At 53.0% G+C, this 60,948-nt stretch overlaps 1 long non-coding RNA gene across 6 annotated transcripts; it reads right to left on the minus strand.

The window, feature by feature from the left end:
- Positions 1-32,694: 32,694 nt before the first annotated feature.
- On the minus strand, positions 32,695-43,534 carry LOC308649259. 6 transcript variants are annotated; one of them, XR_014022052.1, is made up of 6 exons: positions 41,898-43,534; positions 41,612-41,675; positions 41,103-41,273; positions 40,612-40,727; positions 36,808-37,031; positions 32,700-36,388 (listed from the first exon to the last, which is right to left on the minus strand). It is a non-coding gene; the product is annotated as an uncharacterized lncRNA (long non-coding RNA). The 6 variants fall into 6 exon arrangements; XR_014022053.1 differs by having other exon boundaries at positions 41,103-41,270; positions 41,898-43,532; XR_014022050.1 differs by lacking the exon at positions 41,898-43,534 and having other exon boundaries at positions 32,695-36,388; positions 36,957-37,031; positions 41,103-41,270; positions 41,612-41,865.
- Between the last annotated feature and the right edge of the window lie 17,414 nt (positions 43,535-60,948).

Here is a 60,948-nt window from a genome sequence, read left to right on the forward strand (position 1 = left end):
TCACACCTCACCCTGTGCCCAGGGCACGTCTACACACACACACACACACACACACACACACACACACAGGTAGATAACCAGGGGTCCCCTGGGTCCCAGGGGAGGGAGGGGTTTCTCCTTATAGACAGAAGGAGGGCACCATGCGGGGATAAAGAGGAACAGACACAGAGAAAGCAAGAAGCCCTTAGGAGTCCAGAGAGAGACAGGAAGACAACAGAAAAAGAAAGGGACAGAGGCTTCTGGAAGGAGGACAGCCAACCAAGGGAAACAGGAAGTGAGAAGATGGCCCTTAGAGCTGCAGCAGGGTGCTGCCCTGTGGGGTCCTGGGGCCCCAGAGGTGGTCAGGGGTGTCCTTCCCGTCATCCCAGGAGGAGCCTAACGTGGCCAGTCTCCTGCACCACGTCTGCATGGGGAGTTCCTAAACCTCTGCCTCTTGTCACAGTCCCTTCCCCCGACCCTGAGTTATTCTCAGGAAAAACGTGGCTTCATCTGCTACATTAGGGGGTAGGAAGGCCCTTTCCTCTGCAAATCCTGAGCTCTTGAACCTACCTGTCACCCGCCAGGACCCTCAGGCTCCGCACACTGCTTCACCTGGCCATGTAGACATCTGTCCACCCTCTGGTGTGAGCAGACCTTACTCAAAGGCAGGCTCATGCAACCTAGGGGACCCACCTGGGCCCCTCACTCCCAGACACCCTCAAGTATCCGGCCAACAGAGCTCCATTTTCTCCCTAAAATGCATTGCTGCCCATCGGGAGAAGATATTGTCTCCTGTTCTCCTGGCTTTTTCCCAGGATCCCAGCTGCCCCCAGCATCTCAAGGAGCTTAACTTCCGTTCCACGCTGAGGGCTTCTTGTCGCCTTTAGATGCAGGAGGAGACCAGGCACACACTGCCCACTGTAGATGCCCAAGGAACCTACCAATCAGCCAGAGAGGAGCCCAGTCCCCTTCCTCCTGTTTCCCAACTCGAAATCATTTTAGGAAATCAGTCCCCTCTCCATGACGAGTATCCCCAGACCCACCAACAGTGTGCAGTTGGAACCTTGGTGTGTGTGTTGGGGTCGGGGAGACTTAAAGCCTGCCTGTTGTGTGTTCTCCATCTTTCCCTCATCTGGGTGGGCAGGCTGTCCTCATCTGAGAAGCCACCACATTGACTTTCTTCTAGAAAGCTGCTCAGGGCTCCAGTACCTGGCCCTTTATTATAAGTTCTGCCCCAGGCCTGGCACAGAAGCCAGGTCACAGCTAGGTCCTGGCCTGCTTTGGCCTCCTCTGACCCTGGAAAGCAGGAGGGCTATCCAGCACAGTGTGACTTGCCTCCTGCAGGCTGATGCAGCCTTCTCACCCCCAGCATGGCCAGGAGGCCATAAGAAAGAGAGTAGGACAGGGATGAGGATGGAGACTGAGCCCTAGAGGGACACAGAGAGACAAAGACAAAGTTGAAACCCAGAAGGAAGGATGTTCCGGGCGTGGTGGCACACTCCTGTAATCCCAGCAGCTCAGGAGGCTGAGGCAGGAAGATCATGAGTTCAAAGCCAGTTTCAGCAAAATTGAGGAGCTAACCAACTCAGTGAGACCCTGTCTCTAAATAAAATACAAAATAGGGCTGGGGATGGGGCTCAGTGGTTGAGTGCCCCTGAGTTCAATCCCTGATACCAAAAAAAAAAAAAAAAAAAAAAAAAAAAGGAGGGAAGGGAAGACAGAACCAGGGAAAGACAGAGGGAGAAGGGAATGGGGCAGAGAAGAGAAAAAGAAAGATATGGAGACAGGAAAGAGAAGTAAGAGTCACAGGGGGGCTAGGGGTATAGGCCAGTGGTAGAGCACTTGCCTAGCATGAGTGAGACCCTGGGTTGAATCCTCAGGACTGCAATTTTAAAACAAGAAGAGTCATGGAAATAAAGAGACAGGAACAAGAGCTCAGGTTTCCCTGGACCCCTCCAGACCTCTCCAGTGTGACCTAAGACCTTCGTCAATCCTGGAGATCAAGGCCAAGGTTTGGCCTAGGATTCAAGGAAGATGCTTCTAGGAACTAACCACATGCTCCAGACCCAGCCTTAGTGGCCCTGAACAGTTAGTTGCTGGAGCAGCTATAGGCTGATGAGTATCTCTGCCAAGGCCTCTGGGAGATGAGGACAAGGCTGAAGGCCCCAACGGGGGTCTATTTCCACCAAACATGCAAGAATGCAGCAGGATAGATTTGGGTTAGGCAACAGGAGAACTCAATGACTGCCAGGGCCCCAGGACTCATTCCCCTAAGGACAGGAAACTGAGGGGCAGGGAGGGAAGGACTCCGAGGAGGGTGCTGTCATGCTCTGGAAGGCTACAGCTGCAGCACAGTAGCCACCCCCGCCCCCACCTTCACCCACAGTGATGAGTCAGTGATTCCACGGAATTGAGATCCCTGGCTTCTTATGGGCATCGACTTCGGCCCTCTCCTGGGTTTTGTCACCTACTGCAGATGTGAAATCTTCCATCATCCTTCCATGGCTCCTGCCGGCCCTGCGCTGCTCTGAGTCACTGCCCTTGCCAGGTCTCTTCCTGCTTTGGCCCAGGGCCCTCCTCCAAGAACTCCAGGCTTCCTGGCTTCACACATGCTGTTCCTTCTGCCTGGAACCACCTTCCCAGGCCCAGATTCCGCACCCTCCAAAACCCAGCGGAGACAGCACCTGCCCAGTTCACAGGAGCCTGGCACAATGCCCGGCGCGCAGCAGGCACCCCTTGAGTGACTGTGAATAAGGATCAGTGAGTCAACGAAGATTGAGAAGAAGACACCTCAGGCCCTGCCCTCAGGGAGCCCACAGGTGAGCAGAAAGGGGTGAGGGTACATCTCACTGATAGAGCCTTTGTCTGGCATGTGGGAGGACCTGGGATAGATCCCCCTTGCACGGCAAAGATGGATGGATGGATGGATAGATAGATAGATAGATAGATAGATAGATAGATAGATAGATAGATAAATAGAATTCTGAGAAAGCAAAGCTCTGCCCAAAGCCCGCAGCATGGCCCTCTCTGACCTCACTGCAGGACGTACCTAACTGTGCCTGCACCCCAGGAGGGCTCAGAGGTATGGGGGGGGGGGCCTCGCCTCCTTTGGCTGTTCTTTGAAGGGTGCGCTCTGATCAAGCAGCTCCCTGGTGACCAAGACCAACTGGGCTTTTTCCATCTCTGCTCCCAGTGCCAGGCCCAGGAGAAGAGAATAGGTGCTTGTGACATGTTCGAGAACAAAGCTGAGCTGGAAGACTCCTTGCACTGAGAAGCCAGGCCCTGGATCCTGGCGACAAGGCCACCCTGGCATCTGCCTCCAAGACCCACAGCGAAGCTGCCTGGGAGTGGTGGGGAGAGAGGCCTCAGGGCCAGGCAGAGGCCGCCAAAGCAGTAAGGGACCTTCTTGTGGCTTGTGGATGGCAGCGCCTCCCAGATGGCTTCTGAGCATCACCAGAGTGAAGGGGACCAGGAAGGGCTGAGTTTTGGAGTCCTGTTGGGATCTGGGACCATGGAGGAGGGAGAAGTCAGGGTGGGGGTAGCTGAGAGGATCTCTCCACCACCTTGGCAGGCCCAGCAGGAGTGTCTCAGAGCGACTCATCTCGTAGGGATCAGGATCATTGTCTCAGGAAGGCAGCTGAGTTTCCATGAGTGAATCTTTTCCATCCTCAAACCAAAACCTAACCCCCCAGCTGAGCGGGCAAAGCAGCCACTTCCTCTCCAGAGCAGCCAAAACCCAGAAGGCGCTGGAGAGTGGCCTGCATGTGGGGTACCTCTTCCCCTTCAGGGTCCACAGGGGTATGGCTACTGTGGCCAAAGAGGAGGGGGAGACAGGTCAGGAGGGAGGCTTGCTCCTGAGGTCCGCTGGGCTCCATGTTCTGTGGTATCTCTGGCCCTGATGAAGTGTTCCATTGGCCTAAATGCTGGGGCTGGGATTCAGAGACTGAGGGATGAAGGAAAAAAATCAGAAATCTCCTGGCTCCATATGGGGTAGGAGCTAAGTGCCCAGGAAGGAACAGGCATTGAGGCCTGAAGCTAGGAGTTAGCAGATGGGTGACCCACTCCTCCATCTCTCCCTTAGACAGCCATCATTAGGGAAATGAGGCAAATATTTAACCAGCACTTATATAGTTTATTTCGTTGTTGTTGTTTTTTTTTTTTTTTTTAATGTGGTGCTGGGGAATCGAACCCAGTGCCTCACCCATGCTAGGCAAGCGCTCTACCACTGAGCCACACCCCCAGCCCAGCACTCATATAGTACAAGGCCAAGTTCAAGTACTTTATAATGTGAACCCCTTAATCCCCCAGAACAAAATTATAGAGACAGCACTACTGGCATCCCCAGTCACAGATGGGGAAATGGAGGCCCAGAGAGGTCACCTGACTTGCCCAGTATCACAGCTGGAAAGTGTCTGAGCCAGGATCCAAACCCCCTGTAAAGCTGCCTCATCTGAACCCTGCAGCTGCCATGATTTCAAAGCCTCGCAGCAGTCAGAGAGAGTCAAAGGTCATGCAGCCAGAACCAGGGTCGACACCCCTCTTTAGAAGGCCTTGCTCTTTCTGAGAGCTGTCATGGGCTTCTCCCAGCTGCTAGAGAGACAGCGTCTGATGTAATTGCTCCACCCCACCCAGCTCCCCCATTGGGGTGGGAGTTGGCCTGGGTCCAGGGGGTGTGCCTGTGATGACAGGGGCCTGGGCCAATAGCAGGGCCCCAGCCTCCCCAGCCTGCCAGGGAGAAGGGGAACCCCTCCCGCGGGTTTCTATTATCTTGCAGAGAAAACCAGAAAAGTTGGCCAGAAAGCAAATGGTCAGAACTTGCTAGTTGATTTAATAACCCAACCCAGTCCTCCCTGTGGGCTCCTCCCACTGTCCCCTCAAGGGAAATTCAGGCCAGGCCTGGGAACAATAAAGCCTGTCCCCACACTCCCCAGCCTCCCCAGCCTCCAGCTTCCTACGAGAGCCCCAGGAACGAGTCCTGCTTCCTCTAGAAAGGGCAGTGGCCCCTCCCCGTCCCCAGTCCTGCTCTGGCTGGTCAGGTTAGGGGATGTCAGCTCCTTCCTCCAGAGAAGAAGGAGGTTACCAGAGATATGGGTGACTGCCTCTGCCACCCTGGGTGAGAGGCCCTGTGGGTGGGAAAGGTAAACAGCAGGGTGGAGGTGGAGGCTGAACTATCACCCTGAGGGCTGACCAGAGGAGACTCAGGCTGAGTAGCTGCGGGGAGTGGGCCCAGGCCACTCACACACTCGTGCACACACAAACATTTGTATACACTTTCTCACACCTCTAGACACACATGCTCACACTCACCCATTATACTCACACGCAGTTACACACACACACTCCCCATACACATACCCGCACCTCACACTTCCATGCACACACACATGCCCACTCACACTCAGACACACACACACACACACACACACACACTCACCCGAGAACACACTTTTCCCTCTGGGGTTTAGGAAAGGAGTGGGCTGAGAAACAGGAGCCTTCTAGGAGGACATACTGCTGGTGGCTGCCAAGGGGCGGGCAGAGGCCTGGGACCAGGCGGGGAGCCCAGGAGTAGGGGGTGGCGCTGTGGCCACCAGGCAGAGGCCAAGACTGTGAATGAAGTGGGCACTGCTCCTTCCCCTCCCAGGCTGCCTCTGGCCAGGCCAGCCTCCCTCCCGCCATTGTCTTGGGCACCCTGGGCAGGATTCCCAGTGCTGGAGGCCCAGCCAAATGGCCCTCCCCAGCCCTCCCATTCCCTTCTCCCTTGGGATGGGGGATTAGGGGAGAAGGAAGCTCCCCAAATCCCTGGGGTTCCATCCCTCAGCCCTCAGAAGCAGCTTTTAGAACAATGCAGGGGCCAGAGTCTGTCCCCAAAGTCCCAGGTCCTCAGCTCTCCACTTCATCCTTCCCAGAGCAGGAAAGATGGTCCCTCAACCATGACATTCATGTCCACCCCCATCCCTGGCATCCCAGCTGCCCTCTTCCCTTGCCATGCTTAGTCTAGGGCAGGCCTCTCCCTCCCAACCCCCCACCCCCACCCAACACAACGGGAAGCACAAGAATTTTAGTTTGAAAGGTCAAATTAATTGGGGGACAGAAAGTGAAGGACAGGCAGTAAGGGGCTGACCTGAGGCAGCCCCTCATCTGCTAGAGGGCTCTTCCCTGCACCCGGAGACCTTCCCCACCTGCCCTGGCAGCCTTCAACTAGCATGGGGCCCCTGTCCTCTCCCTGCTGCTGCCAGAGATCTGGGCCACTGCCACAGCGACTGTGCCTGGCCAGAGAAAGGGACCTAGTGGGCAAGACCAGCCACTCCCAGACCCGGAGGCCTCCTTTAAGGGGACTTGGACAATACCCCTACTGGACGTAACAGCCCCTACTGGGTGGGAGTAACAGCCAAAAGGCCACCATCTCCCTTCCCAGCCTCCCTGTCCTGGGCCTTCTCCTGGGCATCTCAGCACTCTCCCAACCTGTTCTCTCCCTGAGCCCCAGGGGATTTTCCAAAACACAAATCGGATCCCATCCAGTCATGGCTTAAAACATTTCAAAGGCTTCCCAGCGCCCTGAGGATATTTCCTTGCTGTTGCAGGCCAGGATCCTGAGCCACTGACAGGAGCCCCCCATTCCGGGGTCTGAAGGCCAGGCTTCTTCTCTCCTGTCTTGGCGCCGGTGCAGGTGTTGGGATGAGCTGTTTCTGCCCACCTTCCTGTCTCACCCAGAAGCTCCAGGAGAAAAGGGACACTTGTCTTGCCATTAAGACCAGCCCCAAACACAGCACCTGGCACAGACATGTGTGGAACAAATGTGAACGAATGAATGAACAACTACCCAGAACTGAGGGCCTCTTCCAGGATTGGCCTGAGGCAAGCAGGTCCACAACCCTCTGCTTGTTCCCTTCACCCAGGGCTTTCTACAGCACAGTGAGGCTGGCTCCCACCCCCTGGGAAGAATCCCTGTATTGTCCTCTCCCCTATCCAAGCCCTGCCACCTCTCAGGGAAGGCTGAGCCCCAGTCCAGAACCTCACCCAGAAGTCCCTGCCCCTTCACTCTCACGCCCTGACCCACCTGCTCCAAGTCCCTGCACAGCCCTTTGCTGGGGCCACTTTGGAGCTTATATTATGGTGTACCTTTTTGAGTTGGTTCACTTGAGCTCCCCCAGGGCTCCTGGACTTCCCTGAAGAGCAGGGCCCTGGCAGACAGAGCTGGTTCAGAGGCAGTCCCTGGGCAGAGTGCTAGAGAAAGCAGTCCTTCCTGTCCTGGTCTACCCCAAACTGGGGCAGAGTGAGCACCCAGAATGGCAGGGGCTCTACCTTTTCTTCCTCAGCCAGGCCCAGCTGAGAAATTCCAGGAAACCTAACATCTGGGAAGGAAGGCCCAGTGTGGAGGGGAGGGGGTTCGCTGAGCAGGCAGATTACCAGGAAGGCAAGAGTTAAGACTGCGGCATCAGCCAGCCGTACACTCCGGGTCCTGGGTCCTGGGTCCTGGGCAGGAAGGGAGCAGTCAGGGAGGAGCAGGAGAGACAGAGTAAGCAGGAAGCTGCTTCCCCACCGCCTGGTGTACCCAGCTGGCAAAGGCATCCACAGAGGCAGAAGTCCACCGTAAGGGTAGGGCCATGTGGGTTTCCTGCCCCCACCTTCCCTCCTGTCCCCCCACCATCCCACCAGCCCCTGGTGTAGCTCAGTTCCTGTCAGCAGAGATCAGGTGCCCACCTCCTGCATGCTAGGCAGAGTCAACCTCTAGCAGAAGGGCAGCAGAGTGGGCAGTGGCTGGGGGATCCTTGCAGATACAACCCGCCATGCACAAGCATGCTCACACACGCGCAAGTGCACACACTCACACACAGAGTTGGAAGCTTGCCAAGCCTTGAGATGGAACAGAAGCCACCTGACAGGAGAGGGGACTTACCAGTGGGGTTTGAGAAGGTGGTTCAGTTCCCAGGGCAGCCAAAGATGGGGACCTGTGGCCTCACGCACACGAGACCATCCATGCTGATGCTGGCGAGGAGACCAGGGGAGCTGTAGGGTGATCTCAGGCAGGCCTAATCCTCCTACGGTACAGTGAGTGACAATCCCTGCTCACCTCACCTCACAGGGTTGACACGATGACCTGTGAGGTTGAGCCCATGAAAACATTCGGTGGAGACTGTAACCTACAAATAAAAGTTTTCAGGTTGTCTTTGTTGTTGTTACTGCCATCATCTGGGGGAACGAACCCCACTGCCTCATCAAGCACAGCAGCTCAGCTCCCTCCGGAGGCCCTTGCTCAACAACCATCAGTGACTCCCCTTTGCCTAAGGAATAAAGGACACATTCTGTGGCTAGATGTCCATCTGGCTTCAGCCCATTTTCTGAGTTGATGTCCCTTACATTTTAGTCCCCTGGTCCTTTCAGAGCCCTCCTACCACATTTTTGGCCTTTCTGCCTCTCCTGCCTTTGCCTCTGCCGTCCCCTCCTCCTGGCACACCTTCCCTCTTGGCGACATACTGAACTCATCTCCATCCTTCAAGACCTCGCTGCGATACCAACTCTCCCATGAAGAGAGAGTTTCCTCGGCCAAGCCAGAGTGCTCTCTCCTTCCCTGTAGGGGATTTCTTTCTTTCTTTCTTTCTTTTTTTTTTTTTTTTTTTTTGTACCAGCAATTGAACCCAGGGCACTTAATCACTGAGCCACATCCCCAGCCCTTTCTCATATTTTATTTAGAGACAGGGCCTTGCTGAGTTGCTTAGGGCCTTGCTGAGTTGCTGAGGCTGGCCCTGTAAGGGATTTTTGTTTACAACAAATGCCATGATGGTTCCTGGCACAGAACTGATGCTCATGAAATGAAAGTTGTCGTGACCACACCCTGAGCTCTACACACTTTACATTCACTGACTCATTCCATCCTCGCTGCCACTCCACGGTGGTGGGACTGCTGGTGTCTTCATCCACGGGTGGAAAACCCGAGGCACAGAGCGGCCAACTCCTTTGTGCATGTGAGCACAGGACCAGATCTGAGCCTGGAAGACTGCCGAGCCCAGGCTCATGCCCCTGAGGGCCACAGAACCTGAGCCACATCTGCTTGTTCCTCTTTAGTCGTCCCCCCCCCCCCCCGCCCTGGCCCTTCTCAGGACCTGGCTCAGCACAGGTGCTCAGGAATATGCATTGATTGCTGTCCTCACCATGGTGCCAGGAGCCCCTTGAGGACAAGGGCCAGTGGCCAGATCAGGGGGTCCCAGGAAACGTGGCCAGCTGGCTCCACTTGCCTGCACATTCACAGATATGCCAAAAGCACAAAGCCACCTGGCAGGACCCTTGCTGACTGAATTAGGTGCTGAACTGGGTTAGCAATTAACCCACCCACTGGGGGTCATGACAGGGTGTTGGGTGGGCTCAGGGCTGACAGGGGAGGGAAATAGACGAAACTGTCAAAATCCAATGCAAAGGACTCTTAAGACCATCAGACCCAAACGTTCATTCCCATTTAGCAGATGAGGAAACCAAGGCCTGGGAATTGGATTGACTTGCCTGAAGCTGAGAAGCACAGCAAAGACTTGCAGAGATGCCAGGATCTCTGAACATTTCCTCCCCGCCCTGCCTATGGACTTGGGCTCCCCCCTCACTTTGGAGAGTTTGAAGTACCCGGCAGCCCAGTAACCAAGTGGTCTGAGCTCTTTGGTGACCCCAGCACTGGAGAAAAAGGTGCCCTCAGACAGAGCCCCCAGGCCATGGTGCCCAGCCAGCGAGCAGCAGGCCATTCAAAGAGAACTGGAGAGAGGCTGGGAGAATGCCAGCCACTAATTGTGGAAAATAAATCAGGGACATCTAAACCAGGCAGTTGAAGAGGAGCCAGTTGCAAGTGGACACGTTTCCCTCCGTGCCCCGGCTCACCGGGTTTAATTGTTAATTGAAAGCCATGAGTTACATAAGTTACTTGGGTACCAAAGAAGGAACTGGAATGAGCTGTTGAAAATAAGCCACTTGCTTAGTGGTTTGGAGGTAACGCACGAAGGGTCTCAGGCTATGGTCCCCTCAGACTAGATGAGCTGCATTTCCCTATAAGACCAGGGTCTCCCCTAAGACAGGGCTATGTGACCCCCTCGAGATGAGGGCAGGCTCTTCTCTCCAATTAGGGGCTCCCTGAGGCAGGGGCCCATTAAGTTAACTCTCTCCATTAAGTTAACTCCATCTGATCTCCAACGACTTGGATTGATAAAGCAGGGACAGGAAACCACCTGTCACTGTGGGAAGATGTGGGACCCACCCTGGCATTGGGCTGTGAAGGGTTAAGCAGGCTCACACCAGCAGTTCTCAGGGGCACCTCTCTTATTCGCCAGCCCTCCCCATCCTGCCCACTGCCAGGGCTTGGTTTGGCCTCTGATGGGTTCCAGCTGACAGCTGGGCCTCCTCCATTCTTACCCTCAGGCAGCGGTGTCCTGTAATGACCCCACCCCGGGTCCCCTGCCACCCAAGCTGGGGAGGACTGGCATCAGGCTAGAGCAGGGTGCAGGGAGGGGTGGGTAGCCCTGCCTGGGGGCAGGGAAGCAGAGACAAGGAGTGCTGGAGGGAATGTAGGGGGCTTGGGGGGACATCCACTCCCTCTGGCCACCCAGCCCTGTTGTCTGGAGGCCCCGGGGTGAGAGAGGGGAGTGGGGGGGGGGGGGCATCGGGGCCACTCTGCCTACATGAGCTAATTTCTCCTGCTGCCACCAGCCTTGGGATAGAGGCTGCCCCATAGCCTCCAGCCTGGACAGCAGCCCAGGGCTCCCCCAAGCCACTCCCTGGCCATGAGTCATTCCCGGCAGCCTGTGCGAGCAGAGCAGCAAACCCTATCCCACAGCCTGCAGAGAACAGGGGACAAACTGCAGGAGCAGCCAGAGGCAGGTGTCTGGCACAGAAACCTGGTCTGCATACGGAGACTGAAACTGAGGTTTTGAGAAACGCCCAGCTTGGTTTCCCTGACACCGACTCCTTTCCCCAGGCCCTTCCTGCCTGGCTAGGAGATTCTGGTGCTGCCATCTTCACCTCTGTCTCTCACCCAGGCCTCTTCTCAGCACCTGTGGACCTTTCAGGACTCAGGTCCAATGTCACCTCCCCTGGGAAGCTCCCCTGTTGTTTTGGCACCCTTGGCACCATGGACATCTCTTTATCTGCTTTCCCCCACCCTTCCTTGCTAGACAAGGAGCCATAAAAGGACAGTCACCAAGCTCCTCTTGTTACCACCAGAGCAGTGTCTGACACACAGAGGTGCTTGGCAGCCTCCAAAGATGGACACAGCCAGGAGTTCAATGAAATCACTCAGACCCCGATAACCAGTATGCCTTGGTCCTAGCTGCTTGCAAAGTCCTACCAACCACTCCTGGGCCCCTGGATCTGTACAACTGCCGGTGGCAAGCTCCCTGGGGATCGTACCCATGGTGCCAAAGCTGCACAAGGGTGCATTGGTAAAGAGGGAAGAAGCCTTCGACACCCCTTCCACTCACCTCTGAGAGTATCCAGAAAGACAGCTGCTTGTGTCTGGCATCTTACAAAGTTAGGAGATAGTGTGTGCGTGGTGGCCATAGTAGATTAGCTCTCCATATCCACTCCATCTCCCCATCCCACCCCACCCCCACCATGTACCTTGTTCAACCACAGAAACAGAGAAGCCAAGAATAAAGGACATTCCCATTTCCACCCCCGCTGTTAGGATGCCCACGTAACTCAGTTGTAGCCCATCGGATGCACTCATGTGACCGAAACTGAGCTCCTACAGCTTCCGCTGCTTTCTGGAACAAGATGGGGGTGCTTTCTGTATTGTTTCCTCGAGGTACTGCGGGGGGAGGGGGGTGTCAAGGGAAAGACACAGCCAAGCAACTCCTAATGCAGTCGCAGCAGAGGCAGCTTCTGCTCACGGTAAGGCAGTGTGGTTCTGGAGCTGGTGACTTCATGATTGCCAAAGAGGCGGCAACTCCCTTGGTGGCCCATTTCTGCACTGTGGCTTTGAGAGTCGCTCCTTAAAGTCCAGCCTCAAGCTATGTCTTTGGCCCTCCCAAGAGTTCTGGAGCCATTTCACACTCTAGTAAATCCATTTAACCCAGCCAGCGTGGATGCTGTGATCCCAACACAATCCTGACGGACACACGGCATTTGATCTTCTATTCCCAGCACCCTCCTGCACACCAGAGCTCAGGCTTGTGATTCATTCTTTCCCCCACCCCCAGATACGCGTCTACCCCGTGAGAACTGTCCTTGCCCTTTGACAACAAGGCCTTGTCACTTGGCCAACATGGCCCATCCAATTTGCTCTTCTCTTTAGATGAGTCTTAGGAGTCTCCTTAGACCCTGGTGTATGTCTGAATTCCAGTTCAGGATGGTAAACAGATTTTTATTTCATCTGTCAACTCTGATCAGTTAGTAGTGACAACCTGGACCAGTGTGTCAGGGAAAGTAGTGGCTCCTTCTGGGAGCCAGGGCTTCCCCAAGAGAGTGCTAGGATCGGCTGGTGATGCCTGCCAAGGGTGCAGGAGTGGATGTTTACAAGTGCTTGCTGGGTAATCGCTCACATATTTGAGGGAGAAATGAACAGAGCTACTTCCTGTTTGAGGCAGACTGGGATTCACGCCGCCATATACTCCTGAGACAGCCACCCGCAGTTTCCTGACTCTCCCCACTGATTCCCCGACTCAGCACTAGTTCACCAACCCATTTTATTCCTGATGCTTTCCACCTCCTGATTTCTTTTCCCAAAACTTAAGCCAAGTACAACTTACAGTTCCCAGCCCAGCACCCCAAAGTTCATACTAACTCTATGCTCCTGGGTTTCTGACCTTGGAGTTGACCTCAGGAAAGAGCTGGAGCTGACCTGGACTGATTCGTTGAGTTAAAGTAGGTTCTCACCTCCTCCAGGTATAGTCCTCACCCCCATCCCTTCCAAAAGCCCTCCCTTCTGTGGCCACATATCTTGTGTGTCCAGTGGGTGCTGGGCACTCAGTAAATGCTTAGCAAAACCCCAGATCAGTGCAAGAGTACCTGGGCTTGCTTGGGAGTGTCTTCACCAACCACTAGTTTCCCGTTTCCCATCCTCGCCTCCTGCCCATTCCCGTACTCAGAAGCCTTTGTTGATACTCATATCTGGCCTCCGGAAACTCCAGGAAGCCTAGACACAATCAGGTGCCCTGTGCCCCTCTGAGTCACCACTGAACCCCAATCCAGCCTGCTGCAGAAGCCAGTCCCTCTATGGGACAGAAATTTTTTTTTAAAGAGAGAGAGAGAGAGAATGTTTTAATATTTATTTTTTAGTTTTTGGTGGACATAACATCTTTAGTTTTTATTTTTATGTGGTGCTAAGGATTGAACCCAGCGCCCCGCACATGCCAGGCAACCGCGTTACCGCTTGAGCCACATCCCCGCCCCAATGTGGGACAGAAATTTGTGCACTTCAGGGGTTCCCAGGCTCCTCTTGAGGGAGGAGAGCCATCGTCTGGGCACAGCAGAGGTCAGGGTGGGTGGTAAGTCATTTTCCAGAGAAGAAAACAACCCCTAAGCCCACCCCATGTCACCTCACTCCCGGCTCTTGCTCCCCCGCCACACTGCTGCTGCTAAAGGGAAACAGATGGCGTGGTTAATTGGGGTGTTGTGGCAGGCTCTGGCACTCATTAAGGCTGAGGGTGGGGACTGGGAGTGATTTACAGAGGCATAAACAGCAGCTCAAGGTGGGCAGGTAGCCCAGCGCCCATAGACCAGGTCAGAGGGAACAATGAACGAGGCCACTGGGCTTGGGCTTTAGGGTCAGGCTAAGGCTCCTCACCTCTCCCTGGTCACTGAGCACTGAGCCTGAGGCATCCGGGGCAGGCAGAGCCCAGTGACCACTCCTGGGGTCCATGTGCTCACAGTTGGAGAAGGTGAGCCCCAACCCCCGAGGGGGAAGAAGGAGCAGAGAGGAGGAGGCAGCCACAGGGGAGGAAAAGGAGCCCAGGAAGGGTGGACAGCAACTGCTAGAGTCAGGGAGACCCCAGAGGCCCAGCTTGGGCAGCCTCCTCCCACCAGGGAACCAGAGCCCCCCGCAGGGCCACCAAGGGAAAGCATAGTCATCCCTCTCTCCAGAGTCAGGCTCTGGAGTCAAGCCCAGCCCTGCCAATCACTAACTCTATGACCCTTGGCAGCTGCTTCAACCTCTCTGTGTCTTGGTTTTCCTACCTATCAAATGGGATAACATTTCCTGTAAAGAATTGCATGTTATATTGATGGCCTCAGGACCATGTCTGGCACATGGGGCTCTGTATCTGGGTTTAGATTGCTATTTTTAAGACGAGAGTCTCTGTGTTGGTGAACTGGGGGGATTCTAACCCCTTCCTATCACCAGCGGCAGCCACCTGTTGGGAACATCTCCTTGCACAGATATCATTCCTAACCTCTGGTCGCTTCCTTCATCCCACCTGGATTCACAGGTAAAGGGAAGAACAAGAGGGGCTGAGGATGTGGCTCAAGCGGTAGCGCGCTCGCCTGGCATGCATGCGGCCCGGGTTCGATCCTCAGCACCACATACAAAGATGTTGTGTCCGCCGAAAACTAAAAAAAAAAAAAAAGGGGGGGGGGGAGAACAAGGGGCTCCAACCCTGCCCAGAAAGTGGAGGAGCCAGACTCATTCCAAGAAGGACCATTATTGGGCTATCCCTATGTGCTAGACCTAATGTTGGTCTTTCTTTCTTTCATTTGCTTCATTGAGTCTTCAGAGAGGATACCACTGCCCCATTATACAGGCAAGAAGACTGAGGCCTCAAAAGAAGGGTCCACAGTCACGTGGGAACAAGCAGAGGAGCAGGGGTCAATACTCAAGACTTCCTACCTCCAGAATCTGGGCTCTGTCCTCAGTGCAGAATGTGACCCTCAGCTACTGATGTCCCAATACTGAAGGACCTTTCCTAAATGTAGAGCCCCTAAGATCCTCCACAGACCTAGAGAGTCAGAGTCTCTGTGGGTGAGAATCAAGGGTCTACAATTCACAGAGTGACTGCTCCAGCACTGGACCTCCTGCCACCTATCACAGACAACCAGACTCCTTTAGAAGGAAAAAGAAGACAGAGCCCATCAATCTGCACTGGTCATCCCTGAGGTGATGACTGAGCACTGTCCCTGCACCCACTCCCCCCCCCCCAGGATGCTTTACACTCTCTCCTGGAACCTGGGGCCGCACAGGCAGAGCAGAGGCAGCAGAGGGCGAGAAAATGTGTCCAACATGTCGTGGGGTGGAAGGGCCAAAGCGTGGTGTGAGACGATCAATAAGGCCAACAGGACCTGCGTCCTTTGCAGGGTATGAATGATGCAGAGATACTGATACCCTGAACAGTGCCCACTGGCCCCTTCAACTGGAAAGAGGAGACCAGATTTGGGGGACAAGAGATTCTTTCAGACTGGCCCCTCTGCCTGCAGCACAAGGGGACCCTCTCTCCACTCCCACATCTCCCCCAAACATCCCTGGTTGTGAGGGGTGCACCACCCAGGCTCCCCATGCTGCGGGGGCACCAGACTCCAGTCCTCACTGAAGAGTGGAGAGGATCGGCACACATCACATCACGCTTGGCTCAGCCCCCATTGGTGGGCAGCGTGCCACCCTATCAGCCAACCGTCTCCCTGCAGAACCTCCGTTCTCAGGGGAGCAGCTGCTAAGGAGATTGGCGGCCACCAGGAGTGGCAGAGCCCCAGGAAAACCCTCTGAGCACCACACCTATCCCCCGCCGGCCATGCCCTGGCCCAGCCAAAGCTGGGGCAGAGAGAAGGAAGAGGACAAAGGACACTGAAGCTGAAAGATTAATTCCAGTCTGGGCCAGTGGAACTGGGGATCTCAGCCCAGAGCCAGAGACCAATCACAGAGGGAAAATGACCTCCTTATTCAGGTGACCTGAAGCCCTCAGGCTCTGGCTCCCGTTCCCTACAGACGGAGTCAAGTCAGAATTGGGAAAGAGAATGAGGAGTCCCTCAGCTCTGGAATCTCCCCAGAGGCCCCTAAGCTGCTGAGGGTGTGACAGAAGACCCACCATGGACCCCCACACCCACCCCAGGTCCAAATGGTGCCACCTCCTGAAGCCAGCTCCCAAAGAGTAGAGGGAGCTCACAGTCTGAAGAGGAAGACACTTCTCACTGCCTGGGCTCTGCCAGTCTGAGGCAAAGACGTGGCCCCTGCCCTCAGGGACTCCAACTCGCCAGTCTCTTCACTGTCCCCATGCTCCTTCTGTACACCCCCCATCCTAGCCTCAGTCCTTCCAGACTCATTCCACCGCCCTCCTTGGGCCCTTCCCTGACCACCACACAACCCCAAGCCCCCACCCAGCACCCCTAGAACAACTCATTTAGCAGTGGTTTGATAGGTCCTGATGGAACCCAGAGAGCTCCCGTTCCCAGGTACCACCTATACCAGCACCCGGGGACAGGACCTTGGCCATGTGAACAGAGACATCATCCAGGCAGGCAAGGAGCATCTGGCTCCAGAGCATTAGGATGAACCAAGGTATGTTTTGCTTCACTGCCCTTTAAGCAGCATCCCTTCCTGGTCATTTCCATATGTGTTGTATCCAGAGCTCTGGGACATTTCCTGAATGAATGAATGACCAGAACAGAGACAGCCCTCCTATCCCCTAACAAGGAATCTGCAAGAGCTGGAGGCTCGGACCTGGCAGGATGGTAGAGAAGGAGCCCATCTTGCCAGATCTAGGAACTCAAGATCCACCCCAGAGCAATTCCAAGGCAGTTCCCCCTGGAAGTCTTCCTGGAGGAGCAGGGCAAGGAGCAGGGGGACTTCCGGTCTCACATCTGCTCTTCTTGCTCGTCATCTGTTTCTGGCTGGAAGTCCAGAGGGCAGAGGTTATGTCTGGGTCTCAGGGCCATCCCCAGGACACCCCACTGTCAACTACCAGCTGTGACTCACTGCTTCTGAGCCTCCTCTCTGGGGGCAGAGACCAGATAGTGCAGGAACACTACTAACCACAGTAATGTAAGCGGTGGCAACCACACTTACGCGCGAAGCTCCTCCCCCACCCAGGCCAGGGCAATGACCTCACCCTCATGGGTCAGCAGCAGGCAAGGACAGTCCTGCCCTGAGGTAGAGGCATAGCCCAGACAGCTCTGGGCTTCCAGAAAAGCCCAGAGCCTGGCCCCATTCCCTCAGAGCCGGCTACACACTGTCCCCACATATGCCCCACCAAGCAGCCCAGCTAGGACAGGGGAGGGAGACTGTCCCCTTCTGCCCCCTCCCCAAAGTGAAGGCAGAGGGAGCAGCCCCCTACCCCCAGCCTCTGACACCAGTGTGAGTTAGAGGGAGAAAGGGGAAGTGAGGGAGGCTGCCCTGTCCGCCCTTCCTCCTGCTGGGTCTAGGACGCTCATTCTGGGGAAAGTGATGTCTGAGGATGTGGCTGCAGTGGCCAGCTCCTGGCGCCAGCAGAAATCCCCAAGCCCGTCAGTAGACCCTGTTCAGACATGTTGGCTGACCATGGCACTGAGTAAGTGCTGAGGAGACACCTGCGACTGAGGCCACGCCTCTGCCAGTCCTCTCCTTCCAGAAAGGCCCCTCCCAGGTCTCAGACCATTCCAGTCCTCCTCTCCAACTCTGAGAGGGCCCAGGAAACCAGGCCTGCAGGGAAGGCTCAATGGGAAAGGAATACAGGAACTGGGCTCAGAGCCCAGCAGGGTGCTCCAAGGAAAATTACCTGACCTCTCTGGGCCTCAACTTCCCAAGCTGTACAAATGGGACTTAGACTAGCCACTTGTTGGGCTGTTGGGAGAATAAATGGGTCTGATGGGTGGATCTGCAGAGGTAGTCAGACGTGGCATTGCACGGCTGCCATTAACCACTGGAGGGAGGAAATACTAAAAATTAGAAAAACTGAGGTCTCAGAGAAGGGAAGAACCAGGGTCACCTGCAGCAGGGAATTGGGAAGGGCTCACTTAACCTCTACCCAATGCCATTAAGGGCACAAAAGTCTTTGTGACAAGTGCTGTCTCCCAGCATCCATTCTTCCCTTCATCCCCAATTTTTAGCCAGATGCCATGGAATAAAAAACATATTACCCAGCTTCCCTTGCAGCTAGGTGTGGCAAGATAACTGAGCTCCTGGATGTCAGAGGTATGTGCGACTTCCAGGAAGTTTCCTTAAAGGGAAGAGTCATGCCCTTCTTCAGGTTTTCTTCCTCCTTCCTGCTGACCGGAGCTCCAGCAGCCATCTTTGGCAATGAGATAACCTTGGAATTGGGAACTACACCTAGCAGATCAGTAAATAAAAGGAGCCTGGTTCCCTGACAGCATGCAGTCATCAGCTCATCCTTGGAGTGTTTATGTTCAGACTCTTAAGTTCACAACCAAAAAAGGGCACATATAGCCAGGTGTGCTGTGGCAGCCCTGTGATCCCAGCAGGTTGGGAGGCTGAAGCAGGAGGATCATGAGTTCAAAGCCAGCCTCAGCAACTTAGTGAGACCCTAAGCAACTCAGCAAAACCCTGCCTCTAAATAAAATATAAAAAAAAGGGCTGGGGATGTGGCTCAGTGGTTAAGCGCCCCTTGATTCAATCCCCCATACCAAAACAGTGCACATCTATTCTATGTAAACCTAACTTCTACTGACACAGGCCTCTCCTCTGGTGGAATCACCTCAAGACACATGGGAAAAGAACAGAAGTTCAGTGGAGTAGATAAAGGAGAATAAAGGGATGGGAGGGAAGAATGGGAAAAGGAAAGATAGTGGAATGAATCTGGCACAACTTTCCTAGGTACATATATAAATTCACCACAGTGAACCTCACCATCAGGTACATCCACAAGAAATTATTTAAAAAATAACTCTGGGTAAATGGCAGAAAAACCAATAGAGAGAAGGGGAAGGAGGGGTGCTGGGGACTAAATTAGATCAAGATATATTCCATGCTTTTATAATTATGTCAAAATGGATTCTACTGTCATGCATAACTAAAAAGAACCAATAAAAAAATTTCTGTTTTTTTTTTCAATTTTTAAAAGACATGTGGGAACGGATAAGAGGCCTGGAAGAGAGAAGTTGCCAGTAATGTGACATCTCCACCAGGAGAATTTCCTTCCACACGCTCTGTGAGACCAGGAGCAGCCCTGTGGGGAGGACAGAGCTCCAGGAGGAAGCAGGGAAGGAGGGCAGAGTCCACTTCAGAAAGTGGGCAAGATGAGGATCTAAATCCAGAAGAGAGGAGACACCCGGACAAACACTTCAGGTGACAGCCAGAGTGGGGACATGCAGAGATCAAAGCAGTTGGCCCAGGTCTGACCCTCACTTTTCCCACCTGGGCTTTGGGACTGAACCTGATTGCCTCACTTCTCGGGGCAAATGTGAATGAAGGGGGTCAACAGCAAACAAAACAGATGCTAGTCCCTCCCTAGCCAAGCCACTCGCCTGCCATTTCTCACTCAAAAAGCAGAGAGAACAATAGAACCTTCCTCACCAGGTCCTGGTGAGGACTCTGCCAAGTGCCTCCTGCCCTGCATTCACCAGTGCCTGGGCAAGTGGTCCGTAAGCAGTCGGTGCTCATTATTGCTGCTGGTGAAATCCCGCCCTGGGGTATGAGGAGCAAAGAGTTGCTCTTCACCCCATATCTACGTCCCCAGCCACTTGGGGTCCCAAAAGACCAACTAATGCCATGGGAGGACCATGCCTGAAGCCCACATGAGCATCTCAAGGGCATAGAGTGGGGATGGGAAGTGGAGAGACCTGGCAGGATGGGAACGGCCAGGGTTTAACCTGCAGTCTCTGCTGGGGGACTCCCCTGAAAGGACAGCCATCGGGTCAGGCTCTGGCCCCTGAGCTCCCCTCCTCAGCCAGGCCAGGTCCATATTGGGTCAAGGGGAGCAGACAAGTAGCCCAAGTCAGGCCACAGAGGCCCCCGGAGTTAAACAGCACCTCAGAGGGCAAGGGAAGGGCTGGGGAAGGGAAGGCTACAGACAACAGCAAGGCCTTCTTCAGTGGTTCATGAGAGGATGCAGGGAGGCTCTTCTGAAAACCCTCAGGAAAAAATGGGTATCTAATGAGCAGGGGCAATGAGGGGCTGTCATGTCTCCCTGGGGGGTGAAGGACGGGAAATGGTCTACACTAAAGTCAGTGTGATTCAGGGGGCCTGAGGGAGGATTCTGACTACGCACGGTTAGAGTCGGGGGAGCTGTGGGCAGGGGCAGGAGGTGAAGGGGCATGTCCTCAATGGCCCATCCTGAAACCCACCCTCACCCCACCCACCAACTCTGGGCTTCTGGCTCTGTCAAGTAGGACCCGGTGACGATCATGGATGTAGAGATTGGAATCAGAGGTGAGTTTGAAGCCACTCTGCACAAATTACCTAACTCCTCTGTGCCTTTCTTTCTTACTTTTGTTTAAAAGGAAACACAACAAAACAGAACTGGGCTCAGAGGGTTGCTGGAAAGATTAATTCAGTGGATGCCAGCTTAGAGCCTGGCACCCAGGACAAGCTCCATAAATATTCTCTAATGGGGCTGCTATTTTTCTCCCCTGGGCAGAGATTTGACTACGAGTGTCTCTGGTGTCCTTTACAAGTCTAGAATTCCTTGATTCCACAGTCTTGTGATTCACTGTTTGGATTCTGGAATCTGGAGACTGACTGAGGATGACCTGGCTACTCAGGTCTGCCCCACGGAGTCCAGGCCCAGCACCTGGACACAGTCCAGCCAGCAGCCTACATCATTTTATTTCCACAAGTGGGCTTTGCCTGGCCCATCATGTGCCCCCAACCCCATGAGCAGCCTCGTGGCCACAGATGGCCCTGCCAGCCATCTCTGACCTCTGCCAGACACTCTCACCTGGTGGCCAGGCAGCACGAGCCCCTCCAATGACTCCTTCCTCACACCTACGATCCCCTGACAATGTCACATGCTGTGGAAGTTGGCAGAGCCAGAGGGACCACAGATGCCAACACAAACACCATTCCTGTGGAAGGAGAAGAGCCCATGGGGGTTATTTTTAACCTGTTGGTCAGAGGCCACAGCTCTAGCCCTGGGAGGCCTGGGGCTGGGGGTTCTGAGGGGACACGAGCTGACAGCTTCACCTCAAAGAATTCCAAGGGCATTGGGATGCAGGGACTCCTGGTCTTACCCTGTATCCTGCAGGACACACAGCCCAGGGCAGCCCATCCCGCCCGTTGGTCTCACTGGGTCTGAGCTCCATCAGGAAGAGCAAGGCTGCCACAAGTCACAGCATATTAAACCTCAAGATGGGTCCTCTCCAGGCCCGGCATCGTATAGCTAAGGACACTGAGACCTGAGAGCAGAAGCCCAAGGTCACACAGTGGTCAGCACCCGTTCCCCGCCCCCTGAATTCACCTATGGATCTGGACTCTGACATGCACATGCAAATTACTCTCCAAAGCAACACTGGAGGGGTCACCTCACCCCACCCACCCTGTTGCTCGGTAGAGCCATTGTCCCTCTGCCCTGTCACTGGCTGTCTCACCTCAATGGGCTGACAACCCCAAGATGAGCTCCCCAGGCCCTGCCTCATCGAGCAAGGATTCCCTAGGTGCCCAGGCAATGCCCCCTAGAGGCCAGCAGCAGCAGAGGCCAGCACCATTGTGGCTGGCGGCCCAGGAGAGGACGTGCGGGCCAGGGCGTGCCTGCGTGGGGGGAACAGGACCTAGCTTCTGCCAAGGGCCTGATGCAGACTGCTGCTGAGCCTGTGATCATCAGAGGGGGGTGGCAGGCAAACAATGGACCCCACAGCCCGGCCTCCTGGCCTTGGCCCCTTGTGCTGGGCAGGCAGCCGCCTCCACTGGCCCTTCACGTAGCCCACGTCCTGCTTCCAAAGTGGTCCTTATCGCCAGGTACGTGCTAGGAGCTCACATGCCCACACTGCAGCGGGGAGGGATCTGTGGGCCCAAGAGGGATGAGAAACAAGACTTCCTGCACCCCCCAAACAGGGACCTGGTCGAGCTCCGCACACCCCTTGATAAGTCTCCCATTCTGAGACCCTAGTCCATCTGGCCAAGTCCCAACACCCAGCTGAAATGGGGAGGCTGGTGTGGGGGAGAAGACAGACAGAGGCCCCAAACTTCCTATGAATACTCTGGGTCAGCAGTTCAATAGTACCCATTGTCCCACGTAGCAAGGTTATATGACAAGTAGTCGTGCATGATCCCCTTTACTCAACGGGGAAACAGAGGCCCACAGCACAGGACTGGTAGGAACGGGGTCAGGAACTGAACAGAGAACACAACAGGAGCAGGCCTCCTAGCCCCCAGGAACGTCGGCTTTGAGGTCTGAGAGGCATGGCTCAAGGCCTGGAACATCATGCTCTAGGGCAAGTGGAGTCCCTTTTTGGGTCAGCATTTCCTCACCTATAAACTGGGTGCAGTGGAGTGAGGCAGTGCAGCTGTGTGTGCCTCACACTGGAAGCTGCTCCACAAATACCACTCCCCTTCCCCCAGCAGATTCAGGCAGCCTCCTATCAAATGACCCCAATGGCCTCCACCTGGCTGACTGAAACCCACCATCCGGGCCTACACTCCCCCAGTCCAAACCTAGAGTGGCCCTATTCCCTGGCACCCCAGCTCTGCTGCGAGTTGCTGGAAGACCTGCCAGGTAGCCCCCTAGGTTCCCTCAGCCCCTGCCCTGTCATGGAACCCTCCATAGGCCCTGTGTTCTCCCTATCTCCTGCCCAGGAAGATTAATTACCTGCCATGGAGCCAGAGAGTCTCTGCCTCCTCTTACATGGACATGCACATAGTCAGGCCTCACACAAGAAGACCTAGACCCTGGTCCCTGTCCAGTCTGCTGCCAGAAGCTATGCGACCTTGAACAAGTCCTTAACCTTGTAGGGCCCATCTCTTTACTTGTCCAGTGGTGGTCACATTCCCATCTAAATTCTAGGCTTGTGAGGACAAAGTGAAGCCACCTCTGTAACATACTTCCCATGAGATGGCCTCATGACTTCTGCTTAGGACATTAGGACTCCAGCGACAGGAGGAGGGTGCAGAGAAGGGCCAGGACCAGGAAGACACAGGAGCCAGACACAGATGTCAGAGAAGGAGGGAAGCAGAGGGTTTTCCCTACTGTGCTGTGAGGGCTGAGGCTGCCTGGGCAGGGGAACCGAAACCCAGGGGCTGGTCACTGGCGGTGTCAACTCTGGGACCAAACTGCTGCCGTCCCTGTTACTGAAAGTGAAGCAATGGCAGGAGACACCAGCCAACCTCAATGGCTGGGAGTTGGCCAAATGGGACAGCAAGGGACCCACAGCAGATCTTATCTCCAGGAATTCTAGAGGAGGCAGGCTAGAGAAGGAGTCTCTGTCCCCAGAGGGACCCAGGGATGATGGACAGATATAGCCCTGCCCCCAGGCAGCTCCCTGCCTGACCTTTCTCCCTTTCAGGGGAGAGAAAGGGGTCTGCCTTCGGGATTCCCAGTCTTATAGGGAAACTTCACCAACATCAGCCTTATGAGAAATCAGTGTGACAGGGAGTGTCCGTCTCTGTGCTCAGGGAGCCCCAGAGGGCTTGTCTGCCTCTGAGGGAGCAGATATTTGAGTGAATATTGGGCATCTGTGTGTCGACACCTTCCCGGCTTCTTTCAGACCCTGCAGTCTGATGAGGCTCCTGTCAGGTGGGGTCAACAGGCCACCGCCAAAATGATGCAGACCCACCCACCCACCCCCAGCAGTTTTGTCCCAGAGTTGACACCTCCCACCCTCAGATATGGCCTCTGCCCCTCCCCCAGCCCTCTTGTCTGAGGGGCATCTGTATCCAGCAGCTCTCGGGCTTGTGAGTACATGAGAATGTGTGGCCCTCATCTGGCCCTCTCAAGGTTTACTGCCCACCCTGCCCCCACCAGTGTCTGAAGAAAGGCAAGAATTCCTCACTTTAAGGAGAGGATTCCTGGTTGGGTCCTGGGCACCGGTCTTCCTCAGAAGTGCTTCTGAAAGCTTGGAAGATGGAGGGTGGGGGAGACATCTGGCCTAGGGATGGCTGGGCTCATGGCCTTGAACAGCTGGGCTGCATCTGGCTTCCAGACATCCACCTCCTGCTCCATGATTCACCCCAGCCTCACATGTCTGCTGGGGCTCAGGGCATGGGTGTAGGTCTGACTGCGTGCCTTCTCCCACACGCACGCGCAAGGCTCCCGTGGACACCGGGAGGGGCGATGTCTGGGGTCATGAGCTAGTAGAACCCCTTCTTTTCTTTCCCCTGGGCCTCATGTCATCTTTCATGCAGCCACTTGGGAGGTGGGATCCACCATGACTCAGTCTCCCCGCCTGGAACTCCTCTTGGGCTCTGCAGGCTCTGTGCAGGTGAGGTTGAGAACACGCTGAGAGTGGTGGGCAGCAGGCCACAGAGCAGGCCCTGAGCTCCCACAGCTCCACCAGCTCCACCAACTCCTCCCAGGGAAAGGAACATCTCAGGACAGCAGAGGAGGGGGCTGGAGAGGAAAATAACATGCCAGGGAAGGAGGCTATAGGGAGCCCAGAGCATTTCCCTACCAGGCAGAGCTTCCTGAAGACAGGGCTATGACTGTGTGTCCCTCAGACAGGGGCTTCCTGAGGACAGGACTGTGTCTCCTCCCTCAGACTGTTGTGAGTTCCATGAAGACAGGGGCTGTGTCTGTCCATCAAACTGGGTCAGAATAGGATTCCTTTTGGCATCTAAAACAGATGAGTCTACACATCTACACACTTCAAGGTTTTCAGACTGGAAGTGGGTGGGGAATCCCAACAAATCACCCTTCTGAGGAAGGACAATCACGCTCACTAACATGGGTCCTGAATACGCAGCCTGCTCCCAGTTCACCCACTCACCCCTCTGGGTGGTCCCTCCCACCATCTAGCCCCATTCTCTCATGCTAAATCACCATGGGTGGCTGGGCAGGGTGGACTCAGGGTGTGCAGGCAGGACCTGCCTGGGCCTGGTGGGGTCAGGGTCGAGCTGAGAGACCAAGCATTTTCTGGCTTTATCCCAGGCCCAGCTGCCCTCAGCTGGGAAGGTCTACAGAGCCATTTGAGCATGGAGGCAGCCAACAAGCCTGGGCACCTACCTCTATAGTCTGGGGAAGTCAGGAAAGGCCAGCTCCTGGGTCCACAAGCCCAAATCAGCTCAGGAAGTGGGTCCAAGCCTGCCTCGGTTTTTCCTTATCCTATACTCTAGCCCCCAGGGTTACAGAGGGGGATCGCCCCTACCCCAGTGGTTCCCTGGGAGGGATGATGACCCCACCTCCGAATATATATGTGTAGCTGTGGAGAAATCTGGAAACAGCTGGACAGACCTAGAAATTCCTCCCTGTTTCTTTAACCCCATTCCTCTCTGTCTGCTCACCTCCTGTTCCACTTTCAGGACAATGAAACAGGATCATGCTGAAACTGGTATGGCCACACCAGGAAAAAAAGGACATTTGTTTGTTTGTGTTTTTTTTAATGGTGCAGAGATCAAACTCAGAGCCCTGCTCATGCTAAGCAAGTGCTCTACTGTTGAGCCACATCTCCAGTCCCAGAGGGAACTGAGGATGTGGCTCTCCTGTGCCACTGATCACCCCGTCTCCTGGCTGATGGGGTCAGTCAGTGCCTCTCCAGGTAGCACTGGGAATTGGCCATCACCATGACTGAATGTATCCTGAGCTATCAACCCCACTACACACAGAGGGAGACTGAGACCTTTTGCAGTGAGCACAGATCCTGCCCTAGAGTGAACCCGCCAGGCTTGTGGTCGACACCCACGCTGCCTGAGTCAGGGTGGCCTTTCCCTCTGCCAGACCATGAGCTCCCTAAGGACAGGGACTGGTCTCAGCTTCCTGAGAGGAGCTTGCTCGGTAATGGATTGAACAAAGACAGGCAAAGCACCGAACCTCAGCTGGTCATGCTGTGGAACTCTGCAGCTTGGTCAGCCTAAACCGGCTGGCTCAGGACCTCCTCACCTCTGGGCCCCTCCCTGGCCACAAGTCCCCTGCTTGGTTCCTGGCAGCCCCAAACTTCTACTGTCTTGACAGAGAGGGTCTAAGGCGGCACAGAGAGCTGTGCACTCAGGCCAGAATGGACCATTTGGAGCAGTCCCCAGAATCTGGTGCAAGAGCCCTCTCCTCCAGCTGGGAGAAGGGCAGGCAGAAACCCACATGCTGTCCCCTGCCCCTGAGTCCCAGCCAGTTGGCTGTGCTAGGCTCAGCTTGGCCAGATTCTCCCACACTCAATGCCATCTCCCTTCTCACCCCCACCCTGGCATCATCCTTCTTTCCAGTACAGCCTTTGCTCCAGCCACATGTCTAAGCAAGGACTCAGCCCCAAGAAACTCAGCCCGACCCCACCAATCTCTGTTCATCCTCCTGCTCCCTCTACTCCCCAAATCTCCCCAGGGCCCCTGGGCTCCACATACTTTGCAGAGCTCTGACAGCCAGAAGGGTCTCAGCAAAGGCCTCAGGCAAGGGCAGCGATCCAGTTCCCCCAGTAACCTAGCATGCCTGTCTTCCAGTAAGCCACCAAACCACTCTCCTATCCGGCCCTATTGTCAGCCTGTGACATCCCTCAAGGCAGCAAGTTCCTTAGCTCTGCTTCCCATTGTGTGGGCGAGGAGGAGGCCTCTCTCTTATCAGATGCCAAGACTTGCTGCAACCAGGCTCTGAAGCAGAGAGAGTTGTCATTGAGCCTAACCCTCAAGTTCACACTCTATAATCCAGAGGCAGGCTCACGCAGAACTTGCCAGCTTCCATTGTGGCCCTACTTCATACACCTTTTGGTTGAGTAACTTTTCTTTTCTTTTTTTTTTTTTAACTTAAAAAAAATGTGGGCAAACACAAAACATGAAGTTTGCCATCTTAACCGTTTTTAAGGGTTCAGCTCAGTGGTATTAAACATGTTTCAGTTGTTACCCAGCCCCCACCACATCCATCTCCAAAGTGCTTTTCATCTCACAAAACTGAAACTCTACCCAGCAAACACTAACTCCCCAGCCCCCAGCAACCAGGGGTCCACTTTCTGTCTCTTTGAACTTGACTCCTCCAGGTGCCTCATTAAGGTAGAATCATGAAATATTCAGCTGATTTCACTCTTCATAATGTCCTTCAGGGTCATTCATGTTGTCTCCTGTGTCAGAATTCCCCTTTTTCAGGTTCCTCCATAGACTAGGCATGGACCCAGCTATGCCACCCTTTGGTATTTATCCTGAAGAATTAAAGTCATCTTACTACAGTAACACATGCATACCCATGTTTATAGCAGCACAATTCACAGTACCCAAACTATGAAACCAGCCTAGGCATCCAGGAACGGATGAATGGAAAAAGAAAATGTGGCTTGGAGTTTTATTTCAGCTATAAAGAAAAATGGAGTTTTATTTCAGCTATAAAGAAAAAAGGAAATTATGTAATTTGCAGAAAAAAAATGGATAGAACGTGAGACCATGGTCTCACGTTCCATCCATTACGTTAAGCAAAATAAGTCAAACTCAGAAGATCAAGGGTTGTATGTTTTCTCTCACATGCAGAAGCTAGAAAGGAAAAAGGAAAAGAAAGGTGTTGGGGGTGGGGGGCAGGTCTCATGAAAGTCAAAGGGAGATCAACAAAGGAAAAGGACCAAGGGGTGGGAAGGTGGGGAAGGAGAGAGGAAGTGCTGGGGAGTGATATTGGTCAAATTATATTGTTATATTGTGTGCATGTACGAATATGTAATGACAAACCCTGTCACTGTGTATAACTCTAATGCACCAATAAAAAAAATGTGGGAAAAATCCCCCTCCTTTTAAGGCTGAATAATAAATAATCCACTGTATCATTGTATGTATGTAGCACTTTTTTTTTTTTTATTGTTCTATACTGAGGCTGGAAGCCAAGGTCTACAAAACAAGCACTCCACCACTGAGCTACCTCAGTAACTTTTTTTTTTTTTTTTTAAGAAAGAGGAGGGGGAGAGAGAGAGAGAGACAGAGAGAGAATTTTTTTTTTAATATTTATTTTTCAGTTCTCGGCAGACACAACATCTTTGTTTGTATGTGGTGCTGAGGATCCAACCTGGGCCGCACGCATGCCAGGCAAGCGTGCTACCGCCTGAGCCACATCCCCAGCCCCACCTCAGTAACTTTTTAAACTATTCTTTTAGAAAAATCAAAGCAATGTATTCTCATGTAAAAAAAATCTGAACAGCTCAAAAACAAATAAAATGAAAAATGGACTTGTATTCTCTCTGCTCACAGAAAGCTGTTTCTGGTGAATCCTAGAATTTTTGAGGCACAAGGGCCAACAGGTTTACATCTATTTTTGACACATATAGTGACTTACTCGTGCTTCCAAACATATGAGTGTGCATACTATAAAATGTGTAACAACACAGACTGCTGAGTCCCGGCTCCAGGGTTCCCAACCCAGTAGTTTAAGGTGGCCCAAGATGATGGGCTCCTGATAGCCCCCCCCCCCCCAGGATCCAATGCTGCCCTGGGGCACACTCTCCACCGAGTAGCACCATATAAGTAATGTCCTGCCATGTGCTTTTCCACTTAGTATCAGTGCCGAAGCTCACCCTCACTCCCCTCAACCACTACATGCTCCAGGGTTTGGAAATTCATGACATATCTAACTGGGCCCTACTGATAGACTTGATGTTCCTTCCAAGTTTTCAAGTTTGGAAACAAAATTGCAATGAACACACACTTGGGACACTTTTAACATTGTATCTGGGGGATTCCTAGGCATGAAATCCTAAACTGTAAATTACTTCTTCTGATGCATATTACCAGGTCCCTTCCTAGGTACAGTGACTTTCCCATCAAGTTTAAAGATGCTTGTGTTCACACAGGCAGAGGTCACCCTTGGAGTAGCCGTCAAATTGGTGAAAAGAGAACCTTCTCATTTCTTAATTTTGATTTTGCATATTTTGACTGAGGGAGCACTTGTTAGCCATTCAGAAACCCTCTCCTGGCTGAGCATGGTGGTACTTGCTTGTAATGCCAGCAACTCAGGAGGCTGAGGCAGGACACTGCAAGATTGAGGCCAGCCTCAGCAGCAATGTAACAAGACCCTGTCTCAAAATTAAATTTTTTTAAAAAATGGGGTTGTGTTGGGGCTGTAGCTCAGTGGCAAAGTGCCTCTGGGTTCAATCTCCACTAAAAAACAAACAACAACAAAAAAAAAAACCCCAGAAATCCTTTTCTGTTCTTTCATGTGCTTTGGCCATTTTTCTGTTTGGTTTTTTTTTTTCCTTATTGACTTGTAAGAATTCTGTCGTCCATGTTGAAAATATTTTTTTCCAGTTTGTTATTTGCCTTTAGACCTTAGGATATTACATTTTCATGTAGCCAGTTTTAAAAAATCTTTCCTGTGGAGACTCCTGGATTTTGTCATACTTTCCCCCACTCCAAGAATATATACTTTTAGAATTTTTGCTAATGTTTTCTTCTAGTAATTTTATGGTTTCCTTTTTACATTTATATTTTTGTTCCATCTGGAATTTATTTCAGAAATAGAGAACCGTTTTTATTTATTTATTTTTTCCTAAGCAGCTAGCCAATTATCCAATTTGATTGAATCATTCATCTTTTCTCCTCTGATCTAAAATGTCACTTTATCATATATTCAATTTCCATTGTTCATGGGTGTGTGTCTGGACTCTACTCTTTTCCTTTGATCTGTCTGCCTGTTCTTATGCCAGTACCCAACTATTTTATTATTGGAGCTTTACAGAACACTTTCATAGCACTAGTTGCCCCTTATAATACCTCTTTTTCAGAATTTCCCAAGCTCTCTCTGCATGTTTATTTCTCCAGATGAACTTTAATATAATTTGTCAAGTTCAAAAGATCTTGTTGTTTTTCACATCTTCTAACAGATGTGATTTTCTGATTTCTCAGCGCACAGCCAAACAGAAACAAGCTGAGAACAAGGGGGGTGGGTTGGAGATGGGCCTGAGGCAGGCAAAGTGAAGGCAAGGCAGGAGAAGTGACAGCTAACAGGGAGGGAATAGAAGTGATGAAGAACTATAAAAAGTAGACACAAGAACTATGAATATGTAGCCATCAGGGAAGTGGGGCCAAACAGGGCTTGGGATTTTCACTACATTACAACCAGAATAGTGCTGGACCCTTGTGACCACAGTTCTGAGTCACAAAGACTCACATGTTCTGTAACCTCTGATTAAGAAGGCCGGGAAGTGTGTAATACCCACTAGTGATTCCTATCCAAAATATCCCTTTTTAAGGCCTCAGATATTAATGTCTGGAAAACCAGTATGAAACGGTTCATTCTTGGATGATGAAATCAATGTGACATGTTTCTGGTCTCTACAGTTTTCTCAAAACCCACCTCCAAATTCCAAGGAGCTGCCAGCATTGAAATTTGAATTCATTCTACCCATGGAAACAGAGCTGAGGGAAATAGTCCCAGTCTTTCAGCCAGTCCAAACAGCTCAAAAAAAAAAAAAAAAGATTGACCTCTTACCAAGCGTCTGCCCCAACAGAAGAAGATCATCCCCCAGTCCCCAACATACCCACTGAGTGAATGCTATGTTCCCATCATACTGGGGGACTGAGGCTCAGAGAGGTCAAATGACTTGAACATTTAAATTACTATGTGAGAGAGCCCTCACTCTCATTCCTGCCACCACCAGAGTGCCCAAAAGGCAACTGATCCTATTCAGACATCCCTTTGCAATGTCCTGCCACCTGCCCAATTCCCATAGCCAGAAGACAGATATCTCACCCCAGACCTATAAATGGTATGTGCAGCTGGAAGGGTGAAGTGAGGTGTCAACCTGAGCCACTCAGGAAAGTTATGGACAGGCTCTCCCTGTATGTCACTTTCCAGCCCCAAATTAGGGATTCCCAAAGTAGGGAGGTTTCCCCTGGAACTTAGAGATACCTCCAAGATTAGGGCACTGCCTGCCACAGCCAGGGCCTCCCTGCCCTCCCTAGGTTATCCCAGGACACAGTTTCTGTGTTCACCATAATACACCTTTGCCAGAGGTGTGGGCAGAACCCAGCCTGGTCCCAGACACCCCAGGGAATTAGGAGCTGTGCAAGTGACATAGGAGAGAAGAGGTGACAGGGGAAGGCACTCCCTTGGGAGTTCCCCAACACAGAAGAAACAGAGGTCAATGCACTCCTTTGTTTTTTCTTCCCAGGCCCTTAATAAGGGGCATTACAGGGCTCACCCTGTATTCAGGTACAGAGGGGTGGGAGGAAGAGGCTCTCAAGGCTGAGACTCCTGGGGGGCCACCTTCGTGGGACTATATGGTCCGAATGGCAGGCAACCAGTGCTTTCAGCCCGCTGTAAACCCCCAGCCCAAGACCTGGCTGACTGTAGAGCACTGACCGAGAGGAGGAGCAGGGTGAGCAAATAAATTCATTCCAGCACCCCACCATGAAGTGCCTACTATGTGCAAAGGACCTTGCTATTGAGGTGGAAGATGAAAAGGGACCTGAGTTGGAATTCGCTGGAAGGGAGGCAACGTGCACGGAGAAGGTCTGGGAGCCGGGCTGCGCGGGGTGTCGCTGAGACTCAGTCCAAGCATCCCCAGACCCTGGGCGCGGAGGACACGCGCGCTCCGGGGCCCGGCGCGCGCGCTCAGGGCCGGCGCCGCACGCGCGCGCGCTCACGCCGCTACTCCCCCGCCCGCGCGGCTCCGGCTCCCGCGCGCGCGCACTTGAGGCCTCCCTTGTGCGTCTCCTCCATTCGCTACGTGCAGAATAGTCCGTCGGCAGCAGCTGCAGCGCCGGGTGGGAGGGGGAGGAGGAGGGGAGGGGGAGGCGGCGCCCGGGTCTGGGGGAGGGGCCGCGGCGGCCGGGCGAGAAAGGGGTGGGAAAGAGGGGCTGGGCCCCCGCAGCGGCCGAGCCCGGGTGGGCGCCACTCTCGTCCCCTCCCCCTCCCCGTCACTGCTCCTTTCTGCAAGGCCATCGCGGCCATCCTCCTGCTCCGTGTCGGAGGCGTCCTGCAACCCAGCGGACCTACGGGCTGTTTCTCCGTGTGGTCTCCTCCCTAGAACCCAGACCCCAGACCCAAGAAAGAGCCACTCCTGCTGTCGCCTCTCTGCTTCCCGTCCCAATCACATTGCCAAGCTTTTGTGTGATACCACCCCACAGCAAGGGCTTCCCCACTCCTCTTTTTGGGGTGGGGTCCCTAAGAGGTGCTGCAGCCTCACTCCCCTTCCAGCCCTTGCTCTTACCCCATCTGAAGGAAGAGGCATGGACAATGTGGACCCCGCGAGTGTATTTCCCAGCATCTCACCATGCGCACACAGGCTCAGCCATGAAAAGGTCACCTGGCCCAGAGAACTCTGCTGCCCAGGTCCCTAGGGCCGCTTCCAAAGGAGTGCCGGAAGGACTGAGCTGGTAGGAATTCTCAGGCATTACAAGGATGTACCCTATACACCTGTTTACAAAGGGTTCCCCAGGAATGTGATAGCAGGGGTCCCAAAGGGGTGGATCCTATAACCCTTAAGGACTCCAAATAGACCAGATCCTGGTCCTGCCAGGAATCCAGATGTGGCCCAGATGTCCACAGCAGTCCCTCCCACAGGGTGGGACACCAGCTATTGTATGCAGCCCCTCCCAATCAGTATCAAGGGAGGAAAGCTAGCAACCTCCAGTGCCCATTCCCCATTCAGCCTGCTGGGAAAGCACAACTCCCTCACCTTCCTCTTCCTGCCTAGAGCCATCTGGGTTCACCACTTAGGTTCAACCTGTGGTCTAACTTCTAATCCTCAGCTGAAAGGTTAAGTCTAGATCCCCAGGAAGGAAGGTGTCCTTCCTGGGTCAGTCTCATATCACTCTCTCTCTCTCTCTCTCTCTCTCTCCCTCTCTCACACACACACATACACATAGACACACACACACACACACAGTGACCCATGAGCCTGGGCTCTACATTGTATACAACTGGACACAAGGAAAGGGATTGATTTCTCTGCTCCATTCCTAGTGGCCTCATCTTTGGGCAACGCCCTCTGCTGTCCATTGGGAAGTACAGGAAAAAACAAGACTCAAACTCAGAGGATCTGCGGAGGGGGACAAGAGAGAGAGAGAAACAAGTGGAGACTTGGAGCTTATAGTACCAGCTGGGCTGGCCACACACAAGGGAGGCATGATGAGGTTTTCCTGGATATAAGGGGTTTGGGGCCAGCTCTCCATGGGCTTAGGGGGCAAGTCAAGTAGGTAGATGGTGCTCAGGACACCCCAGGAGTGGCCCTTCCCATGTGCTAGGCCCTGCCCCTGCCCTGGATGGCTCACATACCCACTGACCCTGAAGGCTGCTGTATGCTGCCAGGGGGCCCTCCCTAGTCAGCCTCTCCAGGGGTGGTGGTTGGGAGGAGCTGAAACTTGGGATAGAGAGAAGGTGACCCCAAGATAGAAGGCTGCAATTGACAACCCCAGTTCACATATACAAAGGATGCCCAAGCCCAGATCCCTGGCATGGCAGGACTCAAGGGGGGTTGGGCCTGAGTCACAGCCTGGCATGAACCTGCCTGGTCCCAGGAGATGCCAGCTACCAGAGGTGAGACCTGGGTCAACAACCCATTGCCCTGCCTCCTGATGCCAGGTATCCTCCCCATCACGTCTCACACGTGGGGCCAGGGCGGGACCAGGGCGGGACCAGGGCGGGACCAGGGCGGCACACAGGGCGGCACACAGATGGTGCTGGGCTGGGCTAGTGCTGGGGTCTGTGCCTTAGAGCCACTGAGGAGTAGGACAGGACAAAGATAACTGAGGGGCTGTCCTTGCTGCAGCAGGAGCAAGCCTGGTTAGAGAGAAAAGGGACTGGATGGACCCCCAGACTTTTGGAGTCTGTCCTTTGTCCTGAGTGAGGGAGGCTGCAAGTGTCCCCAAAGACTGGCAGCTCTAAGACCCACCCTCAAGTTGCTTCTCCTGAGGTGGGTCTTCTAGTTTGGCCCTCAGGGCCTCAACATCAGCACACACCCTTCACCCAGGTCTTACCTCCAAAGGCAGCCCCTGCTCCTGGCTTTCACAGCACCCACTGGGCCCTTGTCCCTAGACCTGACTTCAGTTCTGCATCCCAGCAAAGTCAGAGAGCCTGGCTGTCCGCACCACTCCCATGGTAAATGACACTGTAGCTTCCACTGTCCCACCCTCCCTGCACCACTTGACTGATTCACTGACTTCCACCTTGCAGGCCAGGCCCCCTTCCAGGCCCAGCCTGGGCGAGGAGGATTCCTAGGGGAGGGATTGGGGCCCAGGGGAACAGAGAGCCAGGCACTTTATTGGAGGTAATTAGTTAATTCACTCTGAAAGCAATGAAGGAGGAGAGAGGAGGGGAGGGGGGCTCTGGCCTAACAGGGTTCAACTGCTCACACTGTGGTGTCTTTCTAGCCCAGAGCTGACCGGAGTGCCCACACGCCCTTAGGAGACCCTCGATTCCATCCCAGATCAGTCCAGCAAGGCCAGGAGCAGAACCAGCAAGTGTAGGAAACAGCGTGTGCAGTGGGGTGGTTGCGAACCAGGCTTTTGAAGTTAAGTTCACACTTGGGAACTGGCTGGAGAAGGGGATTGTGGAGATGCCGAGGGTCCTGGGGTGGGAACTGGTACCTATCCTGCCACTCTACCTCCATCCCTCTCAAGGTCATTCTATCTACCCCAAGGTAGGGGCCCATCCTCCTCCTTTGGTCTAGAAGTCCCGGGGCTGCCCATCCTAAACCGAACAGGGCCTGCAGCTAACTCCACTCGATTTACTGCAGGAAACCACTCCAGCAACGGGGAAAAGGGCGCCGGAGGACAGAGCCCCTGCCGGGCCCCAGGGGGCGTGTCGGCGGCCCCAACGCATCGCCGGTAGGCAGCGTGGCGGGGACTCTGCCCGACAGCCTCCTGCGCCGTCCGGAGCAGCTGACTCGCTGGCCGTGAGCCAGGTCGCCACGGCCGGGAGGCAGCAACGTGCGGCGCGGCATGTCGCGGGTGCAGAGGCAGGGAAACGTGGGGGCGGGCCGGCGCGCCTCCTCCCCCTCCCCACGCTGGCCCATTCATAAAACCCGCAGGCACTGCCCGGGCCTGGCAGCCTTGGCTTCCTAATTGCAAGCTCATTAAGGAGTTTGCATCTCATTTGCATGGAAATCATTTCCTGGCCCTCAACAGAGAAACACCCCCACCCCATCCAGCAGCCCCCTGTGCCCTGCTCTACCCAGCCACAGTCCCGGAGAGGAAGGGGCCTGTCCCTCTGGTCGGCGCCCTCTACCCTGCCGCCTCCCTATTCCTCCTGTCCCCCTTGGGAGTGGGGGAGGGGGATTGGCAGAGCACCCACCCAGCAAGGAGCCCTGCCTGTGCCCCAGGTGAGCTGGCTCTGCCCCAGTGGGTCCAAGTGAGGGAGATGCCGGCCAAGTCATTTGCCCCCCGGCCTGGCCATGCCCAGGGAAGGGAGGAGGCGGTGGGCAGTCCTCTGGAGCAGCTGGGAGTACCTGGCAGGAGTAGGGCTGGTGGGTGAGGCTGTTCGTGCCCAGCCTCACGTACCTTCCCTGCTACAGGCCGTGCCCCCACCCCCACACCCCTCGCCCCACAGAACAAGCACTCAGTGAGTACCAAACAGACACCCAGTCACCGGCGCACAAAGACACCCACACTAGGCCAGCCATCATGGCGGCCTCCCTGGCAGCCACCCCCGGCGGGCAGACAGATGCCTTCACGACCATTTTGTTCTCCAGCATGGTGCCAGGGTTGGGGGAAGGGGCTTGTCCTGAGACTTCTCTGAGTAAAAGGCCCACAGGGGGGTTCCCTTATGAACCCCAGATGTGGCCTTTTGCCCCTCTTCTCCTGCAACCCATACTTATGGGGGCCCCCAAGTGCTGCTTCCTGCATGAGGACCCGGCTTCTGTTCTTCCTGTCCCAAGTATATGTGGTGAAGGAATTGTTCCCCACTCATCTGAAGTGGGGGGATATTTTAATACAAAATCTGTTGGAAATGGAATAGAACTGCCCAAAGTAGATGAAATCAGATACTGCCTGGAACAGTGTCCTGGATCTGTATATCCTAGCATAGTGAAAATGATCAGGAAATTTTCAGCATTAGAGTCCAAAATAAAATCTAGCCTCTTGTTCAGGTCATTAAGGTCCCTCCCCAGTCCTGCTCATGCTTCCTGTCTGCCCACACTCCTACCTGTTGAATCTGAAGTTTCTTCCTTCTATGGCTAGGGCCAAAAAGGGTGGGCAGGAATGTTCAGTTGGCATTTGAGCACTGTGTGTGTGCATGGTACAGGGATGCTTAAAGAAAATACTAGAACACTTATTCATTTTTCATTTCATCCTTTTTCTAATTAATGTGACCATATTGTAAAAGATCAACAATACAAAATATATTCATATTACAGGGGTGTGCTCAACAATCTTTTTCTTGCTAGGGTTCCATGATCAAAAATAGCTTGAAGGTCACTGGTCTAGACTTCAGGCAGAGTGACTGTGGGCAGGGGCTGGTTTGTCTTGTCTGTCTGAGTATCTGGCCTCAGAGCCTTGAAGGGAGGCGGGAGCAGGGACAGAGTGGTAAAGGAACAAAGTCCACTCCTAGAAGTGACAGATGAAGAAACTGAAATGACTCTGGGTGGGGAAATTGCTCAGAGGAGGACATGGACAGATAGTCTCCCATTGGTGCTAGATCTGCTGGGCCCAGCACCCAGCATCACCCAAACCCAGCTCCCACCCACATCAGCAAGCGCCACTCCCTCTCCTGCCTGCTAGACTCTGCTGGCACCAAAGGAGCAGAGCCAGGTAGGGTTGCCACCCACCACATCTCCCAACTTGGCAGGAAGCCTGTTGAGTGCTTAGTATTCTGGAATTCTCCAGAAGCCCATCAAATATGGAGAAAGCATTTAGGCTCCAGACAGGCCCCAATTCCCCTCCAGGTGAATGACGTGGGCACAACACATAACTGCTATGGGCTTTGGTTTCTTCGCCTATAACACGGGACTGACAAGCACACTTACCACGTGGTGTATTGTGGATACTGACCAGCCTGCTGGTGTACACATCTAGCACATAATGCATGCACCAGAGTCTTCCTGGTCTGTGTGACAGGTGCCCACTAAAGAACCTATTGTGGGCTGGGATTGTGGCTCAGCGGTAGAGCGCTCGCCTAGCACGGGTGGGACCTGGGTTCGATCCTCAACACCACATAAAAATAAAGGCATTGTGTTGTGTCCATCTACACCTAAAAAATAAATATTAAAAAAAAATGGTTAGTCTTTGTTTAAAAAAAAAAAAAAAAAAGAACCTGTTGATTGTGACTTGGCATCATCCTGCGAAGGAAAATTCTGCAGGCAGACAAATGAGCCCTTGCAGACACCTCCCTGCAGAAATTTTGCAGCCACCCAGAAGCCTGGGCTTTCTTTAAACTCGCCCACTCTCTGGTGGTTTGGCCTCCTCTTTTCCACCCTGTTCCTTTCTCGCAGGCAGGACAGCTTCACTTCAAGCATGAGCTGAGGGTGACATCTAGTGGCCATTTTTGCAGCCGCATGACCCTGACTGGTGACACCCTCTCCTGGAGGGACCTGAGGTCAGGTGTGGGAGCTCTTGGTTCCAACACCTTTCCTGCCCCTTCCATCTCATGGTCAGGGCCCCGGCAGTCTCTGAGGCAGCCACTCCCCGCTCCGCCCTTCAGGTCTCCAACTGTCAGGGCTGCACCCGGTGGGAGGGATGACCAAGGAAGACTGCCCACTCTGCAGCCCCAGCCCTGGCCCCACTCAGAAAGCAGAATACGGCTACCCTTCTCTCAGGTGCTACTGGACACCTTACAGGCATCACCTCGCTCAATTCTTATCATGAGAGCCCATAATTATTGCAAAGAAGCCAAGACACAGCAAGGAGACTGCAAGACTCACAGCTCCTTGGTGCCCAAGTGCTGAAGCGACTCCTGGTGATGCTCAAGGCCAAGAAGAAGGTGCCTGACTCGGGGCTGGGAGCTTCAAGTTCCAAGCCAGCTTTGCCCCAACTAGTGGGGTGGCCTCTGTGGAAGGCCTCCTGCCCACTGGGCCTGTTTCTTTGACTGTCCTATGACAAGTGAGAAGAGTAGTGATTTTCAAACTGGCTGTACATGGATCCCTTCGGGGTGTTAATATACAGGCTTGCTGAGCCTTGCCCGAGAAAATCAAAATCAGAGTGGAGCCAAAGCATGGGTTCTTTTCAAAATCTTTCTGGGTGCTTCTATATGAGAACACAGCCTTTCCAAGTTTCCATTTTTCAGACTCCCCTTCCTTCCCGAGGTCAGCTCCCCGGGCTTCTCCCAGTCCCAAGGGCTTTCCAGAGAAACTGTCTCAACTCCTCCCAGACCCCCAGAATAAGTGACCTCCTCACCATCAGGGGCCCCAGGAGGGCACTGGCCCATCGGCCCTTTCTAGAAAGGGCCCAGCAGGCTTGAGCCTCCTGAGGCTCTGACCCCAGTCCCGGCCTCCTGGCTGGGGGAGGGAAGGCCACAGGGAGCTTAACCCCAACAGGATGAAGGCGGCATAATTAGGGTCAGGCGGTTGGCTCAGCCTGCGGAAATCCCCAGCTTAGTAGGGATGGGGGGGGGGGCTGCAGCCTTGGAGAGGGGGTCAGGGCAGAAATGAGGGGGCAGGGGAGGCCAGGCATGTGAAGACCCCAGGACCTAGGCCCCAGCTGCCCCCTGAGAGGGCCCAATAGGGACTCCACACAGTCCCCTCATTTTCTGGGGGTGCTGACCCTCACAGAGGGAGGGAAGGGGTATCCAGCCCCCACCCCTTGAGGTCCTGCTGCTCCTTCAGGATGGGGTGCACCAGGATCACCCCCTACCCCAGTCTTGGCGGGAGGCAGAGGGCCCTGGTGGGAAAGGACTACAAGAGCATTCCCAGGGTGACCCCGGCTGCCCCTGCCTATAATCCCCAGGCCTTTAGTGAGGGATCACCTTCCCCTGTGGAATGTAACACCCAGGGGATGAAACAGGGGGGTGCAGATGTCAAGAAGGGGGCCTTTCTGGGGGTGGGTACTTCCCAGTCCCCCAAAAGGCCCTTCAGGAGGTGGCAACTGCAAAGAGAAAAGCCCCTTCCCCCATTATTCCCCAAGCCTGTCTTCTGAGCTCACCGCGGGGGCACAAGGTCTCAGGCCAGGTTGACCAGGTACCCTCCAGCCAACGCCCACCCGAATCCTAACACAGGGCAGGGCCTGGACGGTGGCTTTTACTAACCTTTCATCTCACAGGGGAGGAAATGGATTTGACAGACAAAAACTGGTGAAGATCGTGTAGTGTCAGAACCACACCTAGAAGGCCCAGCTGCCCGAGGGACTGCTTTAGTAATCTAGCAAGAACAGCAGCTTGTCACTCAGGAGTCCCTCACACCTGTGCTGGACCCTCTGCCCCACAGCAGGGCACTCAGCTCTCTTACCCTCCAGGGTCATGGGCTGGACACGGCAGGGCAGGAAGGGGATCATGCATACTGGTCACAGCTGGGACCAGGGCCCAGAATCAACACCAAAGGGCTGGCAACATTTCCCACCCACAAAGCCTGGCCTCCCAGAGGCTGACCTCTCTTCCCCAGCCTCACCCCTACCCCATCAAATAGGCCCTGAATGAGCCTCAGTCCTGCTGGCTGTGGGGTCTCCCAGGAACCCCTGTGGACAGGACCACGTGGAACACAGAGGTACAATGCCCAGCCCAGCACCCACCACAGAGATGCTCAGGAAGAAGGAGGGACTCCTGGAAAGGTGGCAGAACTCAGCTCAAGTCACAGGACCCTAAAAGCACCTTCAGTAGGAAGCCACCTCAAACATCCGGTCCAGCCCACATGACCTCCCACATGCCTCGACACTGTGAAGTGGGAGCCTCTCGGCTGTCCATTCAGCCTCTCAGCTAGTGAGCCTTGTTCCATGCTCGGCCACGTTCTGGGGCTGAGGCAAAGTACCATGTTCAAGGAGGCAGGCTAAGTCCAAATAGAGCCGAGGGTCCTCAGGCAGCCTCTCCTGGGCCCTGCATGGTGCTAAGTGAAAGTCAAAGATGCTCATCAGAAATGATCCCCCCACCATTATGTCACACTGACATCAAGTGTGGTTTGCACGCTCGGGCTCATTCCATACTCATGACCTCCAATCCCAACCGCACCAACGTCGCTGACAGATGGCAAGGTGAGGCTCAGAACATGATGGCCTTGCGGCTGGAAGAGCAGCAGAACCAGGACCCTGCCTGGCAGCCCAACTCCAGCCCAGGGTTCCCTTTACACACCCACTCCCAGCCCCCACCAACGTGGGTTTCATGTGGAAGACAGGATTAACCCAGGAGGAAGAAATTGTGATTCGGGCCCCAATTATAAAACTAATCAGTGACAACGGATTGGAGGCCTTCAGGGTCCCAGCACAGCCCTGAGTCTGATAAATGCATAGGAGTTACAGGTGGACCGTGGAACACCCCCCTCCTCCTTGGGTCAGGCCCACAGTGTCCTGGGCTAGCTCGGTGGCATGGGCAGATGCACACACAGGCACGCACACACACTCAGGGTCATGAGTCTCTGCACGTTCCAGGGACAGGGTGGCTCAGCCCCTTCCCTCCCCTCTGATAACCCAGCGGCTTCCTGCAGGACCGGCACGTCGGCCTTCAGTCTGGCCACGTCAGGCACGTGCCAGGCCAGCTGCCAGGGACCCGGGCCCCAGGCCTGCCGGGCCCTAGAGGGTGACCTGCTACATGACTGACCCTGCTCAACCTCAGGAAGAGGGTGATTGGGGTGTGAGGAGCCCCCATTCAAATCCCTTCTCAGAATCAGTGTTCACTGCAGGTAGGGGCTTACTGGGGAAGCTCAGGGTTCCTGGGGCTTCGCGTGGGCACTCAGCCCTGATGGCATCTCTGGGCACACTCCAGGGAGGTCCAGGGAAACAAGATGCTCCGGTGGGGACTGACGTGGCTCTAGGAGGAAAGGTGGTGTGGCTACAGCAGGGCACCCAGCCCTCTTGCCCTCCAGGGCCAGCTAGACATAGCAGGGTAGGAAGGGGATCATGCATACTGACAAAGGGTTGAAAGTAAGAATGAACCTGGGAAGGTGGAGGTGCCCATGTGGGCTGTTTGGAATCGAGAAGTAGGGAGAGGGTTTGGCCAAAGAGTGCTAACAGGGCAGTTGGAATTTAAGGAAAGGGAGACTCATGTGGCACAGGGAAGGAGATTAGGAAACAGCCAGGGTTAGATACCAGTCTTGCCATTTATATAAGCTGGGTGATTTGAGCAAGTGGCTAGCCCTCTCTGAGCCTCTTGATGTCATCTGCAAAATGGAGCTAATAATAGTACCTGGCTTGCAGACTTTGAGAACTGGATGACACTCTTGGGGTAAAGCACGGGGCAGCCGTTGTCCTTGTCACCCTGTCCTTGAACTGTGTGATGGACTGAGAAGAGGGAAGGAGTCACGGCTGGGAGCTGGCATCTTCCTGGGGATTCTGGAAGGTCCTGGGAGAATGTCTGCTTCGTTCAGATGAAAGGGTCCAGGTCAGAGGGAAGAAGGAACTTGCCCAAGGCCACTGAGAGTAAGGACAGAGGCAGGTCCGCTGAGTCTCCCACCAGCTCCTTTGCCTGTGAGGTGCCCTGACCCTGCTCAGAAAGAGAAGCCAGGGACAAAGACCCCTTCACCTCTGAGAGCCAAGGCCGGGCCACCTGCCTTCTGGACCTGGGAATGGGACGCTCCTCTCCTGTTCCCACACAAGGCCTTGCTGAGGCCCAGGGGACACTTGTACAACCTCCAAAGCTCAGGGGCACGGAAGGTACCTCTTCCAGGACACCCTGACCAGCAATGGCAGTCTTGCCAGATGGCTGAGCCGTCACCCTGGTCTGTGGACATGTTGCTTTCCCACACTGACCTTCAAGGTTCTGGGGAGAGACAGAGTCTTCATCAAATTTCAGGCCACAAACCTGACACCACAATCCAGCCTAACCTTTGTAGGTGTGAATTAAGGGAGACCTGACCATGTTGGCCAAGGACCCTGAGCATAGGCACAGGGACCCCGGGACATTGCCACCCTGCCCCGGCCTGTCCTCCCTCCCCCACGCCTGGGCCCCATGCTAAGAGCAAGTTCCTGGTGCAGGCTGTACCTTGTCACTGGTGCCTGGCATTTACCAAAAGGGCAGAGGCACCGAGAAGGGCCTCCCTGTGCCATCCGCTCTTGAAGGAGCCCTCAGAGGGAGAAGAGTCAGGTTTCAAAGTGCCCGAAGATGACAGAGTGATGGCGAAAGCTTGGCATGTCAAAATCCACCAGGGGTCACATCTAGGCTGGATGACAGAAAGAACATTCACAGAGCAACAAGAGGACAGCAGCCCTGCCCCATAGTGGGCATGAGAGATGGAAGGCAAAACCTCAAAAACACAAGAAAAAATGCCAAAGAACACCAGAGACCTCCCCACCCCAGGCAGATGGGCAAAGACACACACGCTGGGTTAAGGCCAGTATCCGTGGGGACACGGGGACCCAGGAGCCGTCTGCCCTGTGGGAGGCGGGGAAGGCCGGCCAGCCACAACAGCCTGGGGTGGGTCATACTCCGTCAGGTTAAGAATACAAGTGCCCCGTGACCCAGTGACTCCACTCACGACTCCACCCCGGGATCGTCAGGGCACCTTGACATGGCGGGGTGGGGGGGCAAGAAAATATGTGGGTGCCCCCATGGGGTAGGACCCAGCGGTCTGAAGCAATAGGGCTGGATTTTATAAACAATGCTGAGAGGGGGGGACCCATAACACATGACAGTCACCAAAGTGAAAAATATAATAACATGTTTACAAAACAGCCATCCCCACTTGCAGGAACCACAAAAACAGGAAGGATCAAATATTAGGAGGGACAAAGAAGGGTGTGGGGGAGAGAGGAAGAGGAGAATCACTCCAAAAAAACACAAAGAAGGCCAGAGGCCTGTGACCCTGGGAAGATTAGCACTCCCCTCGAGGGCGGACCCCAGCCTCCAGGGCCCCCAGCAAGGCTCAGTGCAGCCAGGATCCCCATCTGTGAGGCTCTGAGATGGACCCACCTCAGAGGACCCTTCTCCTACCGCCCTCCACAGCCCAGGCGTGGCTGACGTCCAGGGGGGCCCACGGAGCTGCACACAGCTCAGGCTCCCCTTGTGGCTGAAATGGAAGAGCAAGGGACCTCCAAACCAGGGCCTCAGGAAATGGGACCAAGCTCTTGCCCTTATAAAACTCCCTAGAATTAAGGGGGCTTGCTGGTATTTGGTTTGTTCCTTTGGTTTGGGGTTTGGTTTTTTTTTCTTTACAGAGAGTTCTTTAGACACGATTCTGAAACATCTGTGAAGGGGTATTGTGTCTTTGGCATGCTTCAAAATAATCTGGGGGTGAGGCCGAAAGTGGGATATGAAATCAGAATGATCATAGAATTAATAGCTGCCGAGTCTGGGAATGGGGGTACAGGTCACCACACTTGATTCTCTACTTATGTGTATATTTAAGTGTTTCCATAATAAAATTTTTCAAAAGAAAATGATCCCCGGGGCTGGGGATGTGGCTCAAGCCATAACAGGCTCGCCTGGCATGCACGGGGCACTGGGTTTGATCCTCAGCACCACATAAAAAAATAAAGTAAAGATGTTGTGTCCACCAAAAACTGAAAAATAAATATTAAAAAAAAAAAAAAGAAAATGATCCCCAGTAAGAAAATCCCCCTTGAGAGGAGAGGAACCTCTAACCTCAGGAAGCCCCCAGTCTAAAGGGGGAGACATGGGCTGGGGATGTGGCTCAAGCGGTAGCGCGCTCGCCTGGCATGCGTGCGGCCCGGGTTCGATCCTCAGCACCACATACAAACAAAGATGTTGTGTTCACCGAAAACTAAAAAATAAATATTAAAATTCTCTCTCTCATGAGAGCCACAGCCGAAGGGGCCCCAGCAAACTTCCAGCTGCCAGCAAACTTCCAGCTGCCGGCTGATGATTGGCTCACAGCAGCCCCAGCAACATCTAGCTGATTGGCTCCTCTGCTCATTGGGCTGTTTCCCTGCCCTTTCAGACCACGGAGCTGCTCATTGGGGGATTTTTTTGGCTCCGCCCACACGACCCAGCCAATCGGCCTCAAGAGCAGGAGGAGTGGGGGAGGTGGAGAGGCTTGTGGTTAAGAGAGAGGCTTGTGGGAAGCCGGTGGTGGCAGCTGGGCTCTGAGGGTTTTTCCTGAGGAGCTGTTTTGTTTGGCCTGTGTGGTTCTAAAAATAAAGTTAGTTTCTTTTGACAAGTGGCTCCTGAATTGTGCCCAGCCAGACTGCGGCATTTGGTGGGCCGCATGGGGAACCACTGAGGGTAAGTGATAAGGTAAACTGCTCACCCTTGAGGGCAGGGCGAGAGGATGGGTAGCCATTTTAAGATTATTCTTTTGTTTTGCTTCACTTTTGTTTTAAGTTGCCTGTTCCTGGAGATGAATGAGACGGAAGAAAAACCGCTCATATCTGAGGAAAAACTATTTACGTCTGAGGAACAGATAGGGAGAAAGGACGGATGCACATTTCAGGAGGATAGAAAGGCTATAATGATTTTTTGTTGTTCCATTTTTATTTCATTCTGTCTCGGTTTTGTTTGGCGTCATCTTGTTGGCTTGTATTATAGTAGAAATATGGGATCAGAAATTAGTAAAGGGCTGGGGATGTGGCTCAAGCGGTAGCACGCTCGCCTGGCATGCGTGCGGCTCGGGTTCGATCCTCAGCACCACATACCAACAAAGATGTTGTGTCCACCGAGAACTAAAAAATAAATATTAAAAAATTCTCTCTCTCTCTCTCTCTCTCTTTCTCTCTCTCTTTAAAAAAAATATTTGAAAAAAAAAAGAAATTAGTAAAAAACAAACCGAAAGAGTGTTAAGTAAATTATTAGAGGAAGGAGGCATCTCAGTAAAATCAAGAACAGTCAGGGCATACGTTGATACAATACAAAAATGTAGCCCATGGCTTTTTAAGGAGGAGTTGTTAAAATATCACAATGGAACCATCATGGTGAAGATTTAAAAAGAATAGAAAAGAAAAGCCCAGGGATTCTGCCAGTTGGCACATTGACATTGTGGGCGTTGGTATCTGGTTTGCTTAGTCCAAAGCCTTCAGTTCAGACAAAGATAGAGGAAGAAAGCTTAGAGCAGAAAAAGCCATCAGGGGGAAAGTTACAAAAGGAGACTGCTACTAACAACTTTCTATCACCAGAGGGCGTAAGTGTCCAACCAACAGTGCCACCTCTACAGGAGACTGCTACTAACACCTTTCTATCTCCAGAGGACGTAAATATCCAACTAACAAGGCCACCTCCATATGCTGGGAGGCCCCCAACCCCCGTAGTTGATAGATGGGATCCTGAGACAGGACCTCAAAGATCAGCATGCTCTGTATTTGAACAGTCAGGAGGGCAGCGAATTCACCATGTTTTAGATTTCAAAACAGTGAAGCAGCTAAAAGAGGCTGTAACAACCTATGGTCCCCAAGCACCTTTCACTGTAAGCATGGTCGAATCCATTACCAACTTGAACATGACGCCAGCAGATTGGGCTAGTATGTGTAAAGCTGTGCTAAATGGAGGACAATACCTGTTATGGAAGGTTGCCAATGAGGAATTTTGCAAGGAGACGGCTAGGTGAAAGGCAGCAGCTGGTTATCCTCAGAGAAATCTAGATATATTGTTAGGAAAGGGACCTTATGAGGATCAGCAGCAACAAATTGCATATGATCCTGGCGTATACGCACAAATTGCTGTAGAGGCGGTTAGGGCATGGAAGACTTTACAAGGACATGGAGGTTTACAGGGTCAATTATCTAAGATAATACAAGGATCTAATGAATCTTATGCTGAATTTGTAGGTAGGCTTATTCAAATAGCTACCAGAGTTTTTGGGAATACAGAACAAGCAATGCCATTAATAAAACAACTGGCTTATGACCAAGCAAATCGTTGGTGCAGAGAAATCATTAGACCATGGAAGCATGAAGATTTAAACACATATATTAAATTATGTAGAGACATTAATGAACAAGAGCAAGTCGTGGCAGCTGCAGTAAAACAGGCTTTAGATGCCAGAGACATTAATGAACAAGGGCAAATTGTGGCAGCTGCAGTAAAACAAGCTTTAGATGCCAGGCCAAGAACATGCTACAATTGTGAACAAACAGGACATTTTAAAAGTAATTGCCCCCATAGAAGGAGGGTTTAACAATACTAGGTATCAAAGGGGTAGAATACCGGGTATTTGCCCACGATGCCATAGAGGGAGAATAGCAGCCAATTTGGATTCCAGAGAGATTAATTAAGGTCCTGACCCAGTGATTGTCTGGAGTCGGGGGTCTGTTTGTGTGTTTCCACAGGGAGAACAGCAGCTGATTTGGATTCCAGAAAGATTAACTAAAGCGATTTCTACAGACCAAAAAGAAGATGATTTGGCTCAAATCCATAACAGCTGATATCCAAAACTCCAGTTTGGCTATCCTTACATCTGCGACAGAACCAGGATGCTTTTTTCAATATCTATTTTATTATTGCCCTTTCCCACATCATAAAGTTCTATTTTGTTTTTTGAGCTCATACAGACCTAGGTTAATGTTTTGCTGATCAGTTCTATTTTTTGACCATAGAGTTTTTAAACATTGCAATGGAGATTTCACCTGTAAAAAGTTGTAAGGCCTTTACTATTATGTTATGTGTTGTATATATTATATTATGTGTGCACACTTGTGTTTTGTGTTATATGTTTGAATGTATGTATGTCCATATCATATATGATGAGTGCTCATGAAAAAATGGATCCAAATTTTTTTTATTCACGTGATTTAAATGGTTTAATTTAAATTGGGTAAACAACTGTTGAGGATTGTTTTAATATGTGAACAAAAAAGGAGGTTAACAGATCTGTTTGTTTACTTTCACCTTTCCTTTTCATTATATTTAATAATTCTCTTCAAGATAATGAAAATTGTTAAGAAAATTGTTTTCTTTTAGTGCCTTCTGGAATGTTACATAATTTTTTCTTTAGCTATTATTGCCAGTGCCGGTGAAGACAAAGATAAAACCAATCTATAGCTTCTGCAATAGCCATCACTGAACTGCTTGCAGAACTTGCCTGGACTATGTATCACTTGTATGCATTGTGAACTATCTGTTGGTGCAGCGACTTGTGGTAGTGTTGGGGTATTTTTGCTGATGATGTCATCGGTGGTACAATTTTTCCAAAAGGAGCCGTCAATTGGCTTGGTGTATCTTCCTCCCTTCTGCTTGTCATGATCATTCAGCTAAAATTTGGGGGCCAACAGAGATGAGGCAAAGAACCTCACCCCCTGGCTGGTACAAAGACCTCTCCACAGGTGTGGCTATATACTGGACCGGTAGAGGGTGACAGGTAAGATCCAATTGCAATGGTACCAACCTAAGACAGGAGGCTGACGCCTTGAGGTCAGCTCATCCGATAACGGGTAAGGACCATATGTACTATTGGACAACCTAAGGCAGGCACAGTCCCTAAGCCACATGCTTGTTATTTAAACAGAGAGGGGGAGATGTTGAGAGCCACAGCCGAAGGGGCCCCAGCAAACTTCCAGCTGCCGGCTGATGATTGGCTCACAGCAGCCCCAGCAACATCTAGCTGATTGGCTCCTCTGTGGTGATGCTCATTGGAGATGCTCATTGAGCTGTTTCCCTGCCCTTTCAGACTGCCAGCTGATGATTGGCTCACAGCAGCCCCAGCAACATCTAGCTGATTGGCTCCTCTGCGGTGATGCTCATTGGGCTGTTTCCCTGCCCTTTAAGACCACAGAGCTGCTCATTGGGGGACTTTTTTGGCTCCGCCCACACGACCCAGCCAATCGGCCTCAAGAGCAGGAGGAGTGGGGGAGGTGGAGAGGCTTGTGGTTAAGAGAGAGGCTTGTGGGAAGCCGGTGGTGGCAGTTGGGCTCTGAGGGTTTTTCCTGAGGAGCTGTTTTGTTTGGCCTGTGTGGTTCTAAAAATAAAGTTAGTTTCTTTTGACAAGTGGCTCCTGAATTGTGCCCAGCCAGACTGAGGCGCTCTCTCTTTCTCTCTCTCTCTCTCTCTCTCTCTCTCTCTCTCTCTCTCTTAAAAAAAAATTTAAAAAAATAGAGAGACATGGCCCCCACCATGTGTGTGTCCAGGGTCTCCCTGCTTCTCCCCAGCCATCCCCTGAGGGCCACAGGTATATCAAGGGACACAGACATGATTCCAGCACCAGAAATGGAGCCTCAGACCTCATCAGTGAGCCCCAGCATTGCCCTGGAACTGCCTGGGAACAGCTCTGGTCCCGGCCCCACTGTGCTGGCTGCTCACCATCCGGGCACCTGCATGGGCACAGGGAACGCCCGGCCAGCCCCAGCCCGCTCCCCTGCACCAGGCCCTGCTGCTGTTGGTCATGGTTCCTCACTCCTGCTGGCTCCCCTCCATGTTTAATGAGAACTAGAGTCACCAGGGAGTTGGAAGATCACATCAGACAACACTTTACAGGTGCTCATAAGAGATTCCAGGCCGGGAGGGAGCTGGCCAAGGTCACAGCCAGGGAGCACAGAGCCAGGTTCCTCACGGGTCCAGGACCCTGTGCCCGTTGCCACCCACCTGCCATGAGGCCCACAGGCTAGTGGACAGTTTCCTGGCTCAGAGTCCAGGGTGGTGTCCCTAAGACCCCCCTCCCCAGCCCCTAGTCCCACTGCCGAGCTCCAAGCCAAGGGAGCACCAGGAACCTTGTTTGGACAAGATGCAAGCCAGGAAGGGGAGGCCTGGGACAGACAGAGGCAGAGACTTTATCTTGCCCTCAGGAACACAGAGTGGTTCATCTGGGAGAGCGCCCAGATCCAGGGACTCTGTAGGGGGCTGTTGGGGACATCAGGAGTCCTGGTGTCACCCAGATTCCCAGGGCAACGTTTGTGAGTTTCCTTCTGTGGACACAGCGCTGCTCTCCTGCGTCATGTATATTATTTAATTCTCACAACTCTCCTGAGAGACCGACGCTGTCGCTGTCCACACTGTGCAGATGGTTTCACTGAGGCACAGAGAAGGTAAGCAGCTATCCCGAAGTCGCTCAGTTTGCAACTAGTAGAGCTGGAATCTGGCTGCGGAGGTCTCTGAGGCTGTGCCCTCAACCACCCTCCCAGGCGCACGCTCAGTGGCCACCTGGCTTTTCCTGAGCAGTGCTTCTGGTTTTCCTGGGGTCTGATGGTTGTTGACAGGGCAGTGGGGGGCTCTATCACAAAGGAGATTGGGCCATTGACCATGCCTCCTTCCCTGGGGGAGGTCCAAGCTCGAGCACCCACTTGGCCTGGGAGCTCTGCTGGGGAGAAGGGCAGGCCAGGCAGCAGCTGATACCCTGATTACACCATAACACCTCACCTGGTCCTCACCTGAGTGGGCAGTCCAGGCACCTGGGCAGCGTCTGCACCGGTCTCTCTTATCTCTCTTCTTCTTCCCCTCCTCCTCTTCCTCCTCTCCCTCTCCCTTCCTCCTCTTCCTCCTCCTCCCCCTCCTCCCCCTCCTCCTCCTCTTCCTCCTCTCCCTCTCCCTTCCTCCTCCTCCTCCTCCTCCCCCTCCTCCCCCTCCTCCTCCTCTTCCTCCTCTCCTCTCCCTTCCTCCTCCTCCTCCTCCTCCTCCCCTCCTCCCCCTCCTCCCCCTCCTCCTCCTCTTCCTCCTCTCCCTCTCCCTTCCTCCTCCTCCTCCTCCTCCCCCTCCTCCTCCTCCTCTTCTCTTTTTTCATTTAAATTATCCTCAGGAAGTTAACCAAGCCCAGCAGGCCCTGGGGAATCTCTCTCCTCCTTTAAATGAGAACAGGAAAAGCCCCCTTCCCCGAAATGTGTTCCTCTGCAAGAGGCACATGGCACAGGAGTAGGGGGACTGGTGTCTGGTGGCCACTGCTACTCCCCAGTGCTGAGTATTAGTTGACATCTTTGGGCCCCTTTTTTCTCTTCTGTAAAGTTGAAATGACCACAGCATCAAGGTTCAAGTTTCAAAGGAAGTAAATGTATGGGAAGCATCAGCCTAGGGCCCTGCGCATAGTAGGTGCGCAACATTGGCTACCAGCATTAGTGCAGCTCTCAGGATCAGCCTCAACCAAGCTATGGGGTGCTCCAGGTTGGGGGGAGCTCATGGTGTTCTTCTTAGTCTGGATCAGCATTCGGCACAAGGCATGACACACAGCACCTGCTCTGTGTCTTGGGTCAGGTCCCCAGAAGATCCTGGGATGAGGAATTAAGGCTTGGTGATTTGGGACTGTTCCCAGGGACTAGATGGGGTGCTGGGAAGCAGGACTGGAAGGAAGAGGCCAGAAAAGGTATTGGAGGCTCAGTCCTACAGAGGAAGGCTCTGTCTGGTCCTGTGAGGGGACCCTGGAGCTGGGTTGTGCCTCAGGGTTGTCCCCACCCCAGGCAAGAAAGCTTGGATCAAACTCCCAGGACTTTCCACTGCAGCTGAGGGCAGTCGCCAAGAAAGAGTGACCAGCAGGGAGGCACCAGGCTGGCCAGGGAGGACTCGTGGAAATGGAGAATGGAAAAGGGGTGTGAGGCCATCCACACACCCCCAAATGTCAGCCCAGCCTCTGAAAGATCCAGGCTCCCTGTGTGGTCCAGGGTGGTCATGGCAGAGGTGGGAGACCCCCAGGCAGAGAGGAGCAGCTGTAACCTACACGGTGGAGTCTCCTGGTCAGAGGCAGGAGGGTCCCCGAGCAGCCTGTCTCCCCAGTAGCTGGCACGGGTGGGCCTGGGCTGCAGAGGTGGTCCCAAGATCTCCTGCTCTGTGCGCGGCTCAGATGCCAAGTCCTTCTCATGATCTGTGCATTTAATCCTCTCCACAACCCTGCAGAGCATCCCGACTTAGGGAGGAAGAAACTGAGGCATCCAGAGGTCAGGGCACCTGCATGCGGCCCCCCAAAGTTAAGGGCAAATATGACCAAGGAATTAGTCACTATGGAAATCCAAATTGAACCCACAATGAGATACCACGTCACACCCACCAGCATGGCTGTAATACAAAATATATTTGAAAAATGGAAAATAACAGGCATAGACAAGGACGTGGGGACTGGGTCCCTTGTCCATGGCTAGAGGGAACACAAATGATGCAGCTGCTGTGGAAAATAGCTTGATGGCTCCTCAGGAAGTTAAACATAGAGTCACCATATGATCTCATGATTCTACTCCCAGCATATACCAAAAATTGAAAACTGGTTTTCAGACAAAAACTTGTACAAGAATGTTCATAGGAGCACTATTCACAATGGAAATAACCCAAATGCCCACCAACAGATGAATAACTAAACAAAACATGGTCCATCCACACAATGGAATATTACACAGCCATTAAAAGGAGTGCAGTGCCAATTCTCACACTACCACCTGGATGAACCTTGGGAACATCGTGCCAGATATGTTTACATAAAGTGGCCAGAATAGGCAAATCCATAGAGCCAGGATGCAGACTGGGAGTCGACAGGATGGAGAGAGGAGAATGGGAGTGACTACTCAATGAGTCATGAAACCAGGGAGCAATTACAGTGGCACGCATCATGAACATACCAAACGCCACTGGACCGTACACTTTAAAGTGGATATAAGGAGCCGAGTGCTGTGGTGCACACCTGTGATCCCAGTGACTGGGAGGCTGAGGCAGGAGGATCGAGTTCAAGGTCAGTGACTTAGGAGGACTGTGTCTCAAAAATAAATAAATAAATAAATAGGATTGGGGGTGTAACGTGGTGGTAGAGCACCCTGGGTTCAACTCCCAGTATTACAAAAATAAGTCAGTAAATAAATAAATAAAATTTTAAAGGTAGAATTGTTATAATGACAAATTTTGCATGTGTTGTACCACAAAATTTTACAGTTTTTTTTTTTAAGTGAGTTAAGGAGGGGTTGGGGTTGTGGCTCAGCGGTAGAGTGCTTGCCTCCCATGTGTGAGGCCCTGGGTTCGACTCTCAGCACCACATGAAAATAAATAAATAAAATAAAGGTATTGTGTCTAACTAAAACTAAAAAATAAATATTAAAAAAAAAGTGAGTTAAGGGTGCTGGGGTTGTGGCTCAGTGGTAGAGCGATTGCCTAGCATGTGCGAGGCACTGGGTTTGATTCTCAGTACTGCATATAAATAAATTAAATAAAGGTCCGTTGAGAATATAATAGTGAGATTAGGGCCTGGAGCAGTCAGTCATGGTGTCTGGACATGGACGGAACAAACCAAAGGCAAGACCACTCAGCCCTGTGCCAACCAGGACGTGTGTGTGTGTGTGTGTGTGTGTGTGTGTGTGTGTGTGGTGCTGGGGATTGAACCCAGGGCCTTGTGCACGTGAGGCAAGCACTCTACCAACAGAGCTAGATCCCCAGCTCCCCAACCAAGGTGTTTTTAGCCATTTTTGTGCCCTGGCCTGAGAGAGAAATGGACCCTCTGGCCTTGCCTTCAGACAGACTGGATGGAAATACTGATTCCATCACTGCTGTGTGACTTCAGCAAATTACTGTGACTCTCTGGGTCTGTTTTCTCACCTGTCATGTGGGGATACTAAGCAGAAGCTCTCCGTGTTGTTGAGAATTAAGTGAGTTAACCAGGGAAAAAGCCCCAGGCCCAGGGCCCCCACCCAGCTCAGGCTCAGCCAGGGCAGACCCCCTCCTCCCTCTCCTTCCCCACATGGCCACCCAGTGCTTATCCCAACCAGCTTTCACCTGGACGAACACCTTCCTGGGAGGTACATGCAGTACTTGTCCTGGCTCCTGGGGAGCCCTGTCCAGGGGAGTGGATCCACAGGAAGCCCAGGTGAGATAAGGAAGTGAAGCCATCCAGGGGACATTTGGGGTAGGGAGCACTCCCTTCCCTGGACATCATTTTTGGGCACACACAGAGACACACACATCCAAACCCCTGACTCAGTTCCCCCAAGCTGGTCTCTAACCCTGCCCCCCCCCCCCGCCCTGTCCACAGCTCAAAATGTCAGTTAAAATGCTATCAGCTTCCTAGGGAAGGACCAACTGGTCTTTTTCTCCTTTTTTTTTTTTTTTTTATTAAAAATGTCACTTTTGGGCTGGGGATGTGGCTCAAGCGGTAGCACGCTCGCCTGGCATGCTTGCGGCCCGGGTTCGATCCTCAGCACCACATACCAACAAAGATGTTGTGTCCGCCGAGAACTAGAAATAAATATTAAAAATTCTCTCTCTCTCTCTCTCTCTCTCTCTCCCTCTCTCTCTCTCTCTCTCTCTCTCCTTCCTCTCTCACTCTCTCTTTAAAAAAAAATTTTTAAAAAAATGTCACTTTTAAGGATCTACTAGAAGAAATTTAACTTTTAAATTATCCTCTTGTCCTTGTTGGAAAAATAAGATGCCCTCAACCCCTTACAGAGTCTCCAAAATGACTTATTTTGAAGTTTTATTGGTAAATTCTCAAATGTGGAGTCTCCCCTCCTGGTAGGGAGTGAGTCCTCCCTGCCTCGTGCTCAGTGGGTGGGAGGAGGGTAGGGGCCCTGGATGTGTCCCTGCCTGGCCACTCTCTCACCTCCACCCACGTCCCACAGTAGCAGACGGGCATCGGCCTCCCTCGCTCCAGCACCGTGATTCAGCCTGGGCACCACGGCCTGGGGCAAGCCTCTGTCCACCAGCAGACCAGTCCCCAGGGGCTGTGTCTGAGGCAGAGGGCAATATGGAACCGCCACACTGCCCCCTTTGCCTGACCTCTGGTTTGGCTTGAGAAGGAGCAGTCCACGTTCCGAGAGCATTTTTTCCCTCTAAACCAAAGGAGGCTTCATTAGACTGCAGCCTGGTCACTCCAGCCCAAGCGCTTCCCTGGGCCCTCCTGACTCTCCGCGAGTCTCTCAAGTTGAGCACACCCTTCTAGGTCATTGTCCTATCACCCAGTCTGAGGACAGGGCAGAGGCCTCCAATACTACGGCAGGAATGTACCCCAAGCCCCACTTTAAAATCCTGCCTTGGACTTGGAAGCAAAATCAGTGGCAAAGACCTGGGACCTGCCACCCCCACCCTGGGAGATGCCAGGCTCCGTGTGACAGGCATTAGAAACTGTCAGAAGACCACAAGAGACTGCAGGGAAAAGGAGGCCGAGACAAGGAAGGGCAGGCAGGCCTCGGGGAGAGCCCGTGGGGCCCCTGTGGGCCAGGCCCAGGGCTCGGTGCCAAGAACACAGCGTGGATGAGGTACAAGCCCTTCCCCTGACAGGGTCTCCCAGACAAGCAGGTGCCACTGGTAATTGGAGAGGTCAAGGTTGAAACTTATCAAGTCAATTCATCTCCCATGATCCCCAGTTAAGAATCCCAGCTTCATGGAGCTCACAACCAAGTCAAAAAGCAGGAAAAAATTCCTACTGGGACAAGCCCCAGAAGAAGATAACCAGGCAAGGGAGAGCAGAACAAGGCAGAAGATTTAGAGCCGGGGGTCCCAGAGGACCTCTCCAGGAGGTGACACTGGAGGTGGAGGATGAGAGGGAAGCGTGTTCTAGGTAGAAAACAGCAGGTTCAGAGGCCAGGAGGGGAAAAAAGGGCTCAGTGTGCTCAGGAAGAGCAGAGGACTGGGCCAGGGCTGTGGCTCAGTGGCGGAGCGCTGGCCTAGCTTGTGTGAGGCACTGGGTTCGATCCCCAGCACCAAAAAATAAAGAGAAAGAAAAATGACTCTGGTGCAGGAGCCTGAGATTAGGGAGCGGGGTGGGCAGCTGAATTAAGTGGGGAGACAGACGCTGGTGGAGGGGAGGGAAGGGAGATGGAGAAACGTGATCAGGGGTGCAGAGAGTCACAGAGGTGGAACAGGCAGGGCTCCTCAAACCTAGAGGGACCCAGGACAGGCAGTTGCCCCAGACAGGGGCTCCTTCATCCCCTCACCCACTCCCCATCAGCCTGGCTGGGGAGGAGATGGGGGAGCAGGGAAGCCCAGGCTGAAGCTAGGGGAGCATTGTACAGAGTCCGAGAATGGGATGTCCCCACCCAACTCACTCTGCCCATCTCCCAGCCTGGTCGGCACCCATAGCTGGAGTCCATTCCCAGTCAGGAACCCCAGAAACTGCTTCCAGTGACCCCAACAGCACAGGGCTTTCTCTCTCTCTCTCTCTCTTTTTTTTTTTTTTTTTTTTTTAGTACTAGGGATTTGAACTCAGGGGCGCTTAACCACTGAGCCACACTCCCAGCCCTTTTTTTGTATTTGATTCAGAGACAGGGTCTCACTGAGTTGCTTAGAGCCTCACTAAGTTGCTGAGGCTGGCTTTGAACTCAGGATCCTCCTGCCTCAGGCTTGTGAGCCTCTGGGATTACAGGCATGCGCCACTGCACCCGGCGGCACAGGGCTTCCTCTCCAGGCTCCACAGTCCCAGGCCCCGTCGCTCTCCCCAGAGCCCACAGCCCCCACTCTCTGGCAGAGAGTCGGCTTCACAGGGGTGGGGAAACCCTCAGAGAGCAGCCAGCTAGTCCTCACCTGGAAGGGGCCTGTGGTATGTGCTTTCTTTCCATTCACAACATCCTCATAAGAAAGGCACTGCTGCATTCCAAGGAAGGGAAACTGAGGCATGAGGGACTAGTCCATGGCAGTCTGCTGCAGGGTCCTTGTTTGCCGACTCTCCTCTGTGCTATATCCGGGTCAGTCTTTGCGCTCTCAGAACTCTGAGCATCTCCATCCCTGACTCTTCCCTGTCCTTTTGCTTTCACAAAGGTCCTGCCAGATGCTCCATTTCCTGCCAAGATCAAGGGCCGCGTGTGGGGATTGGGCATCTGAAACCCAGGAACCACCTGCCTGCCTGCCACAAGGGGTGGTGAGGAGTGGCCCCTAAAGTTAGCAGGCCCTCTGGGGAGTAGGGACAGGCAAACCTGTCAGGACCCTCCCCACCCTGCACCAGAGATGGCTGCTGTCCCCAAAAGCCAGACCACAGCAGATTGCTGAGCCCCAGTTGACCTTGGTCAGCTGTCACACCTCACCTCTGCTCCAGGGGCTCAGGCTAGGCAGCTCCTACCCCATGCTAACTTTGCACACCACTTGGGATGGGGCAGCTGGGAGCCTTCATCTCTTGTCCACTAGATGGCGTAATGTGCACAGAAATATGGGTTTGCCCTCGGCTTCCCTTCCCATGGCAGAAGGACTGGGTTTCACCACCCACCCTTTATATTTCTCTTCCTCTCTTTCTCTTCCTCTCTCCTTTTGGTATTGGGGATGGAACCCAGGGATGTTCTACAATTAAGCTGTATCATTAACCCTTCATATTTTTTTTTTTTTTTTTGATACAAGGTCTCTAAGTTGCCCAGGCTGGCCTTGAACTTGGAATCCTCCTGCCTCAGCCTCCTGAGTGGCTGGAATTGCAGGTGTGGACACCACCATACTCAGCTGTATTTATCTCACTTTTATCCCACTCCCTCACCCGCCGCCCCGTAGCCAACCATCTGCATGTGCTCTTGCAAATCCAGAACATGTATTTTTTAGTTTCATACTTGGTACCTTAGATATTTCTTATTCTCACTCAGCACCATATTTTAAAACCCATCCATATTGATGTGGACAGGTTTAGTCCTTGGTGAGCACTCCTCACTTACTTACCCAATTTGAGAGTGAGGGGCACCCAGGTTCCCTCCCACACTCCTACAGCTGTGAGCATCCTCACAAGATCCCTATGGCCCTGCCTGAAAAGAGAGAGTGCGGAAACTGCCGGGTGGCAGGGTACGTGCTGACTTCATTTGACACAGTACCGCCAGCCAGCTCTCCACCCCCTTAATTCTCCCCAATCTCCCAGAACTGCTCAGCGGGCCATCCCTTCCTGAGTGAGGGCCGGACCAAATCCTCTCAGCTTGGAACCCTAGGGAGATGAAGAGCTGCTGGCCAAGATGTCATGAGCATCTTTCGATTGTAAGACCTCAGGCCCTGCACCCTCCCCTGGGCCTGCACTCATCAAGGGAGCGGCTGGCCATTAACTCCCAGCATGCCCCTCTTCAGCAGACTTTCTGACTACAAAGCACATTTGGCCCTTTCCCCTCCCGCTGGACTACCCTGGTTCTCTGCATTTTCTCATGGCTCTTCCTCGGCCCAGCTCTTTCCAAGTGATTAGCTCTGTGATCCCAGCTGTGTATGGGGGCAGGTTACGAGACTCTCCCAGTCTCTTCATCTACAACATGGAAGTGAGCCACCCAGGAGCTCCCTCTCTGGCCTCTGCACACAGCCTATCTGACTTACCATGGCCTCACTTTCCGTAAAGAATGAGCAGTTCCAACTTCTCCTCCTCCAGGAAGTCTTCTCAGATGTAACCAGATAGTCCCAAAGTCCTTAACCCAACTGTCACTTCATGAGAGCTTGAATATTTTTTTTGGCTAAAAGTTGAAAGAACAATAAAACCTATGATGCATTAAGTACCTACTGTGTACTAGATCTTTATCTTACCCCACATCCTCACAAGAGCCCTGGAAGACAGGCATAACCATCTCCATTTCACAAACAAGTGGGCTGAGGCTCAGAAGGTTAAGAGACTTGCCCAAGGTTATTGACAGGTCATTGTAAAGGTCAGAATTGGAATCTAGGCTTGTATAATAGGAAGATTTTCTCCTACCCTATACCACCTCCTTCAAAATCCCTCTTCTTGTCTCTCCTCTTCCCATATACCCAGAGTGCATTCCATATACATTTGTGTGTGTGTGTGAGTGTGTGTGTGTGTGTGAGTGTGTGTGTGTGTGTGTGTGTGTGTGTGTGTGTGTGTGTGTTGCTTTACCACTGAGCTGCATCCACAATACTTTTAATTATTTATTTGGGGAGAGGGTCTCAGTAAGTTGCCCAGGCTAGCCTTGAACTCTTAAACTTGCCATCTTCCTGCTTCAGTCTTCCAAGTCACTGGGATTACAGGAAGTACAGCACCACAGCCTCCCAGTGACACGGCTATGAAAGCGAATTGTCCCCTACAGATGGCCCAGTGCATGCTCTATTTTGCAAAGTTAGTTTTAAGTATGTAAATAATAAAGGGATGCATTCTCCTTATTTAAGAATTAAGTACTATAGATAGGGCTGTCTCCCCTGGACTGGGACCTCCTCCCTCCACCAAAGGAACCTCTGCTATTGGCAGTCTTGAGTGTCGTTCCAGGGCTTTTGTGTGCATTTACATAGAATTTTCTACATCCGTAGGAAATAAGTAATATGGTTGAGTGCTTTTACTTTATTTGACGTGAGTGATGTGTGCCTTACCCTTCCATGTGCCTTCTCCCACTCAGCCACATGTCTTTTGAGACCTACATCCATGTCTACTCGCATGGCGCCTGCTCAGGACTGCTATGCAGTATCCCGTGCCATGGTGGGCTTGGCTTATTTACCTGGCTTATTTACCTTGTTTCATACAGATGACATCATCCGTGACCTTGCTAATAAACCCCTTGCTAACTCTCAAGGGGGTTCTACACCTGGGAATCACTGGAAGCCTTGGGGGCTCCCACTTCTAAAATTGTACCCAAAGTTACCTCCATGCACACACTGGGGAGAGCGTCCCTCTCCTTACTGAGCTCCAGGCTTTCAAAGAGCCCCAGAAGAGCTGAGAAGTGCTGACTTGCATCAGCTTTTGTAACTTTATGTCCCAGCAGCGCCATGTTTCAGGCTCAAAAGGACCAGTGGAAGCACGAAGCCCCTCTCTCCCTCACTTTGCCAGCCCCGGCTCCATCTAGTGCTGAAAAAGAGGACCTTGGGGGTCAGTCCCTATTCCAGAGCCTGGCTCCGCCCCTCACCAGGTGGTTTGGGGCAACTAATTAACACCTGAACCTCATTACAAAGGGAGGCAGGTAATACCTGCCCAGGTGGAGAGTAAGTGAAACCCCTTGTGCTCCACGCCCAGTCTAGGCACGCCTGCAGTCTGTCCCTCCCAGCCAAGTGCTTTAGGCAAGGGGACTTTCTCAAGGGCATCTGCAGCCCCCTTGAGTTCTGAGCCTAAGTCTGTCCTGGACAAATTAGGAGCAATGACACCAAACAGATTCCTGGCCCTGGCCCTCGAAGTTGTGCAACAGCTTTGTCACCAGGAGGCTGCAGGCCAGGCCTGCCTTGCCCAGGCCTGGGGAGCAGCTCTGACAAAAGCAGTATGTGTGTGTGTGTGTGTGTGCTGTGTGCTCAGGCGTGTGGGTGAGAAGGCATGTGACTGTATGTCCTGGTGCGTGAGCGAATGAATGGGTGATTTTCGGAGAGGCACTAGCCCTGGCCCTCCCCTGAGGAGTCTCCAGGGTGCTGGAACAAATTTCAAATTTGATCATTGCTCCATGCCAAGCACTTCTCTTTTTTAACCAGTGATTGAACCCAGGGGTGCTTACCCACTGAACCACATCCCCAACCCTTTTTTGTATTTTATTTAGAGACAGGGTCTCACTAAGTTGCTGAGGCTACCTTTGAACTCATGATCCTCCTGCCTCAGCCTCCCAAGCTGCTGGGATTACAGGTGGACATCACTGGGCTTAGCCCATGCTGGACACTTCTTTTTTTTAATATTTATTTTTTAGTTGTAGTTGGACACAATATGTTTATTTTATTTATTTATATGTGGTGCTGAGGATTGAACCCAGGGCCTCCCATGTGCTAAACGAGGGCTCTACCACTGAGCCACAGCCCCAGCCCCACGCTGGACACTTCTGTCCCTTGAAGAACTCACAGGACAAAAGCAATACAGCTAAGTTCAAGCAATATTCTCAAGTGCTGACATTGCACTAAACACTAGAAATGCAAAAAGATATTTCCTGCTCTCCCAAATGACACATTTTCTAGAGTCACTGGACATGTAATTTAATCAGTACAACCTCGTGTGGCACCGAGGGACAGAAGTGTATTCAAAACCCAGAGACAATGGAGATCAGAGTGACTCTGTCCTGGGCAGCAAACCCTATAATACAGAAGGGGCACATCCCCTCTCCTGCAGACCACAACCAGTATGTCCCCAGCCACCTCCCCTCCTTCCTCACACCCACATGGCCACCACGCCCTGCTGGTGAGGGGGCATGATAACCCTTCCGGGCCCTTGTCCTCACCTTTCCCACGCTGCCCCCTCACTGCCAGCACACAGCCTCCCCCGCCCCAGTCTTTCAACACCCTCCCACGCAGGCAGGCTGGCCTCTCGGAGCAGCCAGTTCACACATGCCCCAGCCAGGCTCCGAGGGTGAGATGCCCGTTCAGTTGCTCAGGTTCCTGGTGTCTCTCTTCCTGGGGCTCCTTCTGTTGTCTCCTTGTTTCCACAGCCTCCCCTCCAGCAGCATCTCCCTATGACTGCAGAGCACTTAGGCCCCTCCATTTCCCAGCCGAAGACCTTAGGCAAGTGACCCCACCCCTCTTGAGTTTTGGTCCCCACGTCTGTCTGTCACACAGGGCAAAAACCAGTGGAGTCAACAGAAGATCAAAGGGGGCCACTGGGAAGGCGTGATGATGATACTGGGCACATGAAATGCTCAGAACAGGAGTCAGGTCGGGAGCCTTCTACATGTGATCAGTATTGCCGTAACCCTTGGCAATGCCCAGCATCTGAGAGGACACAAAGACACTGTTACAGTTTGGCTTTAGAACGTCCCCCGGCAAAACTCATGTGTCTAAGACTTGGTCCCCAGTACAGCAGTGTTCAGAGGTGGAGCTTTGGGAAAATGATTTGATCATGAGGTTCTGACCGCATCAGTGGATTGATCCATTGATAGCTTAATGGGCCACTGGAAAGTGGTAGAAACTATAGACAGGTGGGACATCATGGAAGCACAGCCCTGGGGACTATGTCTTGCCCCTGGCCCCTTCTCCCACCTGTTCCTCTGCTTCCCAGATGCCACGGGGTGAATAATTTTACTCCGCCATGTCCTTCTGCCATGAAGTGTATGCCCTGGCGTTGGCCAACCGTGGAGTGAAACCTCTGACACCATGAACCTAAATAAACCTTTATTGTCCAAGTGTGGGTGTCAGTTACTTTGGTCACAGCAACAAAAAGCTGACTAACACAGCCCCCATTAGGTGATCACTGGATGATCAGAGATACAGAATCCAGGGATGGTGTCAAATGGTTATCCACTGTCCCCATCAAAGTATCCTCCCATATAAGTCAGATTCTATCCCTCCTGGGGTCCCTGCCCACCCTCACCCAGGACCCTGGTCCTCAATCCGGCAGTCTCGCTTTACTTTCCTCCGGGAGTGTCAGCTCCACTGGGTCAGAGCACCCTGAGAGGGTCCTTGGAATGAAACCCCATCC

The sequence above is a fragment of the Spermophilus citellus genome, assembly GCF_964194105.1.
Source record: "Spermophilus citellus genome assembly, chromosome: 5".
Lineage (NCBI taxonomy): Eukaryota > Metazoa > Chordata > Mammalia > Rodentia > Sciuridae > Spermophilus > Spermophilus citellus.